The sequence below is a fragment of the Talpa europaea genome (assembly GCF_964194135.1).
Source record: "Talpa europaea genome assembly, chromosome: 15".
Taxonomy (NCBI): Eukaryota; Metazoa; Chordata; class Mammalia; order Eulipotyphla; family Talpidae; genus Talpa; species Talpa europaea.
The window spans coordinates 80,818,994-80,890,621 of NC_140083.1; the positions used below are offsets into that span (position 1 = coordinate 80,818,994).

The following is a 71,628-nucleotide window of genomic DNA, read 5'->3' on the forward strand; positions in this document are numbered from 1 at the left end:
AGCCAGTCTCCATAGCCGCCATCATGGCCATTTTTACAACTGCCTTAGCTCCCACCAGCAACACACTGAGCAACACAGCATTCAAGAAGAGCAAGTTGACACATGGGGGCTCCCTGGTGGTGCTGGGGTTAAAGACACAGAGCTATCAAGCTATCAGCAGCCTCTGCAGCAGGAGTTTGATCTGGCCCACCAGGGAGCTGACCACATGGCAGAGCAGCAGCCCCAGACCTCTCCAGCCTGGCCACTGCTCCCCTCAGCAGTGATTTCAAACAATCTGCCTGTTCTGCTCCCCACTCGGTCTCTGGAGAATCCTCTCACCCCTGCACCTCTGGCCTACACTCCAGCTCTTGTGTGCATAAATAAATGAGTCTTTAAAAAAAAAGTTGACATTATGGATCTGATTCCAACAACTCAGGTTATAATTTGATTTGTACTGAATCCCTTATCTTTATTTTTACACAACGCTGGTGAGGCAATAAATAACAATAAAGGTTACTCAAATATTAAAGATAAAGCACAGAATACCTGCTGGTTTCAGCTGCACCTGATAGGGTCAATAGGATTTGGGGAGTCAGTGGGCAGGACTTGGCGACCCCTGAAAACTGACTGATATGTTTTCAGTGACAGATTGGGAGTCCCCAGGCCCACAGGTCTTGCATAGAATAGAACTCAGTTTACAGTTGCTGTATTGCCGCAGGGATATGAGAACAATTAACACATTTTCATATAGAATGAGAAATTTTGAAGTGAATAACCTTTAAGAACAATAAATACATATTGTAATTGCTTCCTCAGACAAATACTCATCAAGGAAGTCAGACCTTTAGTATCTATGAAGCCACTGGAGGACAGGTGCCGTGTTCATTCACTGTGCAAAGTCTAGTCTCACCTATGAAATTCCTGCGAGGTGTGCGTGTTGGTGCAAGCAGACAATGCTCAGAGGGGGGGCATTTCACCGTGTTTTCTGGATCATGCTGATAAAAAAGAGGGGCTGAGGGGGCCTCCCTGGTGGCGCAAGGGGGTAAGCACCACACTGTGAAGCTGTCGGTAGCCTCTGCAGCATGAGTTCGATCTGGGCCGGGGAGCAACCCACATGGCGCAGCAGACCTCCACTGACTCGCCTGCTGCTCCCCTCAGCAGTGTGTTTCAGTCAGTCTGTCTGTTCTGCTCCCCACCCTGTCTCTGGTGAATCCTCTCACCCCCCCATACATCTGGCTTGTACCCCAGTTCATGCATGCATAAATAAATAAATCTGCAAAAAAAAAGAGGGGCTGAGGCCAGTGGACGCTTCTGGTGTGGAAGTTGGTCCTCCTCCTCAAGGTGCCCTGGTGGCCTCTTCTCCAGTGTGTCTGGGGAGATCTCTGATTTGAGGGGTCCGAGCAGATGCCGCTTCACAGATTCCTGAGTATGGGGCCCAGGTAGTCCCTGTTATCCCAAGGGTCTGCCATCACGAGTGTAGACAGACTAGAGTCTCGGCAGAAAGCAAGGGGGACTCTTTGCCAAGTTCTCTTGCGTTTTGAAGTCGAAAACTTTGGAGGCTGATTCCTCTCAAAGACCATCAATTGCCAGATTGTCAGCGGTGTTTGACAAAACTGTTCCCCTTTTTAAGAGCATCAAATAATTCTTTGGCTGTAAAGATCAATGGGTTCCTACTGACTGTGTCCTCATGACGTGAGAAAGACAGTGAGATATGTGATAGCAGCACAGGAAAGCTCACTCATGGAGTGGAACTTGTAGTTTTAAGAGCAGCTATAGTAGGATGTTTAGGGTCTCCCTCCCACACCCACCGCTACTCGTTGGGTGAAAAATAGAACTTTCTAGGACCTCACGGACTGGCCTTGGCAAAGTATGATTTTGTTGGCAGAGGAGTTTTTGAATTGGGGCTTGCCTGGCACTGCTCTGTAGGCAAGCAAAGGCAAGGATTTGTGCCAGAGGAGAGCGAGAGCCCTCTGCTTACCAGTGAAGAGAGCCTTGGGCTGCTGGCCTAGAGATCCGTGCACACTTGCAGACTCTGGGCTGCTGGTTAGAGTTTCTCGCTTTGCCAGTTAAATGGTGTCTAGGTAAGTGCAAACGACGTGGCTTGGATGATGCACTTTGATAAGGGAAGCGCTTTGGGGATTTTTTCCAAGGGATTTATACCCTGAGCACAGGGAAATTTTCTGAATAGGAAAGGGCTTAGAATTCTGAATATCTTTTTGTCTTACTAATTATCATTTTAAATAGATATTGGGCTCATTATCATACAACCAGCATCTGAAAAAACATCATCTGCAGGTAACGTCAGTTACTGGAACTATTTCTGAGCTTTTCACATTTTTTTCCTCTTGCCTCTTGCACTGTGCAGGACCTTCAGCCAGTTTTTAATGCGAAGTGGAAAGAGGTGAGCGGCTCACCAAATTCTATTCCTGATTTAGGTGAAGACAGTCCTAGTCTCCATTACATACAGGAGTAGTGCATGCGGGTCATTCTCACAGAGGCGACTTGGCCTCTCAGTGTGGTTTTGTCACCTAACGCTGGAAGATTTCCAGGTGAGGGCTGATTCCCCAGGACCAGGTTTGTCTTCATTGAAGACAGACTGAATTGATCAGGCCCCGGCTGCCCTCTGCTGGATCAAGAGGGTACGACTCCACCCTCAGGGGGACCTTCATTGATACCACCTGGCCCCTGGGGGAACAAAGCTTTCCCCCCTTGCATCTCCTCTTCCTCACCCGTGTGTTCATCACCTTTGGCCAACCAGGCGTAATAGACGAGATCAGGGTACCCCTTTCACCTCTTGGCTCTTTAGTGGTGAACTTCAGAACCCAGAATCTGGTGGAATATCACCAGCTTGTGTCAAAGCCTGAACTTAAAAAGTCAAAATGGTCTCATCAAGGACACCCCACTAAGGCTTTTCAACCACAGATGGTCCCCCAGATGGGGAGAAATTTCACTGCAGGCTCTAATACAGCCTAATGCCCAAACCTCACATCTCCACACACCTACACCTACTACAGTCTTTTCTCGAATTCCCAACGAGTCTATGTAAAGATGTCCCCGTGCTTTGACATCAGAAGGGATGTCAGTCACCTCTGCTCACAGGGAGATGCTCCCTTCAGCACTGGACTTTCAATGATCTCTCCATTTTCTACATGCAAGTGACTGGACATAGAGTGAATTGTTCAATGTGAAACCCTTTTATAGTAGAAACAAACCCTGCCACATTTCTCAGGGTGCATAATTACTAGATGACAGTGGGGCATCCTGCAATGATCAGCAGCCCTACTCAACCACCCAAAGGTCAATTCAGCAAGAGCATGATGCCCTGCTGAAGGGTGATGGATAATCTAATGGTATTAGACTCCCTGCGGCTGAACAAGGCGGTGCCATTTCCTCACAGGCACCTCTCACTACACACACCCTAACACCTCAGAAAGCAAACTGGCTAACTTCCAGAAAATATCTTCAGCATAGAGCTCATGCTCGCAAATCTCCAGTTTCAGACCCACTAGCATGAGGTCCCTGACCTGCCTGCAGGGCTCTTTCCTTCCAGGAGGGGGCCATGGCTGAGCTGGGACGTCAGGCAGGATCAGCTGAGCACACGCAGGCTCCATCTTGTGGCCTGGATGGAGAGGTAGTTCAGGACTGCAGACACACACCTTTGTTCCTCAACCTTTGCTAGACCAGTGATTGTTGCTTCTATTGCTTGGTCATCACGGGAGGGGTGTTGGGTGTCTAGCAAAGCTGCTCCAACTCACTTCTGCCTCCACACTCCCCAAGCTCCCCCCAGCTCCCTTGTGAGCCAGGCGCCTGAGCGGCACAAAGCCCTTCTGTGAATGCTTGTCCCAGGTGAGAGCACAAGGGCATGAAAACTGGACAGGACCCCCCACAGTCCTCGTGGAGCAATCTCCTCTGTCTCCGAGGGCCTTTCTTTTAGTGGCCCTTGGATAAGGACCCTGGAGCTCCCCAATATTCTGTCTTTTGGGTCTGAGTGGACCAGCCTGGTCTTAGCCCTGGACCCGGGAAGTGTTTCAGCGAAGACCCTGGCATCCCTGTGGTACTGGCCTGTGTGCCTGCACCTTCCTGGCCTCGGGCGTGCCGTACACTCATTCTCAGACCCACGTGTGCCAAGCTTCTGCGCTCCATCTCTCCTGTGTTCTTGATCCAGGTCAGGATCCAGTATCCCGGGGCTCCTCTTACGAGTGTTTATTTAGCAAGTCACAAAGGCTGATTTGTGTTGCTTGACAGTCCTCTCTTGTGCCTCCCAAGTGTAAGAAAATCAGTAGAGACCAGGGGCTTAGACCAGGAGGAAGCCTTCAGTTGTCCTCAGGGAATTTCTGTGCCCACACAATTATACCTTCTTGCCCACATTCATAGCTGCCAAGATTGGTTAACACTGGTGTGGAAGGAAGCCTCAGCAGAATGAAGCCGTAGCCACCTGTGTGCTGCTGCTAGGAAGTGTGTCAACTGAGCACTAACAGCTGGTGAGGCTTTATTCCCTCTAGGGGTGAAGCTGACAGTCCTCTCTTAGGGCATGTCTGAATCCCTCTTCTAGCTTCCTAGAAACGTAAATGATATATTATGCCTTTCCTGCATTTCTTTTGCTCCATTAAGATTTTTTATTCTTTTGCTAGGAGAATGGAAGATCTTGTCATGTTTGGGGGGTTCGCACATTGCCTTGCTTTCCTTGAATCATGTGATAGCTACAGTATGTGTTGTTTAAATTAAATATCCATTTGTTGCACATATTTATTTTCAAAATTACAAAAGAAACATGAAAGTGCATTATGAGAATGTTGTAGGGTCAGATGACATCTCTTCCACACTGTTTTCTTGGTGCGATCATGGCAGGGAGTGTGTGTGTTGTTAATTTCCAGAGTGACCAGAGATATTTCAACCTTTTTGCTCGTGGGTTCCCTTTAGGTTCAATGGCCTCTGACTCAGAATCCCTTCTGGAAGTGCCTTTCCTTGCTTCCCCTTGGTCCTCTTTCTGCTGCTTGTCAAGGAATGAATACATCCTTCTGGTCTATCGTCTGTAAGCTCTCCTGTTTGGTCATCCCATTTCATCTAGCATCCTCCTGAAATCTATGTTTCATGAGCAGTGGGATGGAAGGCAAATTTCATGTCATTCTATCCAGGTGGTGCAGCACCTTGCAAACAGAGACAAACAGCATCTTCTGAGAGCTCTTCATGGCCACATTGGATTAAAATGGGGCAATTTTTCCCTTTCTTGTCTACAGTCTGTTCCCCTTTCTTCTTGGTGTGTTCTTGCACACAATCACACTCTCTTAGTTATTGCAGCTTGGTAGTAAGACGATACGAGTTGGCGTGGCTGTCTCTCTCTCATTTTCTTTGTAAATATTTTGAGTCTTCTTTGCTCTTTGCCTTTTGCTCTTTGTAAATTTTGGAAACAGCGTATTGCTTTCGACACACAAAGCAGAGATTTTGACTAGTTTTTGTGAGTGCGTCGATGAATTTGGGCAGAATTGGGGATATTGATCTCTTCAGCACTGTGTCGTCCAGTTCATGAGTATACGGCATTTCTTAATTTACTCTGAATTCCTTTTCCAAAACCTTATGTTTTATAGTTTTTTGAGTAGTTGCGTTCCACGCATGATTATGTTTTCCCAATTTCCCAAGGTCATTACCAATACTTGATGCTCTCAGTCATTTAGTTTTTGGTCATTTTGATCAAATCTAGTGTGATTTAGGTGTTCCTTGTTTTAATTTGCTTTTTCTGATAACTAGTAGTTTGAGCACTTTTCCCTGTGCTTCTTGATGATCTGGGTGTCCATTTTATCATGTGAAGGCTTCTTGCAAGCAATTCCCAATGCTTATATTGAACTGTCCCTCTGTTGCTTAGAGGTATTTAAAGTGCTCTTTTGTGGTCTAGGGACTGTAAACCAAGGACCTAGTTAGTTACATCTATTGTGAATATCTTCTCCCATTCAGAGGAGGGTCTTTCCACTCTGAATGATGGTTTGGATCCGTTGTTTCTGGAGCGCCAGGTGAGCAGCCTTTCTGTCTTGCAGGCTGCAAGTTTCTGTTTCTGCAGCTCACTTGGGCAGCTGCACCCTGAAGCAGCTTCAGCGATCTGAGAATGATGGTAGGTGTCTGGGTGGAAGAGCCTCTTTACAGGAGTCTTGGTCAGGAGCTACAGTTTGTTGAACTCTCCTTTGGATAAACAACTTTCTTTTGTTTGTTATGGCCAGGTGCACCCTTCTTAGCTTCCTTATTAGTGTTTACCACTTCTTATTTCACAAATATTTGTCTATGTGAATCTTCTTATGTTATCTCCCGAAAGCATTCCCTTCTTTTTTTTTTCTCTGCATTCCTCATTTAGAGAGATTTCCCATATATATAAAATACATATAATATTATATAATATATATTATTTATTCTAAATATCATTGCTCCATACTATATATTATTAATATACAATAATAAATAACTCTATGGAGTAATAATACACAATATATAATATATTTATAATATGTATAGCATAGAGTAATAATACATATAATATGTAACATACATAGTGTAGAGTGTTGTGTTTGAAAATGAATGGGAATCACGCATGAATGATATGGCATATTACATATATATAGTATAGAGTGCTGTAGGTGTTCACTGTTGACTTTTGTGTAGCTCAATATCAAATTGTCCTGCAGAATTCACTTAAATGTTAATTCCCTCCAGCTGTTTTCCAGTGAGATCACTGCAAATTTGACCCCCTTAGTCTCTTTCATTTTCCTGTTTCTCTGTCATTGTTCTACCCCAGACGACTAATGACCATATTTTATTTCAATTCACTCTTTCTGTGGGATTGCATTATTCTTGTTCTCCATGGTTGTTGGACTACTTCCTCTATGAATTTCACTGTCACTGTAAGAAATTATTACAAACTTAGCACTTTAAACAGTGAAATTTGGGCCTCCCTCATGCCATAGGAGTTAAATCTCATATCATGCTATCAACTTCTCAGCCAGGGAGCTACCCGCATGGTGCAGCAGACCTCTCCTGCTCGCCTGCTGCTCCCCTCAGCAGTGGATTGCAGTAGATCTGCCTGTTCAGCTCCCCATTCTCTCTGGTGAATCCTCTCACCCCCTGCACCTCTGGCCTACACCCCAGTTCTATGCATAAATAAATAAAAATAAATCTTAAAAACAAAGTAAAAATTATTATCCTAACTTCTGTGGGTTAGAAATTACGATGGCAATCTTGAGCTCTTTGTTCAGACTCTCCCAGTGCTGCGTCTAGGTGTCACCCAGCCAGGCTTTCCCCTCATCCTGAGCTCCTCTGCAAGTTCAGTTGTCACTGGTAACCGGGTTGAGGTACCCCCTGACCTGTTGGCTGGAAGTAAGACGCTGTTCACAGCTCTTGCGGCTGCTTGTTATCACTCATGTGTGTTTCCTATTCACTCTCATAACCAGCACCCGAAATTGCTTGAGTTTCTAATCTTTCTGAATGTCTCTTCCTTCCTATGATTAAATCAGGCCCATCCTGATAACATCTCTGTGCATACAATGACCTAAGGTGTAACAGTGGAATGTCTTGTCAAATATATAAACTTGAGCAATTAGCACAAGTCATTTTGTGAATCAATTAGAGAGTCTATCTACTCTATTCTACCCCCTGGTTTCTAAAAATTCTGACTTTCCTAAACACAAAAGACATTGAACTCCTTCCATGGCTCCAAATGCTTTTGTTCCATTTCAGGGGTTGAATGTGACAAATACCAAGAACATCAGCCTTTTTCTACCAGCTTGAGACGAGCAGGTAGAATGGTCCCTCCATTTTCTCAGACCAACAATTATGGGAGAGCAGCCCTTCTGATCGCTCAGGTAATGGCCAGTGATCTGAAAAAGAAAAGTGCCCAGACCGAAAGATTCGATTCCTCTCTCTTCTAATTGGCGATTTTGGTAGTGACAGGTAGCAGAACTCAGGCCTATTTCCACTAACATTTTGATTGGAAATCCTGCCGATAAGACAGGCAATTGGGAGGCTGTTTCCATGTTTATCATTGTGTGTTTTCCTGCTGTGTGTACATGTCATCCCTCCATCTTACCATAATGTTCTAAGTCTGTCTGGAGCATTTTCCCTTTGTGAAAAGTTTGTATTTGTGGGGCCATTTTGAAATGGAGTCTGGCAGTCACCATAGAGTAATGGCGTTCCCTGTCTGGCCTGTACTGGGTCAAAGGCTTTGGAGTTGGCCAAATAGCAATTGTTTAACCGTTGTTGTTTGAGAAAACATCACGAGAACCAGCATCCTGATCGTAGGGCGTGAGGACGGTGCACTCTTTGCCAGGAGAGAGGATCAGTGAGCAGCAGAATCTCCTGCTTGTTTGGGCTATTAACTCTCTACCGTTCACCTCCTCACTTCCCTCTTATTTTCCTGTGAAAAAGGGTATTTGAGGTCAACTAATCTGATGCATATTAGACTCCAAACGCTATTTCACGGAAATTTTACATTTTTTTCAATTTTTACTCACTTAATAGAACCAGTCTTCATTAGACCCAGCTGCCTCCGAGAACTGTGCTCCGATGTCTGTTTTTCCTGTTGCTTTGAGCCATAATAATCGATGTCTCCTTGACTGAACGGTCACAGACGCTGAGGAATAGAACATGTCATCAATCCTAATTCCTGGTAAACAGCTTTTGTAATCCTTCTTCCCTTCTATTTTGTCTTTTAAAACTCCTTTCAAAAAAGACTCCATTGGGTCACTCTTTGGGTGGTACTGAAATGATACTTCCCAATTTGAAAATCAAAGACCCCAATAATTTATGTTGTTTCATTTGGCCTCAAAGCATTTGTTTGTTTGAAATTCTCGTGAAAGCCACTGACCTCATTACTTCTTGCTGCACATTTGTATTTAAATGTTAAAAGTAAAAATCCAACTGAGTGAGTTAATTTTGAAGATCTAATTGGCTATAATGGATTGTTTATGAATTGACCAACATCTTATTTAGTAGCTTAAAAGGAGTTGCTGTGAAGAGTTGTACAATATGAAAAGCTTTTATAGTCAGAAAAGAAGGTGGGGCAAGAAAAGAAAGATCCTACAAGGCAAAGCCATCTTCCCCTCATGGAAGAAAGTAGCACTGATGGGGAAAGAAGCACTTACCTCACTGGTGCTAATCTGGAAATTCTAGATTGGTTGATCTAAAAGTCAACTTTTGGGAGAGATTGAAACTGCAGTTAGGTTAGGCGTTAAGTTTTGGTGGAGCAAAGCAGCAAAAATTGTGTCTGGGGCCTCCCCTAGTGGTACAGGCGGTTGAGATTTCTTTTCTGGCTTCTTCTTGAGCCTATCAATCTTTCTTTTTTTTTTTTTTTTTTTTTAAAGATTTATTTATCTATGCATACAAGAGATGGGGTACAGGCCAGAAATAAGGGGGCGGGGGTGAGAGGATTCACCAGAGACAGAGACAGAGTGGGGAGCAGAACAGGCAGACTGACTGAAACACACTGCTGAGGGGAGCAGTGGGAGAGACAGGTGAGGTGTGCTTTGCCACATGGGTTGCTCCCTGGCCGGCCTGGGATCGAACTCATGCTGCAGAGGTTGTGGATTGCCAGGGAGGACCCTTAATCTTTCAGTATACTCTCAATCAGTGTGCACTGATGACTGGGACCACATTGATCATCACTGGGTAGATCCAGAGATTAGAAAGAAATGTGATGTCTGTATGGAGAAATATTAGTGTCCCCAATTTAGGATGAGCAACGTCCATTTTTTTTCAAACTGTTTAATATTATAAATTGTAATAGAGATGCTTGGAATACTGGAATTGAAACCATGTAAAACATATTGTGAATGAAATTAAGGTAAACTTTTAGATCAGAGCACTTTGTTTTTTTATTAAAAATTATTAATATTGCTTGTATGTTATAAACCTTTACATTTCAGAACGGAAGACGCATAGGTAAACAGGTTTGACTCAGCAAATCATGGAAGAGGAACATGAAGTGATCGGTAAATACATGCCATAGTTCAAATTTACTTTAATCCTGGAAATGCAAATGAACATTAAACATTACTTCTAACCAATCAGATCAGCCATTTGGATTGAGGTGACATTGACTGATGGCAGAGATGATTCTAAAAGTTCTCTCTTTTATTTTCTTTCTGTTCATATTAATTTTTAGAGTCCTCTGGGAAAGCAATTTGATTATCTCTATCACGTTTAAAAATGAGCCTATGATTTCATTCAAAGCCATTGGGAGAGCAATAAGATAGACGTAGAAACTTGTAAGTAGGTGTAGCATCAGAAGCTTAACTTTGACTTAAAAACTGGCACCAGCAAAAGGCTTGACTGGAGAATGGGTTTCTGGTGTGAGAATAGGGCCTGGGTGTTGACCATCCTCCTAGAGTAGATGAAAACCTCCCTCTTGAACTAGATGCTGGTAATTTGAGTTCCAAGAGGTCTTCTCTTCATGGGTGCATTATTTGTCAGTTAAAGGGAGCATTTCTCCACCAACAGTGAGATGGGCCTCTTGTACTCAGTTTACACATTTGTTTATTTGTGAACATTTGTTTATTTACCTATGAAAATATTCTTATTATTAAACAAATTTTGAAATTCCCCTTGTTCCCACACTCCACCCTCTTCCTCTCAGGTAACGGGTAAGCTCGGTTCTGTTGTTAATAGCCACTGGCTAAAAAATACTTGTTTTTTTGTCTATTCGTTTGCTTTGTTGACTATGTTTTCATATTTGTCTTTCTTCTTGCTTACTTCACTTAGGATAATTTCCTTGAATTCCATTTTCCAAAAAATGGGAAATTTCATTGGCTTTTATAGTAGAGTTGTGGTCCATTTGGTTATCACAGTATCTTTATCTGGTTGTAGTATAGCTAGACTATTGTAAATATTGCTGCAATAAATAGAAGAGTGTATAACTTTTTGAGCCAATGATTTTATATTCTTTGCATAGCTACCCAGAAGTGAGGTTGCTGGTTCATATGGTAGTTCTATTTTCCTTTTTCTGAAGTGACTCCCACTGTTTTCCAGAATGGTTGCACCAATTTGCATTCACTATATAAAGGATGCTTTCCCTCCACATTCTGGCCAATACTTGTTGCTACTTTTGTGTGTGTGTGTGTAAGTCATTCTCACAGACGTGATGCTATATCATTGTAGTTTTGATTTACATTTTCCTAATAAAAAGCGGTGATGTGCTATTTGACGATCTGTTTGTCCTCTTTGGAAAAGTATGTATTCAGATCTGCCCAATTTTTTTAATAGGTTGATTTTTTTGGGGGGAGTTTGTTGAATTTAGTGAGTCCTTCATATACCTTGGATATTAACAAATAGCTTTTCCTTTCTACAGGCTATCTTTCTGTTCCGTTGATATTTTCTTTTATTAAACAGAAAGTTTTAAACGTGGTTAATCTCAATGGTTATGTCATTTTTGTTTCCAGTGCTTTTGGGGCTGAGTCCACAAACGTACTCAAAACCTGATGTCATAGAACAAGTCACTCATGTTTCCTTCTGTGTAATTTATAGTGTTAGGCATTCCATCCAAGTCATTAATACATTTTGAATTTTTATTTATTGTTGTGTGTGGTTAGTGAGTAGTTCAGTTACTCAATCACATTCTTTGGCACCAGCTATACTCATTAGAAATTATCTGCAGTTTTCCTGTGTTTGTGTGCGTGTGTGTGTGTGTCTTTGTCTAATTCAGGGGGTTTTGCCTGGAAGGGAGCTGTCTCTGCAGTTCGCTCATAGCAGTTTCCATCAACAAAATTTTGCGCATAGGTTAAGTTCCAACTGCCAGGACCTGAGGGTTTTAGTTTTAGCTTGGACTTAAGGAAGCGAGAACCATAAATGTACATAAATCTAGCAACAAGGCAAGGCGGAGTGGGGTTTGTGTCTCATATAATGATGGATCCAGTGAGAGAGAGGAGCCTCTTGGGCACCGATTTTGGGAGTCACAGTTAGACCCCATTCTGCTTCTGGTAAGTTGTGCCAAAGTTTCCAAAGACTTGAACTGTACCTGTCTACTCCCAGGGTTTGTAGGCTCAGATAGCCAGATCCTCCCTTCCACTCGTGCTGTCTTGGTAGCAACAGGCTATCCAATGGCCAAATTGCTCCTCTGATGGCCAAAGTACAGGGTGCTTTGTCCTCTGACCCTGGTTCCCAGCAATTAGCCCCAAATGTGCTCCTCACACTTCAGTTGTTCTCCAGAGGAAGACCATTCCATCACCACAGCTGGCTTTGTGATCCCATCTCATGGATTTTCCAGGTGAGAAGGTGCCTGATGTGTGAGTGAGTCCTCAGTCCCCCAAAAGAATGTCCGTGTTATATTTTCCTCATTCCTATATTCAGTAGCCATACACCCGTGGTGTTCCATGTGGGATTATGTCCACATTTTCCTATCCTTCCTGAAGTTGTCTATTACTTTTCCTCATGAATATGCTGATCCTTTATTAATCGCGGATTTTCCAGGAGTTGGAAATTCTCTGTCTGTGTCTCTCTATATAAAATACAGTGAAGAGGTAAGCCTAGTGTTTTTCTTATCTATCTATCTATCTATCTATCTATCTATCTATCTATCTATTCATCTATCTACCTACTATTCTGCAAGATATAGCAAAATATTTAAAAATAATGAATAAATATTGAATTTCATCCATTTTTTTATGTCAATAGTCATGATTTTATATTTCATTCTGTGAATTGGATGACTAAATTTGGTAGACAGAATAATGAGCCCCCTAAAATATTCATATCATAATTGTTAGAATCTAGAAATGTGTTAGATGACAAGGAAAATGAGATTCAGTTTTCAAATATTATTAAAGATGCAAATCCGATGAACATATGAAAGGGAAAGATTTTTGTGGCTTATATGGTGGCCCCAATTGAATAAACAAAGGTACTTTAAATATGGCAGATGAAGGCAGAAAAATGAGTTTCAAGGGGATGCAGAATGAGAAAGCCACAGGATCTTTAAGCTAGAGAGAGGCTATGAGCCCAGATGTGTGGGCAACCTCTGGAAATGACAAAGAAAGGAAAATGGATTTCCTCTAGGTTTTTCCAAAGCAGTATACGCCTGCATAACTTGTCATAATCTAGGGACATCCATTTTGGACTATTACTCTCTAAAAATGTATGATTATAAATTTGTGTTTTCTAAAGTATTACATTTTCATTGATGAGTGTGGAGAAATAGAAAACGAATGCACTGACATTGTTTGATTTTCACCAGAGACAGTAGGCACCAGAACAGGCGGATCTACTGAAATACACGGCTAACAGGAGCAGCGGGCAATACAGGAGAGGCCTGCTGTGCCATGTGGGTAGCTCCCTGGCTGGGTGTGGGACTCAGGCTGCAGTGGTGAGAGTGCTAAGACTTAACCCTTAGGCCTCCAGGGAGACCCCCACTTCCTCATGTTATGGAACATGGTTCTGAGATCAGCCTGCCCTAGCTTTATGATTCCCCTTTGAGGAGACACAGGACTAAAAAACCATGATCTTATCACTGCTAATACAAGAGCACTGCAGGTTCTGAGTAGACCAGAAAGGCTGGATATGGGATTTCTGAGGCTTATAGGAAGACCTGGTGATCACGGTGTCATGCCATCCTGCAGCCAAGAGGAAGCCTGGAGGAAACGTTGCTGGGAAAATATTTAGTGTGAGTTGAAACCCAGGTCAAAATTGAGGGGTTGCAGTGCGATCTTTCCAAAGAGCTTCGGGCTGCCTTGTTGATTCTACACAAGTTTGAGTACAAACATTTCTTGGCGTGAACTAACCCGGATTCTGACCTGACAGCTCCTGATTGGTGCCCTCTGCCTATATAACATGGGGATCTTGAGTCTGGAAGTTAGAGACCTCACGTTTGCTGAGCTCTGAGCTGTCCTGTCTGTGCTCCCTGCTCTTCAACTGACCGTCATGAAGCTCTTGGCTGTCCTGCTGCTGGTGGCTGTCTCCACCTTCCTGGTCTCTGGCCGTAAGTAATGATGCTTCCCTGAAAATAAGGATAATGCGTGTTCTCGCTGGAGAAACAGTGCATCAGGGTATGACTTCTTTGCGGATGTGGGTCTGTGGGATCCTAGATGCAGGCTCCTCCTGTCACCTCCAAACTCTGCCCCGTCACCATGTGGACAGACCTGTCATGACTGATATGCCCCATCCGTGAGCTTTTCCAAACCCAATCCAAGCTCCACTCAATTTCAGTGTTGAAATTAGATATATATATTTTTTTAAGAGGCATGTTTTATTTATTTATTTATTTATTTATTTATTTATTTATTTGTTTGTTTGTTTGTTTGTTTGTTTGTTTGTTTATACATGCACTGGGTACAGTCAGAAGTGCGGGAGGGTGAGAGAATTCACCTAGCCAGAGCGGGGAGCAGAGCAGGCAGAAGGACCGAAGTACACTGCTGAGGGGAGCAGCGGGCGGCAGGAGAGGTCTGCGCGCCATGCGGGACCCTCCTCTGGTGGCCGGGGAGCAGCCGGGGATTGAACTGGCGCCGTGGAGGCTGCGGGCAGCTTTGCAACCCAGCGCTCAACCGCTGCGCCACTGAGGAGGCCCTGAAATCAGATATTAATGGTGATGTCAGGAAGATATGTTTGGGAAGGCCCTTGGAGGGCTTTATAAGAAAGCAGAAATGACCACATATTACGTATTTGATGTGGCTTTGGAGTTTTATATTATTTGCATTTTCTCTCTCAACATGAAGCTTTCAGATGTGACAGCCTGCAATATTGCCCATTCTCCCCCCGTTTTCACCTACGTCTGATTAATTCTTTTTCTCTTTCAGAGACAACATCAAGTCCTACTACTGGTGAGTCTGCACTTACACTTCGTCTCTTTCCCGCAATGGTGATTTTCCACGTGCATATAATCTGCTCTCCCCTCCCCCATACTTTCCTCACCCCTATCTATTCCTTGTCCTTGCAGCGGCACCAGCAGCTACAACTGGCACCACCACCGGTGAGTCCCACTTGCCCTCTTGGTGCTGGCAGCGGGGACCTTCCCCTGTCATTGTCGCGCCTTCCCCCTGGGTTGGTCCTAGTGAGCCCTTAGGAAAACCCTGGGAAACCTACGCTCAGGAAGATTAAGTTGCTTTCAAACAACAAAACTGCTAATTTGTATTGTTTGTGCATTGATTATCCTTGTTCTTCAGTAGAGAGGACTGGGGTATCTATTTGTGTGGGAGCAATTTAGTGGTATGTTTGTCATGTCTTTCTGACTAATATTGACTGCAGGGCTGCATCTAACACTAGTGTGTGAAAGAGAGGCCAGGTAGTAGCAAGATGAAGGAGGCAGCATCATTCCTAAATGGAAAATGACATGAGGAATTAGATCACACGGGTGGGGGGGATGGAAAACTGTACACATAGGGATGTGTGTGCATGTGTGTGTGTGTGAGTGTGTGTGTGTGCACCTTATTTCCAGGCTGATGTCTGTTTTTTTCTCTCTTCTGAAACACGATATTCAGGACCAAAGCCCCTTCAGTGTGGGCATCTCCCAGGGTCCGGCGCATTCTGTAGGGGTGTGTGTCTTGCCCGCACAGGTGTGAAGTGCACGTCTGTTTCATCCAAGCTTGGTCTGGTGTCTTTGACCCTGGGGCATTGTTTCTTGCAGTCAGCCTCACACAATGAGCCACATGTCCTCCTGTCATGTGGGGTCCATGAAATACACTCCCTTTCCTGACCGAGTCCTGATCAGTGAGGCAGATGTGTGCCTGGTGATGGCACTATCTGATTACTGAAGTCGAGTCAACTCACACATGTGGGTGTGACACTTGCTCCTTGCCAGTAGCTCTGGTATAAGCTACTGGGGGGTGATATTTCTAAGCCTGAGCCTGGGGGGATTGGTGGGGCATTTACTTATTCTCATTATTTCCAGAATGCACCATCTCTCCCATCATGGCTCACGTCTCTCACATATTTGCTGTCATGGTCAAGTCCTCATTGACACAAAAGATGAGTCGAACAGGACCCCCTCAGCCCAGGACCTGAGGCAGGGATTTTAATCATTCCAGTCAGTCACTATTATTGTCCTCTGAGGACAGGTGACTCCTGCTTCCCCAACTCTTACTCTTAGGTCTCTTCCCTCCTAGACTTTCCCCCCCAGCTCACTCATTCTGCTGCCACGGAAGCTGCTCAGGCCACGCTGCCCTTGGGGCAGGTCCAGGAGGTCCGTCCACCAGGGATTTCCTGCTTCCCCTGAGCGGCAGCTCCTGTGACGGGAGCACACGTGGGTCTGTCTTCTGTGCTCGTGTCCTGGAGAAATGATTTGCTGCCCCTTGTGTCAGCCTCAATCCTTGGAGGGGAACTTCAAAGTCTTTCTCCCACCAAAGCCAGTTGTTGGAGGAGTGAGGAAGAGGCAGCTGTCGTCCAGCTAAAGCCCTGGCAGAATCGGGCGTTTCAGAGAACTGAGTGATTGGGGTGTTGTCTCAGGCTGGAGCGGGACAGACTTTCCTCCACTGTCTCACCCACATCATTTCTTCCTGATTTCAGCCCCCGCTATTTCAACTGCCGCTGCTACCACTCAAACAACTGCTTCTACAACCCCCACCACGAAATCTGGCCTATTAGGAGGTAACTGGCATCTGTGTGGGGTTCCTATGTTCCCTGGGTTTTCTGTTCCTCCAGGAGTGTGTTTTTTGGGACAGTGAAGAGAAGCCATGAAAAAAGCCTGGCCTTTTTTTCCCCCCCCCATTATTTAAAATGTTTTGTGCTGTTACAAAGTCAACAGATAGAATCAAGCGAGCAGGAATCTGTGGATTTTGTTTACTGACTTTGCCTATTTTGCTTTCAAGTTACTGACATTGAAGGTGAAAACACGTCTCCGGCAGGGAGGCTGAGAGTCCCCGGCCAGAATGCAGTGGGGCAGCGCGTGTCCTGCGTGGGGAGCGCGTCCTGGTCCCCAGGCAGAGGCAGTTCCAGGCTGTGTCCGGGGTCAGGGCAGGGGGCATGTCCGGGGTCAGGAGGGGGTGGTCGGAGCTCAGGTCATTTCTTGGACAGCTGTGGCTTGTGTGCCAAGGGCCGGCACGGAAAGGCGCCTGTGGGTCTTGGTGCCCAACGCCAGGCGGGGCCTCTGGTTTCTCCACCGCCACGAGGAGACACGGGGAGTTGCTGCTGTGGCATCGCGGCCCTGAGGAGACGGCTCTGGGGGTCCCGCTGCACCAGCCACAGCCAGGATCGCACACGGCGGCTGGAGACACGTGGGGCCTGTTTGGTGCGATGTGTGCTCCCCAGGAGAAAGGCCAGCGCACAGGCCAAGTGTGGCCACGGGTCAGGGACATTCAATGCCTGATTTCAGAAACCTCCTCGTGGCCTGCTCTGGTATTTCCACAAACAAATAGGTTTAATGAGGTTTTCATGAGAAAGCTGTCCTGAGTGCCCCTCCAGGATGACTGGGCTTTGGGAACCCCCTGAGGACCCTGTTCCTGGAGGATCCTGAGGGTCCCATGAGGAAAATGAACACTGGTACATTTTCCTTCCCCCTCACCTTCTTGTTGCTCGAGTATAAAATGTGCTGATTTTAAGAGTATTTCTGTCACCATAATATTCAATTCATACTCATTTTGCATCTCCTACTACCTCCTTGGAATGAACTTTTGAGAACGAATAAATGGAAAATGTTACCAGGGGAAGCTGCTCTGAACAAGTGGGCAGTAACAAAAGGGGTGGATTTGGACCTAAACAGTCAAAGCCCAACACAGTCTTCAAATGTTGGTTTCCATGTCATCGTGGGGCCATGAGGGACACGTGCTCTGCTCACGCATGTGCCTGAGGAGCTTCTGGGGGAGACAAGGCGGGAGGTGCTGGCCTGTGGGCACCATGTTACCCGGGAAACTAACGCTCCCCCGGGCCTCCTTGTTGCTTTGCAACTTCCAGCCTCCCGGGCTTCGTCCAGTGGCTGATGAAATCTACTTTGCACATTTGCTGGCTGTCTGTCTTCCCGATTTGAAATCTCCTGTTCCCTTGACCCCACTGACTCCAGCGCCATTCTTTATCGTTCTTCCTACCCGTACGAGTAAAGTCACATACTTTCTCCTGTGTCAGAAGGCTTTGGAGCGTATCTCATTCACTTTTTCCCTCTTGCAGTTCTAAAGGACATTTTCGGCTAGGGCCGTTGATATGGTCCATGAGATGGCATCAGCCTGGACCTGCTGCATGTGATCGGCTGCCCTGGTCCAAATGTCCCTTCATTTGATTTAATTCAGCTACTACCATGCCTGCCTCTCCCCCTTGCTCCTCATCATTCTCTCTGAAATCAACTAAGCAATAAAGATAAGCAACAGCAAATGGGTGCTTCTGTGCGTGGTTGGGTGGGGCGACGCAAGGATTAGTTAATCCAAGGGCAGCTCCTCTGAGCTGACCCACAGTATTGGGATAGGCCACACCTGGCCGATGGGAAAACACCAAGTTCCACTGAACACTGCGCGAGTCTGGAGCTGTTGGTGTCTGAGCTGCACTCACAGTGGGAAATAGTGTGTCCTGTTGGTCTCAGGCTCCTGAAATTGAACAGAGTCACTGAGTGACTATGTGGAAGGAATGTGAGCAAAATCCCTGCAGGATTTGTTTCAGGGTAGCTCACACCGAAGTTGGTGTCAAAACTGTTGCCTGTCTTTGAAACAGGCCTTTCTCTTATGTAAGGAGCGATGGCTTCTTCGTGACTGTAGGGGCAGGAATGACATGGAGCAGGTTTTCTGATCCAGCAGACCGGGCAAGGGAGGAGTCCTGGAGCCCTCGGGAGTTTTAGGCTTTTACTGGGATTACCAGGTACACAGCAGGCGGGGGTGCTGGGGGGCCTCCCAGCCCTAGGAAGTCATCACTGTATCTGGGCTCTCTGCGTTCTCTCTGCTTCTCTTCTCTCGGCTTCTGCTGGCGTCCCCGTGACGCTGCCCTTGTCAACTCAGTCTCTCAGCCCAGGTGCACCCACTCCAGGTGCCGCCACCAGGCATGCATGCAGGACCGCAGGGTTCCTCATCTCTCCTAATGGTTTGTGGGGGGGCACAGAAGCCTGATACTTTTTACCTTATGCTACAATTACCAATTGCAGCTTCACTCTCACTTCTAAATATCTACATTACCCTAAACAAGAGCAAATCCCCAATAATCCCCTCACCCCGGGACCCTTCCTGCAGTACCTGGGCCCTCTCCTCCCTTCCCACTGCAGTGAGTGAAGCTCAACCTCGCCTTTGTTGCTTTTGTCTGGCAACTTCTTTCCTTTCCCTTTCTTTTTTTTTTTTTTGGGGGGGGGGCTGTTTTGGGTTACTGAGCTCATAATGGGGATGGGCCCTACCCATGACCAGGCGGGGCTCCTTGTCCTTTTCACTGTGGCCTCTGCTGCTCAGGTGTTAGCCAGTCTCCATAGCCGCCATCATGGCCATTTTTACAACTGCCTTAGCTCCCACCAGCAACAAACTGAGCAACACAGCATTCAAGAAGAGCAAGTTGACACATGGGGGCTCCCTGGTGGTGCTGGGGTTAAAGACACAGAGCTATCAAGCTATCAGCAGCCTCTGCAGCAGGAGTTTGATCTGGCCCACCAGGGAGCTGACCACATGGCACAGCAGCAGCCCCAGACCTCTCCAGCCTGGCCACTGCTCCCCTCAGCAGTGATTTCAAACAATCTGCCTGTTCTGCTCCCCACTCGGTCTCTGGAGAATCCTCTCACCCCTGCACCTCTGGCCTACACTCCAGCTCTTGTGTGCATAAATAAATGAGTCTTTAAAAAAAAAGTTGACATTATGGATCTGATTCCAACAACTCAGGTTATAATTTGATTTGTACTGAATCCCTTATCTTTATTTTTACACAACGCTGGTGAGGCAATAAATAACAATAAAGGTTACTCAAATATTAAAGATAAAGCACAGAATACCTGCTGGTTTCAGCTGCACCTGATAGGGTCAATAGGATTTGGGGAGTCAGTGGGCAAGAGGACTTGGCGACCCCTGAAAACTGACTGATATGTTTTCAGTGATAGATTGGGAGTCCCCAGGCCCACAGGTCTTGCATAGAATAGAACTCAGTTTACAGTTGCTGTATTGCCGCAGGGATATGAGAATAATTAACACATTTTCATATAGAATGAGAAATTTTGAAGTGAATAACCTTTAAGAACAATCAATACATATTGTAATTGCTTCCTCAGACAAATACTCATCAAGGAAGTCAGACCTTTAGTATCCATGAAGCCACTGGAGGACAGGTGCCGTGTTCATTCACTGTGCAAAGTCTAGTCTCACCTGTGAAATTCCTGCGAGGTGTGCGTGTTGGTGCAAGCAGACAATGCTCAGATGGGGGGGGGTGTGGTGTCGTGTTTTCTGGATCATGCTGATAACAAAGAGGGGCTGAAGGGGCCTCCCTCGTGGCTCAAGGGGGTAAACCCGGCCCTGTGAAGCTGTCGGCAGCCTCTGCCGCTTGAGTTCGATCCCGGCCGGGGAGCAACCCACATGGCGCAGCAGACCTCTCCTGACTGGCCTGCTGTTCCCCTCAGCAGTGTATCTCAGTAGCTCTGCCTGCTCTGCTCCCCACTCTGTCTCTGATGAATCCTCTCACCGCCGTACCTCTGGCTTGTACCCCAGTTCATGCATGCATAAATCAATAAATCTTTTAAAAAAAAAAGAGTGCATGAGGCCAGTGGACTCTTCTGGTGTGGAAGTTCGTCCTCCTCAAGGTGCCCTGGTGGCCTCTTCTCAGGTGTGTCTGGGGAGACCTCTGATTCGAGGGGTCCGAGCAGATGCCGCTTCACAGATTCCTGAGTAGGGGGCCCAGGGAGTCCCTGTTATACCAAGGGTCTGCCATCACGAGTGTGGACAGACTAGAGTCTCGGCAGAAAGCAAGGGGGAGCCTTTGCCAAGTTCTCTTGCGTTTTGAAGTCAAAAACTTTGGAGGCTGATTCCTCTCAAAGACCATCAATTGCCAGATTGTCAGCGGTGTTTGACAAAACTGTTCCGCTTTTTAAGAGCATCAAATAATTCTTTGGCTGTAAAGATCAATGGTTTCCTACTGACTGTGTCCTCATGACGTGAGAAAGACAGTGAGATATGTGATAGCAGCACAGGAAAGCTCACTCATGGAGTGGAACTTGTAGTTTTAAGAGCAGCTATAGTAGGATGTTTAGGGTCTCCCTCCCACACCCACCGCTACTCGTTGGGTGAAAAATACACCTTTCCAGGACCTCACGGACTGGCCTTGGCAAAGTATGATTTTGTTGGCAGAGGAGTTTTTGAATTGGGGCTTGCCTGGCACTGCGCTGTAGGCAAGCAAAGGCAAGGATTTGTGCCAGAGGAGAGCGAGAGCCCTCTGCTTACCAGTGAAGAGAGCCTTGGTCTGCTGGCTTAGAGGTCCGTGCAGACTTGCAGACTCTGGGCTGCTGGTTAGAGTTTCTCGCTGCCAGTTAAATGGTGTCTAGGTAAGTGCAAACGAAGTGGCTTGGATGATGCACTGTGATAAGGGAAGCGCTTTGGGGATTTTTCCAAGGGATTTATGCCCTGAGCACAGGGAAAATTTTCTGAGTAGGACAGGGGTTGAAATTCTGAATATCTATTTGCCTTACTAATCATCATTTTATATAGATATTGGGCTCATTATCCTATGATCAGCATCTGAAAAAACATCATCCCCAGGTAAAGTCAGGTCACTGGAACTATTTCTGAGCTTTTCACATTTTTTTCTCTTGCCTCTTGCACTGTGCAGGACCTTCAGCCAGTTATTAATGCGAAGTGGAAAGAGGTGAGCGGCTCACCAAATTCTATTCCTGATTTAGGTGAAGACAGCCCTATTCTCCATTACATACAGGAGTAGTGCATGCGGGTCATTCTCACAGAGGCGACTTGGCCTCTCAGTGTGGTTTTGTCCCCCAACTGCTGGAAGATTTCCAGGTGAGGGCTGATTCCCCAGGACCAGGTTTGTCTTCATTGAAGACAGACTGAATTGATCAGACCCCGCCTGCCCTCTGCTGGATCAAGAGGGTACGACTCCACCCTCAGGGGGACCTTCATTGACACCACCTGGCCCCTGGGGGAACAAAGCTTTCTCCACTTGCATCTCCTCTTCCCCACCCGTGAATTCATGCCTTTGGCCCACCAGGAGTGATAGACGAGATCAGGGTACCCCTTTCACCTCTTGGCTCTTTAGTGGTGAACTTCAGAACCCAGAATCTGGTGGAATATCACCAGCTTGTTGTGTCAAAGCCTGAACTTAAAAAGTCAAAATGGTCTCATCAAGGACACCCCACTAAGGCTTTTCAACCATAGATGTCCCCCAGATGGGGAGAAATTTCATTGCAGGCTCTAATACAGCCTAATGCCCAAACCTCACATCTCCACACACCTACACCTACTACAGTCTCTTCTAGAAATTCCAACCAGTCTTTGTAAAGATGTCCCCGTGCTTTGACATCAGAAGGGATGTCAGTCACCTCTGCTCACAGGATGATGCTCCCCTCAGCACTGGATTTTCAATGATCTCTCCATTTTCTACATGCAAGTGACTCGACATAGAGTGAATTGTTCAATGTGTAACCCTTTCATAGTAGAAACAAACCCTGCCACATTTCTCAGGGTGCATAATTACTAGATGACAGTGGGGCATCCTGCAATGATCAGCAGCCCTACGCAACCACCTAAAGGTCAATTCAGCAAGAGCATGACGCCCTACTAAAGGGTGATGGATAATCTAATGGCATTAGACTCCCTGCGGCTGAACAAGGTGGTGCCATTTCCTCACAGGCACCTCTTGCTACAGACACCCTAGCACCTCAGAAAGCAAAGTAGCTAACTTCCAGAAAATATCTTCAGCATAGAGCTCATGCACTCAAAACTCACATTTCAGACCCACTACATGGCCTGCCTACACGGCTCTTTCCTTCCACGAGGGGGCCATGGCTGAGCTGGGACGTCAGGCAGGATCAGCTGAGCACACACAGGCTCCAACTTGTGGCCTGGATGGAGAGGTAGTTCAGGACTGCAGACACACACCTTTGTTCCTCAACCTTTGCTAGACCAGTGATTGTTGCTTCTATTGCTTGGTCATCACGGGAGGGGTGTTGGGTGTCTAGCAAAGCTGCTCCAACACACTTCTGCCTCCACACTCCCCAAGCTCCCCCAAGCTCCCCTGTGGCCCAGACGCCTGAGCGGCACAAAGCCCTTCTGTGATGCCTGTCCCAGGTGAGAGAACAAGGGAATGAAAACTTGGACAGGACCCCCCACAGTCCTCGTGGAAGAATCTCCCCTGTCTCCGAGGGCCTTTCTTTTAGTGGCCCTTGGATAAGGATCCTGTGGAGCTCCCCAATATTCTGTCTTTTGGGTCTGAATGGACCAGCCTGGTGTTAGCCCTGGACATGGGAAGTATTTCAGCGAAGACCCTGCATCCTTGTGGTCCTGGCCTGTGTGCCTGCACCTTCCTGGCCTCGGGCGTGCCTTGCACTCCCTCTCAGACCCACGTGTGCCAAGCTTCTGCACTCCATCTCTCCTGTGGTCTTGATCCAGGTCAGGATCAATATCCCGGGGCTCCTCTTCCGAGTGTTTATTTAGCAAGTCACAAAGGCAGATGCGTGTTGTTTGACAGTCCTCTCTTGTGCCTCCCAAGTGTAAGAAAATCAAGAGACCACGGGCTTAGACCAGGAGGAAGCCTTCAGTTGTCCTCAGGGAATTCCTGTGCCCACACAATTGTACCTTCTTGCCCACATTCATAGCTGCCAAGATTGGTTAACACTGGTGTGGAAGGAAGCCTCAGCAGAATGAAGCCGTAGCCACCTGTGTGCTGCTGCTAGGAAGTGTGTCAACTGAGGACTAACAGCTGGTGAGGCTTTATTCCCTCTAGGGGTGAAGCTGACAGTCCTCTCTTAGGGCATGTCTGAATCCCTCTTCTAGCTTCCTAGAAACGTAAATGATATATTATGCCTTTCCTGCATTTCTTTTGCTCCATTAAGATTTTTTATTCTTTTGCTAGGAGAATGGAAGATCTTGTCATGTTTGGGGGGTTCGCACATTGCCTTGCTTTCCTTGAATCATGTGATACCTACAGTATGTGTTGTACAAATTAAATATCCATTTGTTGTACATATTTATTTTCGGAATTATAAAAGAAACATGAAAGTGCATTATGAGAATGTTGTAGGGTCAGATGACATCTCTTCCACACTGTTTTCGTGGTGTGATCATGGCAGGGAGTGTGTGCGTTGTTAATTTCCAGAGTGACCCGAGATGTTTCCACATTGTTACGTGTTTTTCCTCGTGGGTTCCCTTTAGGTTCAATGGCCTCTGACTCAGAATCCCTTCTGGAAGTGCCTTTCCTTGCTTCCCCTTGGTCCTCTTTCTGCTGCTTGTCAAGGAATGAATACATCCTTCTGGTCTATCGTCTGTAAGCTCTCCTGTTTGGTCATCCCATTTCATCTAGCATCCTCCTGAAATCTATGTTTCATGAGCAGTGGGATGGAAGGCAAATTTCATGTCATTCTGTTTGGCCATCCAGGTGGTGCGGCACCATGCGAACAGACACAAACAGCATCTTCTGAGAGCTCTTCATGGCCACATTGGAGTAAACCGGGGCAATTTTTCCCTTTCTTGTCTACAGTCTGTTCCCCTTTCTTCTTGGTGTGTTCTTACACACAATCACACTCTCTTAGTTATTGCAGCTTGGTAGTAAGACTTGATACGAGTTGGCGTGGCTGTCTCTCTCTCATTTTCTTTGTAAATATTTTGAGTCTTCTTTGCTCTTTGCCTTTTGGTATAAATTTTGGAAACAGCGTATTGCTTTTGACACACAAAGCAGAGATTTTGACTAGTTTTTGTGAGTGCGTCGATGAATTTGGGCAGAATTGGGGATATTGATCTCTTTCCAGTACTGTGTCATCCAGCTCATGAGTACCCACTGCATGTCTTAATTTACTTTGAATTCCTTTTCCAAAACCTTAGTTTTATAGTTTTTTGAGTAGTTGTGTTCCACCCGTGACCGTGTTTTCCCAGTTTCCCAAGGTCATTTCCAATATCTGACGCTCTCAGTCATTTAGTGTTGGGTCATTTTGATGAAATCTAGTGTGACCTTGTTTTAATTTGCTGTTTCGAATAACCAGTAGTTTGAGCACTTTTTTCCCTGTGCTTCTTGATTATTTGGGAGTCCATTTTATTATGTGAAGGCTTCTTGCAAGCAATTCCCAATGCTTATATTGAGTTGTCCATCTGTTGCTTAGAGGTATTTAAAGTGTTCTTTTGTGGTCTAGAGACTGTAAACCAAAGACCTAGTTAGTTACATCTATTGTGAATATCTTCTCCCATTCAGAGGAAGGTCTTTCCACTCTGAATGATGGTTTGGATCCGTTGTTTCTGGAGCGCCAGGTGAGCAGCCTTTCTGTCTTGCAGGCTGCAAGTTTCTGTTTCTGCGGCTCACTTGGGCAGCTGTGCCCTGAAGCAGCTTCAGCGATCTGAGAATGATGGTAGGTGTCTGCGTGGAAGAGCCTCTTTACAGGAGTCTTGGTCAGGAGCTACAGTTTGTTGAACTCTCCTTTGGATAAACAAGTTTCTTTTGTTTGTTATGGCCGGGTGCACCCTTCTTAGCTTCCTTATTAGTGTTTACCACTTCTTATTTCACAAATATTTGTCTATGTCAATCTTCTTATGTTATCATCTGAAAGCGTTCATTCTTTTCTTCGCATTCCTCATTTAGAGAGAGTTCCCATATTATGTATTCTAAATAGTATTGCTCTATACTATATATTATAAATATACAATAATATATTACTTATTGTTACCAATGATATATTAATATACAATAATATATTACTGTATAGTATAATAATATACAATATATAATATATTTATAATATATATATAGCATTTAGAGTAATAATATATATGATATGTATCATATATAGTGTAGAGGGTTGTGTATGAAAATGAATGGGAAACACACATGAATGATGTGGTATATTATAGATATATATTTTATAGAGTGCGGTAGGTGTTCACTGTTGACTCTTGTCTAGCTCAATATCAAATTGTCCTGCAGAATTCACTTCAATGTTAATTCCCCCCAGCCGTCTTACAGTGAGATCACTGCAGATTTGACCCCCTTAGTCTCTTTCATTTTCCTGTCTCTCTGTCCTTGTTCTACCCCAGACTACTAATGACCATCATTTTATTTCTATTCACTCTTTATGTGGGATTGTGTTATTCTTGTTCTCCATGGTTGTTTGACTACTTCCCCTATGAATTTCACTATCACTGTAAGAAATTATTACAAACTTAGCACTTTAAACAGTGAAATTTGGGCCTCCCTCATGCCATAGGAGTTAAATCTCATATCATGCTATCAACTTCTCGGCCAGGGAGCTACCCACATGGCGCGGCAGACCTCTCCTGCTCGCCCGCTGCTCCCCTCAGCAGTGGGTTGCAGTAGATCCGCCTGTTCTGCTCCCCACTCTCTCTGGTGAATCCTCTCACCCCATGCATCTCGGGCCTACACCCCATTTCTATGCATAAATAAATAAAAATAAATCTTAAAAACCAAGTAAAAATTATTATCCTAACTTCTGTGGGTTAGAAATTACCATGGCCATCTTGAGCTCTTTGTTCAGACTCTCCCAGTGCTGCGTCTAGGTGTCACCCAGCCAGGCTTTCCCCTCATCCTGAGCTCCTCTGGAAGTTCATTTGTTACTTTAGCCAATTCAGTTGTCACTGGTAACCGGGTTGAGGTGGCCCCTGACCTGTTGGCTAGAAGTAAGACACTGTTCACAGCTCCTGCGGCTGCTTGTTCACTCATGTGTGTTTGCCATTCACTTTCATAACCAGCCCCGGAAATTGCTTGAGTTTCTAATCTTACTGAAAGTCTCTTCCTTCCTGTGATAAATCGGGCCCATCCTGATAACAGCTCTGTGCATACAATGACCTAAGGTGTAACAATGGAATGTCTTGTCAAATATACAAACTTGAGCAATTAGCACAAGTCATTTTGTGAATCAATTAGAAAGTCTATCTTCTCTATTCTACCTCCTGGTTTCTAAAAATGCTGACTTTCCTAAACACAAAAGACATTGAATGCCGCAGACCAGCACAGCAGTAGACGATGAGGCCGTCTCAGGGTTGAGAGACTGCGCAGGGTGGTCAGGGATTCGGCTAAAGAAATGACAAACAGACACACTTCAAGAGAGAGTGTAAATCTGAGTGCAACTTTATTTTTGTTAGTGGTCAGTATATATATGTTTTTTCTAAAGGCATAGGAACAGTGAACATCAAAGAAATCAGTTTGTTCATAGGTTTAGCTTAATTGACAGGGCAGTGATTTATGTCCAAAGTTATACCTGGACCTAGTCTCATTCCTAATTGGACAGGTTATTAACTCTTTCTATATTCTTGTACTAATTACTACTACTATTATCTACTTATGTTTACTCATAATTAATTGTCATAGGTAAATTTATATTATAATGTAGTTAATATCAAAGGTACTAAAGTTAAGCACATAATAGAAAGATTATTAAACTACAATTCTATTATAACACAGTGTTTAGTAATGTTTCATTTGCATTAGCCTAATTATTAAATTACGTATGCTTTTTAATTAGCAATCAATGACCAGAAAAAGGAAAGATTTTAGAGAGACAGTTGTAGCAGAATAAAGTTTATGGGCCTTGAGAAAGCGAGATAAGGTTCCAGGTGGTCAGCATTTCTTTTAATCATCTTTGTGGCAGCTTCTGGTGGTCATTATTTCTTGGCAGGCATTCGGCTTCTCTGCATCTTAGGGAGTTTGCTGTTCTCCCCCTGCGCGCATGGTTCCTTGCCCACGCCGGACCTCAGGGACCATGGCAACAGCCATTAGCCCTGAGGGTCACTGCAGGGGGAGGTGCAGCAATTGAACTCCTTCCATGGCTCCAAATGCTCTTGTTCCATTTCAGGGGTTGAATGTGACAAATACCAAGAACATCAGCTGTCACCGCTGTTCTGATGGGCCGTTTGCCTATGACCATCTGTTTTTCTTTAACTCATTACAAAAACGCCAGCTCGAGATGAGCAGGTAGAACGGTCCCTCCATTTTCTCAGACCAACAATTATAGAGAGCGGCCCTTCTGATCGCTCAGGTAATGGCCAGTGATCTGAAAAAGAAAAGTGCTCAGACCGATAGATTCGATTCCTCTCTCTTCTAATTGGCGATTTTGGTAGTGTCAGGCAGCAGAACTCAGGCCTATTTCCACTAACATTTTGATTGGAAATCCTGCCAATAAAAAAGGCAATTGGGAGGCTGTTTCCATTTTTATCATTGTGTGTTTTCCTGCTGTGTGTACATGTCATCCCTCCATTTCTTACCATCATGTTCTAAGTCTGTCTGGAGCATTTTCCCTTTGTGAAAAGTTTGTATTTGTGGGGCCATTTTGAAATGGAGTCTGGCAGTCACCATAGAGTAATGGCGTTCCCTGTCTGGCCTGTACTGGGTCAAAGGCTTTGGAGTTGGCCAAATAGCAATTGTTTAAACGTTGCTGCTTGAGAAAACATCACGAGAACCAGCATCCTGATCATAAGGCGTGAGGACGGTGCACTCTTTGCCAGGAGAGAGGATCAGTGAGCAGCAGAATCTCCTGCTTGTTCGGGCTATTAACTCTCTACCATTCACCTCCTCACTTCGCTCTTATTTTCCTGTGAAAAAGGGTATTTGAGGTCAACTAATCTGATGCATATTTGACTCCAAATGCTATTTCACTGAAATCTTAAATTTTTTTCAATTTTTACTCACTGAATAGATCCAGGCTTCATTAGACACAGCCGTCTCTGAGAACTGTGCTTTGATGTCTGTTTTTCCTGTTGCTTTGAGCCATAGTAATCAGACACATGGTCACAGACGCTGAGGAATAGAACATGCCACCAATCCTAGTTCTTGGAAAACAGCTTTTCTAATCCTTCTTCCCTTCTATTTTGTCTTTTAAAACTCCTTTCAAAAAAGAGTCCATTGGGTCACTCTTTGGGTTGTACTGAAATGATACTTCCCAATTTGAAAATCAAAGACCCCAATAATTTATATTGTTTCATTTGGCCTCAAAGCATTTGTTTGTTTGAAATTCTCGTGAAAGCCACTGACCTCATTACTTCTTGCTGCACACTTTGTATTTAAGTATTCACATTAAAAATCGAATGAGTGAGTTAATTTTAAAGGCGGGGCAAGAAAAGAAAGATCCTATGCGGCAAAGCCATCTTCCCCTCACGGAAGAAAGTAGCCCTTATGCGGATTACCTCACTGGTGCTAATCGGGAAATTCTAGATTGGTTGATTTAAAAGTCAACTTTTGGGAGAGATTGAAACTTAGTTTCAATCTTAGTTCAAACTTAGGTTGGGTGTTAAGTTTTGGTGGAGCAAAGCATCAAAAATTGTGTCTGATTCTTGTATGCTGATTACAGTTCTTTAAGCTCAAAGGAGCAAAGCTTCCAGAATTTTAAAGTTTCCAGAATTTTAAGGTTAACACCATAGTTGGTTCATGAATATTTTGCTTTATTACTGGTGTTCTAAAGATACATTAAAATTCTTCATTGATGTTTTTGATAAAAACAGAAACAACAGCCCCAAATGGGTCCTTTATGCCAAGCCCCACAAAACTTAACATTTAATCTAATTGTAGCTCCACCTGTCATTAAATGGATAACATGGTACCTTGGTTCCCTTCTATAACATTATTTTTTTCAATACTCACCCCAATTGCTTCAAGAAATGTCCTCCCTCATTTTTTTATGCATATATAGTTATTTATTTTGCATTTATCCATTCACTTGTTTTTCCTATTTACCCACATTTATGAAAAGCTTAGCAAGTGATTGACATGCTTTTGAGTCTTCTGGAATGGTGTTAAAGAAATGAAACATGTTATTTTGAGAAGGGAGACAGAAAACCAAGCGGTCAATGAGCAAAGAGAGTCATGAAAATATAACATAGTGATATATATTACCGTGAGAGTAAAGTCAAGGTATGGGCTGGTACATTGAAGATCACTTTAGTTGGAAGCCCCCGTAGACTTCCAAAAACAGGTGACATTTAAGTGGAGACCAGATGGAAATGGATGACAGCAGCCACAGGTGTGACAAACAGCAGAAATGTGCTCTGTCTGGAGGTTGTGCTGGGTGCACACAGCATATTCCAGCACTGACAGTCGCTGTGCAGCCCCATGTGGCCCTTAGCTCCTCACCTTGGGTCCCAACACCAAATCCTACTGGGGCGCCCATCACACTAAAACTTTGGTTCACCCTTAATCTTTGTTATAAACTCTGCAAATGGCTCTCTTGTTAGTCTCTGTGTAGTTTATTCTTATTTTGTTGAAACTCCATTGTGTATCCTTCCATCCCTATCAACACTACTGCGAGGTTTCCCAGCCTCTGCATGGTGTATGGTCAGGGAGGAATGTCTGGGTTTGGACTGAGTCCTTGATGCTCCTCTCAAGGACTTCTCTTCACACTCAGCTTTCTTTTCTGGCTTCTTCTTGAGCCTATCAATCTTTCTTTTTTCTTTTTTTAAAGATTTATTTTTTTATGCATAAGAGCTGGGGTACAGGCCAGAGATACGGAGGGGGGCGGTGAGAGGATTCATCCGTGACAGAGTGGGGAGCAGAACGGGCAGACTAACTGAAACACACTGCTGAGGGGAGCAGTGGGCGAGACAGGAGAGGTGTGCTTTGCCACATGGGTTGCTCCCTGACCGGCCTGGGATTGAATTCATGCTGCAGAGGTTGTGGATTGTGGATTGCTTCATAGTGCAATGCTTAACCCCTTGCGCCACCAGGGAGGACCCTTAATCTTTCATTATACTCTCAATCAGTGTGCACTGGTGACTGGGACCAGATTGATCATCACTGGGTAGATCCAGAGATTAGAAAGAAATGTGATGTCTGTATGGAGAAATATTAGTGTCCCCAATTTAGGATGACCAACTTCCACTTTTTTTCTAACTGTTTAATATTATAAATTGTAACACAGATGGTTGGAATACTGGAATTGAAACCATGTAAAATATATTGTGAATGAAATTAAGATAAAGTTTTAGATCAGAGCACTTTGTTTTTTTATCAAAAATTATTAATGTTGCTTGTATGTTATAAACCTTTACATTTCAGAACAGAAGACGCATAGGTAAACAGGGTTGACTCAGCAAATCATGGAAGAGGAACATGAAGTGATTGGTAAATACATGCCATAGTTCAAATTTACTTTAATCCTGGAAATGCACATGAACATTAAACATTACTTCTAACCAATCAGATCAGCTATTTGGATTGAGGTGACATTGACTGATGGCAGAGATGATTCTAAAAGTTCTCTCTTTTATTTTCTTTCTGTTCATATTAATTTTTAGAGTCCTCTGGGAAAGCAATTTGATGATCTCTATGACCTTTAAAAATGAGCTTATGATTTCATTCAAAGCCACTGGGAGAGCTATAAGATAGACGTAGAAACTTGTAAGCAGATGTGTCATCAGAAGCTTAACTTTGACTTAAAAACTGGCACCAGCAAAAAGCTAGACTGGAGAATGGGTTTCTGGTGTGAGGATAGGGCCTCGGTGTTGACCATCCTCCTAGAGTAAATGAAAACCTCCCTCTTGAACTAGATGCTGGTAATTTGAGTTCCAAGAGGACTTCTCTTCACGGGTGCATTATTTGTCAGTAAAGGGAGCATTTCTCCACCGACAGTGAGATGGGCCTCTTGTACTCAGTGTACACATGTTTATTTATGAACATTTATTTATTTACTTATGAAAATATTTTTATTATTAAACAAATTTTAAAATTCCCCATGTTCGCACACTCCACCCTCTTCCTCTCAGGTAACGGGTAAGCTCGGTTCTGTTGTTAATAGCCACTGGCTAAAAAATACTTCTTTTTTTGTCTATTCATTTGCTTTGTTGACTATGTTTTCATATTTGTCTTTCTTCTTGCTTACTTCACTTAGGATAATTTCCTTGAATTCCGTTTTCCAACAAATGGGAAATTTCTTTTTTTTTTTTTTAATAAATTTTATTGTTATATTCCCCATACAATTGCAGCCCCCCATTCTGACCCCAATCCCTCCCCTCCCGCCCCCGCCCCCCTAAAAGTGTCTCTGGTTCATAGTTTTTTGTTGATTTTGATTTTCACTTTCTTATAGTTATTCATTTTCCTGGTCCCTTATTTAAGTTTTCTAGATTCCTGCTATGAGTGAGACCATTCGGTATTTTTCTTTTTCTTTTTGGCTTATTTCGCTGAGCATGATCCCTTCCAGCGCCATCCATGTTGCAGCAAATTGCATGTGTTTATCTTTTTTGAATGCTGAGTAATATTCCATGGTATATATGTACCACATCTTCTTGATCCAGTCATCTATTTTTTCATTGGCTTTTATAGTAGAGTTGTGGTCCATTTGGTTATTTATCACAATATCTTTATCTGGTGGTTCTATAGCTAGACTATTGTAAATATGTAAATATTTTAAATATTGCTGCAATAAATAGAAGAGTGTATATAACTGTTTGAGCCAATGATTTTATATTCTTTGCATAGATACCCAGAAGTGAGGTTGCTGGTTCATATGGTAGTTCTATTTTCCTTTTTCTGAAGTGACTCCCACTGTTTTCCAGAATGGTTGCACCAATTTGCATTCACTATATAAAGGATGCTTTCCCTCCACATTCTGGCCAATACTTGTTGCTACTTTTGTGTGTGTGTGTGTAAGTCATTCTCACAGACGTGATGCTATATCATTGTAGTTTTGATTTACATTTTCCTAATGAAAAGTGGTGATGTGCTATTTGACGATCTGTTCGTCCTTTTTGGAAAAGTGTGTATTCAGATCTGCCCATTTGTTTTAATAGGTTGATTTTTTTTGCGGGGGGGAGTTTGTTGAATTTAGTGAGTCCTTCATATACCTTGGATATTAACAAATAGCTTTTCCTTTGTACAGGCTATCTTTCTGTTCCGTTGATATTTTCTTTTATTAAACAGAAAGTTTTAAACGTGGTTAATCTCAATGGTTACGTCATTTTTGTTTCCAGTGCTTTTGGGGCTGAGTCCACAAACGTACTCAAAACCTAATGTCATAGAACAAGTTACTTATGTTTCCTTCTGTGTAATTTATAGTTTTAGGCATTCCATCCAAGTCATTAATACATTTTGAATTTTGATTTATTGTTGTGTGTGGTTAGTGAGTAGTTCAGTTACTCAATCACATTCTTTGGCACCAGCTATGCTCATTGAAATTATCTGCAGTTTTCCTGTGTTTGTGTGTGTGTGTGTGTGTGTCTTTGTCTAATTCAGGGGGTTTTGCCTGGAAGGGAGCTGTCTCTGCGGTTCGCTCATAGCAGTTTCCATCAACAAAATCTTGCGCATAGTTTAATTTCCAACTGCCAGGACCTGAGGGTTGTAGTTTTAGCTTGGACTTAAGGAAGTGAGAACCATAAATGTACGTAAATCTAGCAACAAGCCACGGCGGAGTGGGGTTTGTGTCTCATCTACTGATGGATCCAGCGAGAGAGAGGAGCCTCTTGGGCACTGTTTTTGGGAGTCACAGTTAGACCCCATTCTGCTTCTGGTAAGTTGTGCCAAAGTTTCCAAAGACTTGAACTGTACCTGTCTACTCCCAGGGTTTATAGGCTCAGATAGCCAGATCCTACCTTCCACTCATGCTGCCTTGGTAGAAATAGACTATCCAATGGCCAACTTGCTCCTCCGATGGCCCAAGTACCGGGTGCTTTGTCCTCTGACCCTGGTTCCCAGCAATGAGCCCCAAATGTGCTCCTCACACTTCAGTTGTTCTTCAGAGGAAGACCATTCCATCACCACAGCTGGCTTGGATTTTCCAGGTGAAAGGGTGCCTGATGTGTGAGTGAGTCCTCAGTCCCCCAAAAGAATGTCCGTGTTATATTTTCCTCATTCCTATATTCAGTAGCCGTACACCCGTGGTGTTCCATGTGGGAGTATGTCCACATTTTCCTATCCTTCCTGAAGTTGTCTATTACTTTTCCTCATGAAAATGCTGATCCTTTATTAATCGCGGATTTTCCAGGAAGTTGGAAATTCTCTGTCTGTGTCTCTATCTATAAAATGTAGTGAAGTGTAAACCTAGTGTTTTTCTTATCTATTTATCTATCTATCTATCTATTCATCTATCTACCTACTATTATGCCAGATATAGCAAAATATTTAAAAATAATGAATAAATATTGAATTTCATCCATTTTTTTCTATGTCAATAGTCATGATTTTATATTTCATTCTGTGAATTGGATGACTAATTTTGGTAGACAAAATAATGAGCCCCCTAAAATATTCATATCATAATTGTTAGAATCTACAAATGTGTTAGATTACAAGGAAAATGAGATTCAGTTTTCAAATATTATTAAAGTTGCAAATCTGATGAACATATGAAAGGGAAAGATTTTTATGGATTATATGGTGGCCCCAATTGAATGAACAAAGGTACTTTAAATATGGCAGATGAAGGCAGAAAAGTGAGTTTCAAGGGGATGCAGAATGAGAAAGCCACAGGATCTTTAAGCTAGAGAGAGGCTATGAGCCCAGGTGTGTGGGCAACCTCTGGAAATGATAAAGAAAGGAAAATGGATTTCCTCTAGGTTTTTCCAAAGCAGTATACGCCTGCATAACTTGTCATAATCTAGGGACATCCATTTTGGACTATTACTCTCTAAAAATGTATGATTATAAATTTGTGTTTTCTAAAGCATTACATTTTCATTGATGAGTGTGGAGAAATAGAAAACGAATGCACTGACATTGTTTGATTGTCACCAGAGACAGTAGGCACCAGAACAGGCGGATCTACTGAAATACACGGCTAACAGGAGCAGCGGGCAATACAGGAGAGGCCTGCTGTGCCATGTGGGTAGCTCCCTGGCTGGGTGTGGGACTCTGGCTGCAGTGGTGAGAGTGCTAAGACTTAACCCTTAGGCCTCCAGGGTGACCCCCACATCCTGATGTTATAGAGCATGGTTCTTAGATCAGCCTGCCCTAGCTTTATGATTCCCCTTTGAGGAGACACAGGACTAAGCAAACCATGATCTTATCACTGCTAATACAAGAGCATTGCAGGTTTGGAGTAGACCAGAAAGGCTGGATATGGGATTTCTGAGGGTTATAGGAAGACCTGGTGATCACGGTGTCATGCCATCCTGCGGCCAAGAGGAAGCCTGGAGGAAACGTTGCTGGGAAAATATTTAGTGTGAGTTGAAAACCAGGTCAGAATTGAGGGGTTGCAGTTTGATCTTTCCAAAGAGCCTCGGGCTGTCTTGTTGATTCTACAAAAGTTTGAGTACAAACATTTCTTGGCATGAGCTAACCCGGATTCTGACCTGACAGCTCCTGATTGGTGCCCTCTGCCTATATAGCATGGGGATCTTGAATCTGGAAGCTAGAGACCTCACATCTGCTGGGCTCTGAGCTGTCCTGTCCGTGCTCCCTGCTCTTCAGCTGACCATCATGAAGCTCTTGGCTGTCCTGCTGCTGGTGGCTGTCTCCACCTTCCTGGTCTCTGGCCGTAAGTAAAGATGCTTCCCTGAAAATAAGGATAATGCGTGTTTTCCCTGGAGAAACAGTGCATCAGGGTATGACTTCTTTGGGGATGTGGGTCTGTGGGATCCTAGATGCAGGCTCCTCCTGTCACCTCCAAACTCTGCCCCGTCACCATGTGGACAGACCTTTCATGACTGATCTGCCCCATCCATGAGCTTTTCCAAACCCAATCCAAGCTCTGCTCAATTTCAGTGTTGAAATCAGATATTAATGGTGGTGTCAGGAAGATATGCTTGGGAAGGCCCTTGGAGGGCTTTAGAAGAAAGCAGAAAGGACCACATATTACGTATTTGATGTGGCTTTGGAGTTTTATATTATTTGCATTTTCTCTCTCAACATGAAGCTTTCAGCTGTGACAGCCTGCAATATTGCCCGTTCTCCCCCGGTGTTCACCTACGTCTGATTAATTCTTTTTCTCTTTCAGAGACAACTGCTCCTGCTACTGGTGAGTCTGCACTTACACTTCGTCTCTTTCCCGCAATGGTGATTTTCCACGTGCATATAATCTGCTCCCCCCTCCCCCACACTTTCCTCACCCCTATCTATTCCTTGTCCTTGCAGCGGCACCAGCAGCTACAACTGGCGCCACCACCGGTGAGTCCCACTTGCCCTCTTGGTGCTGGCAGCGGGGACCTTCCCCTGTCACTGTCACGCCTTCCCCCTGGGTTGGTCCTAGTGAGCCCTTAGGAAAACCCTGGGAAACCTACGCTCAGGAAGATTAAGTTGATTTCAAACAGCAAAACTGCTGATTTGTATTGTATGTGGATTGATTATCCTTGTTCTTCAGTAGAGAGGACTGGGGTATCTATTTGTGTCCCAGCAATTTAGTGGTACGTTTGTCATGTCTTTCTGATTTATATTGATTGCAGGGCTGCATCTAACACTAGTGTGTGAAAGAGAGGCCAGGTAGTAGCAAGATGAAGGAGGCAGCATCATTCCTAAATGGAAAATGACATGAGGAATTAGATCACTCTCCTGGGGGGGATGGAAAATTATACACATAGGGATGTGTGCGCGTGTGTGTGTGAGTGTGTGTGTGCACCTTATTTCCAGGCTGATGTCTGTTTTTTTCTCTCTTCTGAAACACAATATTCAGGACCGAAACCCCTGTCAGTGTGGGCATCTTCCAGGGGCCGGTGCATTCTGTAGGGGTGTGTGTCTTGCCCGCACAGGTGTGAGGTGCATGTCTGTTTCATCCACAGCTTGGTCTGGTGTCTTTGACCCTGGGGCATTGTTTCTTGCAGTCAGCCTCACACAATACCCATACATCCTACCTGTCATGTGAGCTCCATTAAATATACTCCCTTTCCTGAACGAGTCCTGATCAGTGTGGCAGATGTGTGCATGGTGATGGCACTATCTGATTACTGAGGTCGAGTCAACTCACACATGTGGGTGTGACACTTGCTCCTTGCCAGTAGCTCTGGTATAAGCGGCAGGGGGTGATATTTCTAAGCCTGAGCCTATGGGATTGATAGGGGATTTACTTATTCTCATTATTTCCAGAACTCACCATCTCTCCCATCATGGCTCACGTCTCTCACATATTTGCTGTCATGGTCAAGTCCTCATTGACACAAAATTTGAGTCGAACAGGACCCCCTCAGCCCAGGACCTGAGGCAGGGATTTTAATCGTTCCAATCAAGAGTCACTATTATTATCCTCTGAGGACCGGTGACTCCTGCTTCCCCAACACTTACTCTTAGGTCTCTTCCCTCCTAGACTTTCCCCCCCAGCTCACTCATTCTGCTGCCACGGAAGCTGCTCAGGCCACGCTGCCCTTGGGGCAGGACCAGGAGGTCCGTCCACCAGGGATTTCCTGCTTCCCCTGAGCGGCAGCTCCTGTGACGGGAGCACACGTGGGTCTGTCTTCTGTGCTCGTGTCCTGGAGAAATGATTTGCTGCCCCTTGTGTCAGCCTCAATCCTTGGAGGGAAACTTCAAAGTCTTTCTCCCACCAAAGCCGGGAGGTGTAGGAGCGAGGCAAGAGGCAGGTGCAGTCCAGCTAAAGCCCTGGCAGAATCCGGCGTTTCAGAGAACTGAGTGTGGGGGGTGTTGTCTCAGGCTGGAGCGGGACAGACTTTCCTCCACTGTCTCCACATCATTTCTTCCTAATTTCAGCCTCTGCTACTACTCCAGCTACCACGGCTGCTTCAACTGCCGCTGCTACCACTCAAACAACTGCTTCTACAACCCCCACCACGAAATCTGGCCTACTAGGAGGTAACTGGCATCTGTGTGGGGTTCCTACTTTCCCTGGGTTTCCAGTTCCTCCAGGAGTGTGTTTTTTGGGACAGTGAAGAGAAGCCATTAAAAAAGCCTGGACTTTTTTTTTGCCCCCATATTTTTAAAATGTTTCTTGTGCTGTTACAAAGCCAACAGATAGAATCAAGCGAGCAGGAATCTGTGGATTTTGTTTACTGACTTTGCCTATTTTGCTTTCAAGTTACTGACATTGAAGGTGAAAACACGTCTCCGGCAGGGAGGCTGAGAGTCCCCGGCCAGAATGCAGTGGGGCAGCGCGTGTCCTGCGTGGGGAGCGCGTCCTGGTCCCCAGGCAGAGGCAGTTCCAGGCTGTGTCCGGGGTCAGGGCAGGGGGCATGTCAGGGGTGAGGAGGGGGTGGTCGGAGCTCAGGTCATTTCTTGGACAGCTGTGGCTTGTGTGCCAAGGGTCTGCCCGGAAGGCACCTGTGGGTCTTATGCCCAACACCAGGCGGGGCCTCTGGTTTCTCCACCGCCACGAGGAGACACGGGGAGTTGCTGCTGTGGCATCGCGGCCCTGAGGAGACGGCTCTGGGGGTCCTGCTGCACCAGCCACAGCCAGGATCGCACACGGCGGCTGGAGACACGTGGGGCCTGTTTGGTGCGAAGTGTGCTCCCCAGGAGAAAGGCCAGCGCACAGGCCAAGTGTGGCCACGGGTCAGGGACATTCAATGCCTGATTTCAGAAACCTCCTCGTGGCCTGCTCTGGTATTTCCACAAACAAATAGGTTTAATGAGGTTTTCATGAGAAAGCTGTCCTGAGTGCCCCTCCAGGATGACTGGGCTTTGGCAACCCCCTGAAGACCCTGTTCCTGGAGGATCCTGAGGGTTCCATGGGGAACGTGTCTTCCTAGCCCTTGTACGTTTTCCTTCCCCCTCAGCTTCTTGTGTGCTCGAGTAGAAAATGTGCTGATTTAAGAGTATTTCTGTCACCATAATATTCAATTCACACTCATTTTGCATCTCCTACTACCTCCTTGCAATGAACATTTGACAAGAAATAAATGGAAAAAATTACCAAGAGAAGCTGCTCTGAACACGTGGGCAGTAACAAAAGGGGTGGATTTGGACCTAAACAGTCAAAGCCTAACACAGTCTTCAAATGTTGGTTTCCATGTCATCATGGGGGCCCATGAGGGACACGTGCTCTGCTCACGCATGTGCCTGAGGAGCTGCTGGGGGAGACAAGGCGGGAGGTGCTGGCCTGTGGGCACCATGTTACCCGGGAAACTAACGCTCCCCCGGGCCTCCTTGTTGCTTTGCAACTTCCAGCCTCCCGGGCTTCGTCCAGTTGCTGATGAAATTTACTTTGCACAGTTGCTGCCTGTCTGTCTTCACGATTTGAAATCTCCTGTCCCTTGACCCCACTGACTCCAGCGCCCTTCTTTATTATTCTTCCTACCCCGACGAGTAAAGTCACATACTTTCTCCTGTGTCAGAAGGCTTTGGACAGCATCTCATTAACTTTTTTCTTCTTGCAGCTCTAAAGGACATTATCAGCTATGGCCGTTGATAGGGTCCATGAGATGGCATCAGCCTGGCCCTGCTGCATGTGATCGGCTGCCCTGGGCCCAATGTCCCTTCATTTGATTTAATTCAGCTACTACCATGCCTGCCTCTCCCCCTTGCTCCTCATCGTTCTCTCTGAAATCAACTAAGCAATAAAGATAAGCAACAGCAAATGGGTGCTTCTGTGCGTGGTTGGGTGGGGCGACGCAAGGATTAGTTAATCCAAGGGCAGCTCCTCTGAGCTGACCCACAGTATTGGGATAGGCCACACCTGGCCGATGGGAAAACACCAAGTTCCACTGAACACTGCGCGAGACTGGAGCTGTTTGTGTCTGACCTGCACTCACAGTGGGAAATAGTGTCTCCTGTTGGTCTCAGGCTCCTGAAATTGAACAGAGTCACTCAGTGACTATGTGGAAAATTGTGAGCAAAATCCCTGCAGAATTCCTTTCAGTGTAGCTCACACAGAAGGAGTTGATGTGAAAACCATTGAACATCTTTACATAGGCCTTTCTCTTATGTGAGGAGCGGTTGCTTCTTCATCACCAGTTGCAGCTTAACTCTCACTTCTAAATATCGAAATTACCCAAAAAAAGAACAAATCCCCAATAATCCCCTCACCCCGGGACCCTCCCTGCAGTTCCGGGCCTGCTCCTCCCTTCCCACAGCAGTGAGTTAAAGCTCAACCTTGCCTTTGTGGCTTTTGTCCGGCAACTTCTTTCCTTTTCTTTTTTTTTGGGGCGGGGCTGTTTTGGGTTATTGATCTCATAATGGGGATGGGCCCTACCCACTGCCCGCTCCTGGTGTGGCCGCCATCTTTGTTTTCCTTCAATCTTCTTTCCTCCTGCAGATGTGATCCTGCATTTTCATTTTGGTTATATTCCCCATACAATTCCCACCCTCCCTTTATTTTGACTCTAGTCCTTCCTTCTCTCCCCCCGCCCCCTCCATAGTGTGTCTCTGGTTTATATTTGCTTGTTGATTTTGATTTTTACTTTGTTTTGATTAGTCTTTTTCCTGGTCTCTTATTTGGGTTTTCTAGATTCCTGCTATGAGTGAGACCATCCGGTATTTTTCTTTTTCTTTCTGGCTTATTTCGCTGAGCATGATCCTTTCCAGCGCCATCCATGTTGCTGCAAATTGCATGTGTTTATCTTTTTTGAATGCTGAGTAATATTCCATGGTATATATGTACCACATCTTCTTGATCCAGTCATCTATTTTGGGGCATTTGGGTTGTTTCCAAAGCTTAGCTATTGTAAACAGTGCTGCTATAAACATAGGGGTGCAGGTGCTCTTTGGAATGGATGTTTCTGTGAACTTTGGGTAAATACCTAGGAGTGGAATTGCTGGATCATATGGAAGCTCTATGTTTAGTAGGTCCAGAAATCTCCACACAGCTCTCCACAGTGGTTGGACCAGTTTGCACTCCCACCAACAGTGCAGGAAAGTTCCTTTTTCTCCACACCCTCGCCAACATTTGTTGTTGCTAGTTTTTTTAATACATGCCATTCTCACTGGTGTAAGATGGTATCTCATGGTAGTTTTGATTTTCATTTCCCTGATGACAAGTGATGTTGAACATTTTTTCATATGCCTGTTGGCCATTTGCATTTCCTCTTCAGAGAAGTTTCTTTTTAGCTCTTCTGCCCATTTTTTGACTGGATTATTTTCTTTGTTGTTGCTGAGTCTCATCAGCTCTTTGCAGATTTTTGTGATCAGTCCTTTATCATTAGTGTTGGGTGCAAAAATGTTCTCCCAGTCGGTGGGGTTTCTCTTTGTTTTGGTTATTGTCTCTTTTGCTGTGCAGAAGCTCTTTAATTTGATGTAGTCCCAGCTGTTTATCTTTTCCTTCACTATCACTGCTTTGGGTGATGTGTCTGTAAAGATGTCTTTGAGGTGCATATCATGTAGTTTTTCGCCTATATTTTCTTTTATGTATTTTATGGTTTCAGGTCTTATGTCTAGTTCTTTAATCCATTTTGAGTTGGTTTTGCCCATAGTGTGAGGTAGTGGTCAAGCTTCATTCTTTTGCATGCAGCGACCCAATTTTCCTAGCACCATTTATTGAACAAACTTTCTTTGTTCCAGTGCATATTCTTTGCTCCTTTGTCAAATATTAGTTGACCATAAAACTGTGGGTTTATTTCTGGATTTTCTATTCAATTCCATTGGTCTGTGTGTCTGTTCTTATTCCACTACCATGCAGTTTTGATGATTATGGCTTTGTAGTATAGGGGCTCCGTGCGCTCCCACTGCCCGCTCCCGGTGTGGCCGCCATCTTTGTTTTCCTTAAATCTTCTTTCCTCCTGCAGATGTGATCAGAAAACTACCTCCTCCTATAGTCCCACAATAACTGAAATAGGTCAGCCTTGACCTTCTGCATTGGATGGGCTGGCTTGGACCAAAATGTCCCTTCATTTGATTTAATTCAACTAGTACCATGTCTTACACATCTCCCTTGTCTCCAATCAGTTTATGTGTTGTTAAAGACTCAATAAAAATAAGCAACATCATCAAAAATGGAACATTTTGTTTGTTTGGGTGGGGTGATACCATGTTTTTGTTAATCTTAACTGACCTATATCATTGTTATATACAATACTTTGGCTGATGAAAAAGATCTAAATGCCCTTATATTGCTAGAATTTCTGGTTGTTGGCCTCTGAACTGGCTGTCACTGCTAGGGAATATTGTTCTTTTATTGAACACAAGCTCACAGGCACCAACATCAAAGTCTTTCGATAAAGAGATGAAGTGAGGTAAAAAAAAGAGATGTGTTAGTGCATAATTTATTTCAGTATAGCCAAAATGAAAACTGGGTGCAAACCTTAAAATAACAATGTAATATTATAATAATGAGTGACCACTGCTCTATTATCAATTACAGCTTTAGTTTCCCTTCCAAATTACCTACCCCAAGTAAAAATCCTATGACATGTCGTATCAAGTGTCCTGAATCTAGACACCCACTCCTGATGCTCTATGCCCATCCTCCACTGCAATGAGTAATAAGCACAACTCTTACACTTATTGTTTTATGATGGCAGCGTTTTTACTGGATACTTCGGGAGCTGAATTCATAATGTGGTTGGACATTATACACGACCAGACGTGGTTTCTTCGTCCTGTCCACTGTGGACCTCTCACGCTCAGGTTTCATGTAGTCTTCGTAGGCTCCCATAGTAGCAAACGGGTACTGCCAAAGGGGTGTAGCTTGTATCCAGACAGATCATGTCAGTGCTGGGCAAAATCTGTGTCAGATAATGTTATCTACCTTTACAGGGGGAGGTCGAAGCTTTAAGATCACAGCCTGAATTATAGAACATGGTTCTTAGACCACGCTTCCCTAGGCTTTGATTCTGCACTGAGGAGACACAGCCCTAGCCAACCATGCTTGTGGAACTGTTCACGAAGGAGCGCTGCAAGTGGTGTAATCAGGAAGGCTGGGTTCGGGCTTTGTCTAGCTTGTCAGCAGCTGGTAATCACGGCGTCACCGTGTCTCATACACCAAGAGGAAGCCGGGAAGAAGTGCTGTTGCTGGAAAAATAGTTTGAGTTGAACCCGGGTCAGAATGAAAGGGTTACACTTAGGATCCTTCCAAAAAGCCTCTGGCTATAGTGTTGATTCCAAAGTGATTTGTCTGAGTACAACATTTCTTGGCATGAACTAACCCGGATTCGGACCTGACCGCTCCTGATTGGTGTCCTCTGCCTATATAATATCAGTATCCTGTATCTGGAAGTTAGAGACATCACGTCTGCTGGGCTCTGAGCTGTCCTGTCTGTGCTCCCTGCTCTTCAACTGACCATCAGGAAGCTCTTGGCTGTACTGCTGCCGGTGGCTGTTTCCACCGCCCTGGTCTCCGGCCGTAAGTAAAGATTCTTACAGAGAATAAGGATAACACTTGTTCTCATGGGAGAAATGAGGTATGAATTCGTTGTGGATGTGGGTTTGTGGTGCTCTGGAATGCTGTCTCCTCCTGGCCTCTACTCCAGATTCTATTCCCTCACCATCTGGACCTACCATTCAACACAGATTTGACTCTCTCCTTGGGTTTTTTTTTTTCAAATAGCTCACTTTTAATGTTGAAATCAGATATTGATGTTCGTGTCAGTGGCGCGGCGGTTGAGTGCTGGGTTGTGAAGCTGCCCGCAGCCTCTGCAGCGCCGGTTCAATCCCCGGCCGCCAGGGGAGGGTCCCACATGGCGCGCAGACCTCTCCTGCCACCTGCTGCTCCCCTCAGCAGTGTATTTCGTCAGTCTGCCTGTTCTGTTCTCTGCTCTGGCTCTGGTGAATTCTCTCACCCTCCCATGCTTCTGACAGTACCCAGTGCTTCTATAAATTAATAAATAAATCTTAAAAAAAACAAAAAACCAAACGTATCTTAGACTTACTCTACCACTACTCCCTTGGAAAGATGATCAAGTCCCATTTGTTGCCAAAACATTTTCTACCCAACGCAAACACAGTTGCTGATTCATCTAAAAACACACCAAGGCTTTTAAAAATATTTTTATTTATAATGTTTTCTGCCAGCAGAAAAATCTGTGAAGTTTTTACAGGGGCATGAGGGGGGTTCCTGAATCCCAGTCATTTTTTATTATGAAAGTACAGGATTTGGGACAGAGGAAAACATATAATCTCCTCCCTCCACCCCCAACCCTGGTTTTAAGAGGGTCTCAAGAAGAAAGACAGGTCTCTAGTGTTTTGAGAGACTTTTTGTAATGGAATCGGGCTCACGTAGGGATGAGTAGAGTCTTGGGCAGTATCCTGTCTCAGATTGCACCAAGGTGGATTTCTCCTTCCTCATTTAACTTGAGTCCATTGAGAATTCCCAATAGCAACATTTATTCCTCAAACTTGACCATCTTTATAACCTCTAACTGCTATAGGTGGTGTGAAAACTTTAGGAAAATAAAGTCTCTGTCCAGTTTTATCACTGCCCATATCATCAACAATGCAGAGCACTATGAAGTGCTGAGCTTAAGTAAGGTTTTCTCTGCGCATGGAGTTTAAAACAGCTGCAGGACGGAGATTCGAGCCTCCCAGTCTGGTCCTCTTTCTAGGGCACCAAACCCTTGCTCCCTCTAGGACCGGGGGTTTGTACAGCCAGGGGTCAGGAGCTGGATGTAAGGCTCAGTGCAAACTCCTGCAAACAGGAGTGGGAATTACACTCTTCTCTAAAGCTGCTGCTGTCAGAATCTGCGCTGTGGTGGTGGGAGAGAAAGCCTGTAATGAGAATCACATGTTTTATTTTTTGAGGCAACACTGGATGCTGGGTTTGGTAGAAACTTTCATGACTCACCCGTTGAAATGTTTCTAGCTACTCTAAGTAATATTTAAAGCTATTAGCGGGAGCACCAGCAGCAGGAACAGGGTGATGTGACAGAACTTCTGCAGTGGTCATTCCTGGAAGCGTTCACCTCTTATTTTCTTTGACTGATTAAATGATATATTTTTAAAAATATACTTATACTTTTATTCTTATACTTTACATGGATTGATGAGCACCACTGAAGAAAATTATAAAACCACTGCTAATTCATGTTCTGCACATTGAACTGAGTCCTGACATTATTCAACTGTTAAGATGTGTTTCTAGTAATGACTATTTCTCTTGTCCCTTCCCCACAAATCTTTACTACTGTCCTCAAATCTCCTGCCTCACATAGTTCGGTGAGGATCCAATAGGAAAAAGAGAGATGCCAATAGGCAGAAATTTCTTGAGTTTCTCTCCATATGACCAGTGAAACTATACACGCACCTGCCCTTTTACTTTTCCTCTAATCTCAAAAATCTGTGCCTCTAGCTCATGGCTAAACCCTCCAAAAGTGTGCTGGATCGCAATGTATTCCAATTCTCCAGTGACTATCATTCTCCCTTCCTTCCTCTCCCCAGTGTTGATTCTTTCTTCTCAATAAATATGCACACTTAACCCTTCCCCATCCTAGAAAAAACAAAGCACTCCTCAGATACCCTGATGACATTACCTACTTTATTTGCTTACTTGCCTGTTTGCTTTCCACATTAATATTTTAAAGTTCCGTCACACAAATAAAACACCCTTATCCATGTTCTTAATCACCATCTAGTGGCAAATCTAATATTATCTTTGCGATTTCCTTCCTTCTGGGTATGTTATGCCTTATGTTCCCAAGGACTACGACTTCTTTGCTGTCCTTCCTTAAGGCAACCTTCACTCGGCTTCTACTTGAAACTTTCTTTTTTCCCCAGTCAACAAGACTTCTCCTTTACGAATTACCTTTTGTTTGATCAGTCTTCAAGTATGAATGCTTCGGAGGGTTCCTCTTTCACTTCAATTTCTGACTCTGCATACTTTCTCTAGCTGAACTATTATTTCTCATGACTTTACCTATTACTGTTATAAAACATCTACAACAAAGCTCCTCAAACTTCAGCGTAGGAATAAATCTTACAAAATTGTGATTCATTAGGTCCAAGGTAGGAGGCTGGGATTCCACATTTCTAACAAAATCCCAAGTGAGGCAAATATTGCTGGTCTGCATGTTGACTACATTTTGAATAGTAAATTTATATAGAATTTTCCCCGGAACAGCAGTTCTCAGTCTGTAGTCACCAGACCAGCAGTACCAAGAGCACCTGGGAACTTGTTAGAAATGCAAATTCTCAGACCCTGTCTAGACTATTCAATCAGAACATTGCGAGTTGGGGTCAATGTGGACTTAAAAGACCTAAGCTATTTATATTTTAACGAGTCCTGCAGATGATTCTGATGCTAAAGTCTTGGAACCACTGACCTAAAGAGGTTTTTAACCCAGCTGTAAAAGAATCACCTCCTCTGAGCATAAAAACAAAAATTCAGTCACTGGTTTCCATGCCATGCCATTTCAATCAGAATGGCAGGATGTAGGACTCTTCATTGTGGGTATTTAAAAATCCCTCCCGGGGCCTCCCCGGTGGCGCAGCCGGTTGAGCGCAGTGCTGTGAAGCTGTCTGCAGCCTCTGCAGCGCAGGTTTGATTCCCGGCTGGCCAGGGAGATTCCCACGTGGTGCAGCAGACCTCTCCTGACTCGCCCGCTGCTCCCCTCAGCAGTGTATTTCGGTCGTCTGCCTGTTCTGCTCCCTACTCTGTCTTTGGTGAATCCTCTCACCCTCCCGCGCCTCTGGCCTGTACCCCAGCTCTTGTATAAAAATAAATAAATCTTTTAAAAAAATTAAAAAAAAAATCCCTCCCCAGGTGTTTGTAATGTGCAGTCAGGCTTGAGAACCACTGCCTGTGAGAGAGGGACCCACTTACTTCTTGAATCTTGGTCAGAGAAACTCTGGTACAGGTAGGGGTGTCTGAGTCTGCTGGGCCAGTGGTTTGCCTCCTCCTTGCTGTTGCTTAAAGTTAAAGGCTGGAAAACAATTTTCAAGCAAATGCTCAAATATGTCAGGGATGAACATATTTGTATCTATTTATAAAATAGATTTCCAGTTAAGAAGGTAATAAGAAATAGAAATGGACATTATATTATGATTAAGGGTCTAATACAAGAAAAACAGAACACTTTTAAATATATATGTATCAAATGGTGGAGCACAGAGATATATAAAGTATTTACGAAAGAGTTAAAGAAAAGTGGTTAAAGACAATAGTCAATGGTAGCATTATTCATGTGGGTATGTGACATCTGGATAGGCAGACTGTGGTGCACACACATTGTGTGCCAAGTCCCTTATGGTGTGGCACAGATGTGAGTATGGCAGGTTGGCCCGTGGACTTTGGAGTGGCTCTGCCCACACGGTTCTTCTAGCACAGACATCCTAAGAATATGACAACTCTAGACGTGTAATCATGGGTGGTTTTGATTACCTATTTGACAAGGTAGAGAAGAAAGTTTCATCATTTAGCTTAGTGTATAACCAGCTTCAATTTATATTATTGACTGATGGCGCAAATGATGGAACAGGTGTACCTGAAAAGAAAATTCAGCGTAGACCAGATCAGATGAAATGAAGAATTTGAAAGGGAGTTCTGGAAACCTCGATGCTGTTAAGAAATGACCTATTTCACTTTATCTTTCTTTCTTTTTTTTTTTTAAAGATTATTTATTTATGCATGCACTAGGTACAGTCAGAAGCACGGGAGGGTGAGAGAATTCACCAGAGCCAGGAACAGAACAGGCAGACTGATGAAATAAACTGCTAAGGGGAGCAGCGGGCCAGACAGGAGAGGTCTGTTGAGCCATGTGGGACCCTCGCCGGCGGCCGGGGATCAAACCGGTGCTGCAGAGGTGGCGGGCAGCTTCACAGCCCAGCACTCAACTGCTGCACCACCAGGGGAGGCCCTCATTTTATCTTTCTATAGTAACCTGCTAACAAGGATTCTGAATGTAGCTTGAGAATTGGTATGGAGCAAAGACAGGGATCCTGGATTTGTTTTACCCAGGGACAAGAATCCAGAGTCTTTCTCTGCCAATGTCTCCTTCATCTCCAACACACTCACCTCCTCCAAGTCACAAGTGTCCTGCAGCTGCTGGGTCAGAGGTTGGGGCAGTTCTTGTCTCTCTGGGCTTTGCTTCCATTTCTGCTTGATGGCAGACAGGTCCAGTGATTCAATCTTCCTGTCCATGGGAGTCTTTTGAAACAGGCATTTTCTTGCTCTGCTCCTTCTTTGCCAGAATGTTTCATCCTTGATGAACTGGTCTTCCTTATTGGTGACTTGTAAACCCCACAGTTCTCTCTTTGCCTGTGCAGAGTCTCTGCTCCACTGTCCATCTGCCCTGGGCAGAAAATGCATGCAACAGGGGACCTCAGGATTAGAATCCAGAGTCTGTGATGGTGCTCCCTCTGTGGATGTCTCCTGCTGCATTTCCACTTTCGCGCAGAGGACACACGGGTAAGAAGAGGAAATATTTGTACCCATGATGGGAGCCATAGGAATGTCCTGTGCACTGGGCCCAAATCCAGGGTCTTTCTGATTTACCAGCTTCTCTCCTCTCACTCTGTCCATCACTTCCCACACCACTTGGTCCAAACTGTTCCTTTTGGAGGTATCATGGGGTGGTGATAACCGCTCTCGGGGGCATGTATACAGGCACATCTTGGAGATGGCCTTCCGGAGGCGGTCTCTGGGTGAGTGAGGTTCAGGTTCTGGGGCCAGAATTCTGATGGATGGTACCTCGGTTGGGTTGCAATTCCAGAACATGTGAGATGGTGAGAACTTTTGAACAGGTGTTTTAGACACATAGGAGTAGAGACAGAAGAAGGCATCAGCAGTGACAGCCAGTGTTTGCACCTGTTTAAATCGGCCTGGGCACAAAAGTTGAAGACAGTGAATCTGGGGATCAATTATTTTTTTACTACCTTCCAGCAATAAGCTTCCTAAAGCTCCAAGCTCAGAAAGAAAGTGTCCCTTTTGCCACTGATGTTCATCCCATTTGGATATTTAATATCCATGATCTCCTTTCTTGACTTCCTGACTCTCCACACCAAGTAGATATTTACCTTTAGTCAAAAAATTAATTTTTATATGGAATAAAAATTTCTATATCATAATTTAGCATATCCTATTTGCTGCCACTATATTCTAAACAATGGCCTTTATCACTGTAATTGCTTTCGATGACAAATATGACCCCCAAAAAAGAGTGATATTTTCTTAGATGGGTATCCAAACTTTAGGATTAGAAATGATTTCTTGATAGCAACAAGTTTGGAGGATAGCAATTACCAGGCAATGAATGGGGTAGAGATATTTAGATGGATTGCATCCAGTAGTGTCAGCATTGCTTGGGGATGTATTATAGATGCAGAAGTTCAGACTGTACCACAAACCTTTTAACAGTATCTTTTGGTAATTCATATGTACACCCATATTCGAAAAGCATTCTGATAAACTGTGTTCTCTATTAAACTGTAACCTTCCTAAAGCTAAGGATCATGCTCCTCTTGCATAGCAACTGTTCTTCCAGAATTTAATACCTAGCTAGGTACCTGTTCCATAAAATACATTAAATAAATTATTCTCAAACTTTAGCATACATAAAAATCATCTAAGGTGCTTCTAAAAATACTCTAACTCAGAATTCAACATATGGAACTCTGGAATCTAGTTTTACCAAGATTTTAAGTTGAATCTGATATAAATAACTTGAAACAATACTGTCGGAAACAACATCATGTTGGGGTAGAATATAATTTGAAATACATTTCAGCATATACAACCAAATTGAGTATTTTCTCTGATCAAGGTGAAGAAGCCCTCTCATACATTTCCTTAGTATCATATCAGGACAACTTAAACCATTGTTTATCTGGGTTTAAGGATTACATACAAGGTTGTCTGTGTGCTTGTGAACCAGCCCCTTTCTTAAAGAAAAACTGATGAATAGGAATAGTTATTATAAATATTCCTTAGAAACTCCCTGGACAATTTAACAAATTTAATTTTGAGAACTGCTGCCCTAAATGGAAGCGATTTTATGCAGTGTCTATAAATGGAGAATATTGAATAATTCCAACTGAGAAAGAGAAGATTTAAAGATTTAAAGACATGGTTCTGACGTGGTTCAGCTAAAGGAGAGTCCTCAAGAAAGCAAAAGCGACATGGGACCTCCTGAAGACTGTCTCTTCACAAGACAGAAGTAGATTTCAAAGTTCTCCATCTTCACTGAAGACAACATAAGAGGAAATAGACAAGACAAAGAGTTTAGAGAAGGTGACCAAGAGAAAGGAGGGTTTGACCTCTGTAGAGAATCCCTAGACACTGGAGGAGAAGCAGAGCATGGGGCTGTGGTGACACTCACTGGCCAGCATGAGACAAGGGTCCTCCATTTCAATCCTCTGCACCTGGGCCTTCAGGAAGAGTTGAAAATCAATGCCTTTGGCCTGGGAGGGGGTGGTAAAAAATCGGGCAGGAATTCGAGAAGTGTCTCTGTGGTCCTCCTGGCCAAAACCCAGACTGAAGAGGACATCTTCTGCATCTTCTTGCACCTTGTCCAGAATCTCTGAGATGCTGAAAGGAGGGAGTTTGGGTAAATGACAGCAATTTTGAGGACCAGGGTATCCCACAGTGTCTAGTAAATGTGTCAGGAGACTGATGATTTTCTGGCCAGGTTTCTGAGATAGCTTTCTACCTTCTGCTGTGAATTTGAGCAAAACTTTTACTTCTCTGAACCTAAACTCTCTTTCTGAAATATGAGAATTACAATCTAGCCCTGGTTTAAAAATTGAATGAGATTCTATCATAATACTTTGAATTATTGATTATAGATGAGTGAAAATTTGCTACACGAGGCGTGGAAAAATCAAAAGCGGTATGGATGCTAAGAAATCTTGCAGTCATCTTAGTGGACAGTCAGTTCCTTTGGGCATGGACCGTGGTATGTCTGACCTTGATTATCCAGCTATCAAGTGCTTTACAATTTGGCACCCAGCTTGGCCCAGACAACAGAAAATGAGTGTCTAAAGAACACAAAACTGATTTTATTCTCATTCGAAGAGTAAAAATGTATCAGTATGAGTATGTTCAAAGCCTGATGTTGAGAGGTGGACTCCTTTGTACTGTATTTAGCACAGAAACACTGCACTACAGAAGACTGAGCACTCCTAGCCCTTAGGTAGCCCCCGCATTTTCTCCACATCAGGTTTGGTAAACCATCAAGCGGCGTGACATTAGAGCTCCATCGCTCTGCACCCCAAACAATGAGTAAGAGAGATTAGTGTTGGATTATTTGAAGCTTGAACACTATCAGAAAAGATGCTAAGGGGCTTTGACCCAAAGAGAGATCATCTTGTCTCATTGATGACCGGATAACCAAAGTTGCCAGCTCTACTTCGGTGCTCGATACCGTGTGCTTACTTTCTCTTCAGGGTCCTACGTCTCCTTGTCTGAACTGTGGGCATAAGACTGGATTATTGTTTTCTAACCATAGTGACAAACACATTAGAGTTACCATGGGAGCTTTTAAAAAATGCATATATCTGGGGGCCTCCCCTGGTGGCGCAGGTGGTTGAGCGCAGTGCTGTGAAGCTGTCCGCAGCCTCTGCAGCACTGGTTCGATCCTGGCTGGCCCGGGGAGGGTCCCACATGGCACAGCAGACCTCTCCTGTCTCCTCCGCTGCTCCCCTCTGCAGTGTATTTCATCAGTCTGCCTGTTCTGTTTCCCTCTCTGTCTCTGATGAATCCTCTCACCCTCCCATGCATCTGGCCTGTACCCCACCAGTTCTTGTATAAATAAATAAATCTTAAAAAAATGCATATATCTGAGTATTTATCCTTGCCTGATTAAATTGAAAGGAGGTGTGGCCCAAGCTGAGGTTCAGGCAGGCCAAGTCACTAAAGAGTTACATGGCTAATAAGTCCCAGAACCAAGTCTCAAATCCAACTTTGTCCCCAAGTTTCAGATTTTTTTTTTTATTATACCAGTTTTATACTAGTTTTCAAGCTATTTCATGTATATTTTGTCTACATTATAGGATTGTTGAGCCCCTGGGATCAAGCTTTTTGTCCAGTTCAGCTTTTCAAATTCCATACAATCAAGGTCTGGCCTGCAATAGGTGATACAAAATTGCCTGAATGAATTAATATCCCCTTGCTTTATTCTATCAATGAATCAATCAACTCATTGCTCACTGAGAACCTTCTGTAAGTCCAGGAAATATCATGGTCCAGGAACTATCAATAGTACACCTCTTGGGACAGAAAGTCAGCAGAAAGAGACACTATATTTTTCACACAGCACCCAGCTCTGAGTTCTAGATTCTTCTGTATGCCCTGTGATTCTTGAAGTAAATGCAGTCATTCTTCTCAAGTATATGACTGTATAAAAGCTTCAGTAAGATATTCCAGAAAAAAAAGTCTGTGATTTTCAGTTTTATTCTTCTTTGCCTCTTGTCTCCTCCACTGTTCTTACTCCTGCCAAGTTGGTACCTACCTTGAGCTCGTCTTGTTGGTCCCACCAGTCATGCTGCTGGAAGCTAAGCTGCAGCCAAGGTCCAGCAGCTGGAAAGGCCGGGCTGTCTCCAGGAAGTTCCTGCAGGGATCAGAGATGCCACACTGAACTAACAAGCAGTCAGTACTCTGACTCCAACACAGGCCCTGCTGGGCATGGTCATGCCCTGCTTGGATCCCTTTGCACCATCTGCTGTGAAAACTCAGTCTATGGCCTTATTTCTGGTTGGGGAATCTCCTCCCATCCTCCATTGTGAATTTTTAGCTTTTTCATTTCAATCTCTTTGATGCTGATACCTATCCCGAGTCAGTAATTTTTGAAGGGGACATCATTCTGCCTGGCTGAACTGAATGCTTACCTGGAGAAGAGTTTGCCATTGGCGGCCAACAATGTGGCTGGACAGGAAACAGAAAGACAAAGAGAAAGTTAGAAGGGAAAATGAAAATTTTCTAAGCTGTCCCCTCAAAGCTCTGCCTTTTCTGATCTCCTCTGCCTCAACTACAGCCTAGCTGAACCCCATGAACTCTGCTCTTTATGGGAGTACCTCTATCAAACACAGGCTTGGGAGGGGAACAGACATGGTGGATAGCAACTGGCCCTAAGCCTCTGAACTCTGACCTATTGCCAGTATCCAGACAAGAGCTGCTCTGTCCTGGGAACAGAGTTATTTGGTCTTACAGGCTGCTAGTCCCATCCTGCCATGTGATTCTGTACATGAGACACTGGGAGGTTGCAATACGTCCCTCCTTTACTCAAATCCTTAACTTCCTGCAGTGCAATCTCTTTCTGTGGCCTCAGGTTACTTGGGTTTCCTATACAGAAACAGTTTTAATTTGGGCAGCAAATATGATGACTTTACATGTTATTTTCCTATGGCCCAAATGAAAACTCCAAAAATGGACATATGATAAATGGAAGTATATATGGGCATGTGACATATTAGATCACAATGAGACTATTATTTCCCTTAACCCCTTCCTCAGAGAGCTGTGCCACTCACCCTCTGCTCCAAGGGTCAAGTCATCTTCAAAGCTGGTCCCATGGCTGGGGCACCCTGTCAAATATAAGGCAAAGGTCATGGAAATTTGAGCATGGACATAAACACACACACACACACACACACACATACATACATGGGCATCGACATGTCCTTAACCTAGTACAGCCACACAATCATATCAGATACTCATGTGCTTGCAAAACTCTCCCCAGTCTTGGGAATCACACTCATGTTCTGATTCAGAAATAATCCCATGTAATTAATCCTCCATAGCTAACGTGTCCCCTGTATCACATAGGCATGGATACAATCCTCTGCCAAAGTTAAGTATATGGGGTGTGCACTCACACAAACCCATATCATTATAAAGCTCTTTTCTCATAGTAGTAACTACTAACCTGAGCGACCACTAACAGAAGATTACAGTCAACCTGGCCTCTGAGCCAGGGCTGACTCTCTCCTGAACCCCTTAGGCTGCCTGGTGCCCACAAGTAGGTGTTATGCAGACAGTTAAGACAGCACTCTCATGCACGCATGTGTCCATATGGTCTCTCTCTCTCTCGCACACAAAGTCATATCATTGTGCAGGTACAAGAACAACAGAAGAAAAGACAGAGCCTCTACTCACCATTGTAGATCAACTGTCCTGTGTCCTCAAAAAACCCTTCTTCAGAATTTCTAAAACCCAAAATCACATAAAGGGTTGAAATCACTACATTGCAAGAGGCTTTTCCTCAAGTATCTCCCACAACTTCACATTTTTTTCATGAGTCATTAGTATTTAAATTGTTTTATGTTGAAGAAAACTAAGACAAAGTTTATTTAACAATACTTAGTGGACACATTTAGAGAGGCCACTGAGTTGGGAGAGGTGCGCACCCTGTTCTAGATTGCGCTTTCATCGACCAACTAGATTGTCTAAAGTCAGCTTAGCTACGACTCTTCAGTCACTACGTAAAATAGTAAAGACCATGTAGAAGCAAAACCAGAGACATTCATTTATAAAAGCAGATGCTTGCCCTACTTTTGACATCATAAATACAAACATTGAGATTTTTCGCGAAACTTTTAGGAAGTCAGCTTATCTCCCCAAACCCCTTCCTTTTCTCTGAGCTTTGTTCTTGCAGAATATCATATCTTTTAGGAGCACCAGAAATTGCATCTTGGTTAAAGATTGTATTTTTACATTTTGAGATACACTGTTATCAAACCATTGCCATCTGCGCAAAGGAAGAACAGACAAGAAATCAGCATCAATGACCATGAGAAACAACTTAGTTTTAAAACAAGGAAGAAATTCTCTATGTAAACTAGGTGCGTGAAGTAACCTGGGGAGAAACTCTCAGCTGGGCCCAGAGTACCTGGATACCACTCCTGCTCCTTGGTGCTGTGGTGTCTCAGATCCCACCTATGGGGATCTGGAGGCCTACGTGTCTGTGTTTTCTAATCCACTTTAAGCGCTGATGTGTTGTGAGTTTTATAGAGTTTGTTCCCCTGGAAGTTTTAAAGTGCAAGTTGTGTGCAAAAATGTTCTCCCAGTCAGTGGGGTTTCTCTTTGTTTTTGTTATTGTCTCTTTTGCTGTGCAGAAGCTCTTTAATCTGATGTAATCCCAGCTGTTTATCTTTGCCTTCACTATCACTGCTTTGGGTGATGTGTCTGTAAAGATGTCTTTGATGTGCAAATCATGTAGTGTTCCACCTATATTTCCTTCTATGTATTTTATTGTTTCAGGTCTTATGTCTAGTTCTATGTTTATAGCAGCACTGTTTACAATAGCTAAGCTTTGGAAACAACCCAAATGCCCAAAAATAGATGACTGGATCAAGAAGATGTAGTACATATATACCATGGAATATTACTCAGCATTCAAAAAAGATAAACACATGCCATTTGCAGCAACATGGATGGCGCTGGAAGGGATCACGCTCAGCAAAATAAGCCAGAAAGAAAAAGAAAAATACCGGATGGTCTCACTCATAGCAGGAATCTAGTAAACTTAAATAAGGGACCAGGAAAATGAATAACTATAAGAAAGTGAAAATCAAAATCAACAAAAAACTATGAACCAGAGACACTCTATGGGGGGTAGGGGGTGGGAGGGGAGGGATTGGGGTCAAAATAAGGGGATTGCAATTGTATGGGGAATATAAAAATAAAATTTATTTAAAAAATAAATAAAATAAAAAAATAAAAATAACAACAACAACAACAACAACAAAAAAATAAAGTGCAAGTTGCCTGTGATGCTTTGGATGTGATCTCCAATGGAGGCTGAGCAGAGCAGAGCAGAGCAGAGTTGTTAAAATGAGGTCCTGGGAGAGGACTGGACTGAATTCCCTGCAGCCTTGCTTATAGCAGTTAGTAGGTGAGTTTAGGTCGAAGGCTATGTACGTAAAGTTTGAAATGTTCACGGAGGGGAAGGGAGGAACAGGCACGAGCTCTAAGTTCTGAGAATTCGTTATCACACAAGTGATCAGACTTAAATAGGTCACAGAAACTTTCCCTTTGTGTCTGGATAGACTGAGCCTGAAGTGATACCAACTGATGGGGTGTGGGGTTTCTCCAAAGAGAGACACTGCATTTTGCCTTGAAGTATCTGCTTGCATTCACAGACATAACATAGTCTTACTCTGATCACAAGAACAATTAAATTTCTAGCTCCTCTTCTTTTATTCCGCAGTGCAAGACTCCAGTCTGAAGGGGATTTGGACTTCAATTCAGCCCCTACCCACAGCTGCAGATTTCCACCCTTCTTGATGGTAGACAAGATCCAGTCTGCAGCAGCAGACGTCCCCCTAAACTTACTCTCCACCCAAAGTAGCACTTTTCACAGCCCCAAATCCCCAAACTCACTCCAAACCATTACAATGACCCCGCCCCCCCCCATTTCAACCTCTCTTCAATCATTCAATCCAATTCAAAGCACATCCCAGTGTCTGAGCTCCCCAGAGGCAGTCTGTTAGCACAACCAGCGTTACCCGAGCTCAGCCCGTCGCCTCTCGCACTCACCCACAGTCCTGCAGCCAGTCTTCAATCTTACTGATTGGATTCCCTAGAAAAATCAGACGTCACGTCACTGGAGACCCAAAGCAAACACACTTGCAACCCACCCAGTCCCACAAGTTATCCTACAGAGGCCCCACGGTGAATCCATTTTGGCCCCATAAAAGTTTTCTTTCAGGGATGAGGGCAAAACTCCCAGACATAAAAGCAGCAACTATTTCTTCTTTTTCTGCCTCTCCGCCCCCTTCCTACATGAGCTGGAAGATGCCCAGGGTGTGGGCTCAGTACTCTCTTTCCCATGAGGTTTGGGAACAGATAAGGTTGCTTCTCCTTAAAAAAAGGTGGGGGGACCCACACTTCTGTTTCCTACTAAATAAGCAAGGTGAGTGTGTGAGTGGGTGTCTGTAGAGAGGTGGCTGGTGCTGCTTCGATTAGGCAGGTAAGTCTTAAGGAGGCGAGCAGCTTGCCAAAAGTCACATGGTTTGCTAGTGTCAGAGCTGCAGCCAGAGCTCAGGCATCCAGAGCGAGCGTGCCCTTGTTACACAGACACAACAGAAACACCCCTCAGGGTTCACAGAGAGACCTGGCCTTGGGGTTTTCCTGACAGCTATTCAGGAAGTAAAAAATCTGCCTCTTTTTTCCCCCATAATCCCTTTCTCACATAATTCCTGTCTTGGGTTACTTTACTCTTCTTCCTTTAAATTTATTTAAATCTGTTACAACTGCTTCCTTGATGCCTCCCTGGGACAAGCAGTCCCTGCCCCTCCACAGACCCAGAGTCCACAGACCTGAGAGTCCCGCCACATTTCCCTGCCCCATGGCAACGTGGACATCCCCCTCTTACCTTCGTGGAACACGTCGTCCAGGTTAGAAGGCTCGGGGTCCGGGACATCCTGCAGGGCGGCTGCGGCCTCTTCCTCCAGGACCTGGGTGTGCCAGTGGCGGCTCTGCCGCAGCCAGGCCCGCCGCCGCTCCCTGGACGTGGGGCTCAGCACCGAGCCCTCCATGGCCCTGACTCAGGCCTCAAGGCCTCGCCCCGAGGAAGTGCTCTCCTGAGGGATGAAGCAGCGACAGGGTCTCACCGTCCATTCAGAAACCAGCCTGCCCAGCGACCCCCCACCTCCTCCCAGCTCAGACTCAAGAGGCGCCCCTGGCCACTGAGGAGGAAGGAGAGGTCACGGCCATCTGCGGTCTCCCAAAAACAAAATCTGAGCATCAAGGCAGGACTTTCAAATCAGCAAGTATGGGAACTTCCAACGCCATATGAATTTTTTAAAAAATTATTTTATTCTGCATAATTCTTACATCTTTTTCATTTTTGCACAATGTATGCATTTTCATTTTGGTTATAGTCCCCATACAATTCCCACCCCCCTTATTCTGACTCTAACCCCTCACCTTCTCTCTCCCCCCTAGTGTGGCTCTCAAGAAGATGTGGTCCATATACACCATGGAATATTACTCAGCAATCAAAAAAGATAAACTCATGCAATTTGCAGCAACATGGATGGCGCTGGAAGGGATCATGCTCAGCGAAATAAGCCAGAAAGGAAAAGAAAAATACCAGATGGTCCAACACCATATGATTTAAGGGGCACTGAGACAGATCTTAAAAGAGCTCTACTTCCCACAATAGCTGAAATGCTCTCTTAGAAACCATCTTTCCTAGATCCTGAAGGATTTTGTCTTTCAAACTCTTCCATTATAATTAAAATAACAGCTTCACAATTTATGAAATTCACTTTATTTTATCTTCTTTTAGATACCAAAGTTTAAATAGAAAACGCTTTTCTAGGGCCTCCCCTGGTGGCACAGCGGGTGAGCGCTGGGCTGCGAAGCTTCCCGCAGTCTCTGCAGCGCCAGTTCGATCCCCGGCTGCCCGTGAGGGTCCCACATGGCGCGCAGACCTCTCCTGCCGCCCGCTGCTCCCCTCAGCAGTGTGCTTCGGTCCTTCTGCCTGCTCTGCTCCCCGCTCTGGCTCTGGTGAATTCTCTCACCCTCCCGCGCTTCTGACTGTACCCAGCGCTTATATAAATAATAAATAAATCTTCAAAAAAAAAAAAAAAAGAAAACGCTTTTCTAGGATCTCACAAGCAGGATGTTACTCCAACGACAGCCCTTCTGGGTAAGTTTTTGGTTTCTCTTTGCTTCATTTCCTGCTCTACATATTAAGGGTTAACAGAGAATATCTATCTCTTGGGATGCTTCTAGTCTCAGCAATTTGGGTATGGAATGGAAATAATTGAAATAATTTTTTCACATTAAAAAATAATGGAATAATTTTTCACATAAAAAACAGTGGCATATCTGAAATAAAAGATACAAGATCTGTCTAAGCGAATCGTGACAACTGTGGCAAACTGGAGAACTGAATACGTTGTTTTTTCATGGTCTCTGTCTCAGTCGGGTTCTAGACCTGTTCACAGTGAGCAACATGGAAATACTATAAGTACAACAATATTACGAGGTAGGGAGAAAAGAAATAGAAGAATCTGGCCAATGGTAATAAGAGGAAACCCTGGTAGGGAGGGATGAGAAACTGGTTAATATTTGTGGAATCGTTTGTGGCAAATGATTATCAGATGAGCACATCAGCAGGGGGAATGGTGTAAAAAATTCAAGGGTGAGTGCAGACAGATGTCAAGACGGTAACTTTGAAGGCGGGGCGCCCCTTGTTTTAGTGAGAGGGACAAGGAATTATTCCCTCCGAGTAAGTCACACAAAAATGTCTACCTACATGAAAAGTGGAATTTGATGCAGTGAAAGGAGCATACCTAGGAAGCGGGAGTCAGGGGAACTGGGCATTCTTGCAAATTTTTAATGCAATTAATAGATTTCTGGCAAGTCGATTAGGTTTTCTGTTTGAGCATCTGTTTGATCCTCTAGGAAACAAATTGGTGGGACCCAACGTTTTATAAAGTTTCCTCCAATAGCAGTGTTTATAAATTTATTAGAGTTGAATTTGAAATATACGTAGGGATAATACTGGTGGACAAAATTCTTTTCTGCAAAATTCATTTCCCATATGAATTAGGAAGTGATGCTGTGGCCTCCGGAGTCACTTCCTGCTTAGGAAATCTCTTGCAAATTAACACAGACTTATGGGGTTCCTAGACTTTCAGCTTTTCTGATTCAGGAATAAGGCCGACAAGAAATCCAAATAAGAATGATTCAGCCAGGCGTTGCTCCTGACTTCCAGCTCATTTTGAATATTTTTGCTGTTGTGTTTTAGTTTTTACAATTTCATCTACCTTCCTCTCTACCAAAACAAGACTGTCCAACCTTTGAAGGCATGCTCCAGTTACCTCTGAGGGCTTTGAAAGCTATTACAATTTGGCACAAAAGCATTTTAACAACTATTGTGAAGTCGTTGTTAACAGTCTGTACTGGCCAAATATCAGCCCTGCTAAGAAATAGCTCACTATTTTTTACAGTAAAACATAGAGAGAGCACAGGCTGAGGAATCAGATTAAGTCTTGTTTGGACTCAAAGTTCTGTCCGCTTACTGCGTGTATGTCCTCAGTAAAATTACTTGTCACTCTAAACCTAATTTTTTTTTGATCAGTGAAACAGATAAAGTACTAAACTTGTGTTTTGAGGGGTTAAAGAGCAGTTAATGTATATTAAGTCTCTGATATATGAAGGAGGTACTTAATAAATGATAGCAATTATCATTATAATTATGATTAATCTTCCCTCGGTCTACATTATTCACTAAAGATGGAACATTATCAGAAATAATGGAAGAAGGGAGAGAGAATGAATTGCAGGATATAGAATCTGTATAAAACCCAGTTAGTGAAAGAGGAAAGCTGCTTAGGGATGAAAAAGAAGCAATTAATAGGCACTTTATTCTTAATTAATATCCAAGAGGATCAGCAAGATCATTTAATCTTGGTTACTCTTTTTGTGGTTGAATAAACTGAGGGTGAGCGGGAGAGAGCGCGTGTCTGGAATCACGCAGAATATTACTGGTTATCGATGGAACTCAAACTCACATGTTCCGAGTCCCAGGTGGACGCTTTCTTCTTTAATATCGCCCAACCTTCCTCCTGACACTCTTGGTTTCCAAGAAAGACCCAGCCCCCGGTTTTTCTTTAGCCTTTGGGGGCCTCCTCCCCGGACATGTCTCTGCCTGTGTTGTACCTACACCTCAAGCTGTGTTTGTGAATTTGAACTGAGAGTGAAAACAAACGTGGGAGGAGAGAAAGCAGAAATGGAGTTTCCATGATGGGGCCCATAAGACCTTCTGCAACTTATCCACATTCAAGTCACACATCACCACCATTGCAAAGGACTGTGGGAAATCCTAAGGATGGTCCACACTGCCCTGTGGACAGCGCAAACCCCACCTAAAGCTAGGGTGACTGCCCTCCATTCTACAGAACAACCTGAAACACGCTCTCACTTCCTTCAAAGAGAGGAACTCTCTTCCTAATTCATGGCCTTCTTTCATCTTTTTGCTGTTCGAAGATCATGAGAACAAAATTTACCCAGAGTAGAGTAGCATGTGAGCATTTTGGCGTTTTTATGGTCTAAGGATGCAATCTATCTGAAGGAGAAAGGGGCTGTTATTTCACAAATAAAACCAAGAAATATGCCAATTCACCATTAAAACATCTATTCCATTCTTAGTCCCTCCCTCCCACAAATATATTTAACTGAATAAATACTAAAAGGAGAGTTTCTACAACCTTTTTTTCTCCTTCCTTTTCTTCCTTACTTCCTTACTTCTATGGAAGGTTTACAAGTTTCTACAAGAAATATTAAAGTTGTACGTTTGGGAACAAGTAATCTTGCGTTCTCCATGTTGGGAGACACTAGATTTTCTCATCTGGATAAGCTTTAAAGACATCAAGAATAAGAGACATCAGTTTCTCTGGGCTGGTATACCTATAGGTCAGTCTAGAGACCAGAGTGCAAAGGAACAGATTTCCTGATCACTGAGTTAGTTCTGTGAATCAACATCTTTAATTCTTCACTCTATTTCCTAGGTAATGAAGTGCTTTCCCTTGTATACTCGTTTTTATTCTGCTCCTTTTCTTTCACTGACTCTATACCTTCTCTCTTTTCCCTCAAAATCTATGTTTAAGCCTCTCTGCATTAGGTCTAAATGTTGGGAGGACCCAGAATTTTATGGGTACAGGAATATTCATTTTCCTCTTGTCTTCTGGGTAGAAAACAGACCAGTCATCAGCTATCAAGTGGAAATAGCTGTTTGATCTTTTTCCCTTACTGTAAACTAGAGTGGACCTTATGAGTCACGACCTGGCCTGCGAGTAAACTTCCTTTCCATTCTCTACAAGAACACAAGTCATAAACCTTGAAATAAAAACGACTGTGTTGGGTCTCTATGGCTTCTACATAAGGAATAACCACAGGATCCATCTGACTTTCAGAAGACCAGGGAAACGAGTAGGTGCTATCAGGACACCTGCAGAGACTTTCTAAACTCCCTGGGCTGCCTTGAGTAACAAATTGCTTGCTCGAACTCATTCTATCCTTCTTGCTATATCTTAGGTTTGTTATCTCTGAAAATATTCTCAGTAGTGACAGATAGTAAATCCTCTTCCTAGTCATGCTTCAAGTCGTGAGAGAATCACACCTGAGCTTTGTCTCTAATCACGCAAACCTAACAACTGTTAAGTCTATAGCTGGGACTCACAAGTCGAAAGTCTCCATCTCCAATCTCCTCCTCCACACCATGGGGTCCTGCTGAGAGTCTCTCCGCTCAGGTCCATGCGTGGCAGCAGAGTCACTCACATGTCCATGGACAACTCTACTAATCCCTGGGTCCTGTCGAGATACTTCTCTGGGACTCTGTCGTCTTGTCCTTGTTCTGCAGTGGGGACCACCTCATATCCTCCACCCAATGGTGAATTCAGTACCAAGAAAGGGCGTGGGAAAACCCCAGCATGGAGGAGCTTTCCACTCCTCTGCCCTGCCTGAGCCCGTGTTGGTGGTGACATGCTCAGCCTGGCTATCACTAACACCAGGTGTGTTGGAAGAAGACAGACTCCCCTGGCCACACCACCCCCCCACGATTATGTGGTCATGAGGCGACCAGCAGACCTATCTATCCATCTCTGTGTCTGAAACACAAGCCCGCTAGTTTATGTATCTGGATGCTTCTAGTTGATCTGGCCTGGCATGGTGCCTTTGTGAAAACCCCCTCATATGTAGCCTCCAACATATCTTCTGACACAGTTCCTAGATAAAGTGGCTGTATCCACAAAAAGCAAGCGTTTCAGGCTCGGTGTTCCCAATAGTCAGTCTGGCTGGGCACTAGAACAGGACCGGCAACAAAGCTAAGAAGTTTTCTCCTCAAAAACCCTTAAAGTTAGGGCCTCCCCGGTGGCGCAGCAGTTGAGCGCTGGGTTGCGAAGCTGCCCGCAGCCTCTGCAGCGCCGGTTTGATCCCCGGCTGCTTCCAGCCGGAGGGTCCCACAGGGCGCGCAGACCTCTCCTGCCGCCCGCTGCTCCCCTCAGCAGTGTACTTCGGTCCTTCTGCCTGCTCTGCTCCCCGCTCTGGCTCTGGTGAATTCTCTCACACCCTCCCGCGCTTCTGACTGTACCCAGTGCTTGTATAGATAAATAAATAAATCTTAAAAAAAAAAAAACCCTTAAAGTTAGAATCAGATAGAAATGACAGCAGAAGTGAGTACAGCAAGATGCAGAGAAGCTTCTTGGCTTGGAAAGGTGAAAAATTCCTAATGATTAATTCAAACCATGAAAGTTTTGTGACTCCCAAAAGAGACCTCTCTGGTAAAAGGAGGGAAAAAAAGAGGAGCATCCTTGTTTCAGGAGGCAGAGTGATGAATTTTTTAAGGGTGAAATCAGGGATAGTGGAGATTTTCTCCTGATGACTGTGATTTCGTCACAACCTGCTCTTTCTGTGACCCGGTCCTCTGCGTGCCCAGAGCCATCCTATATCTGTTCATCTTAAAATTGAGGTGGAAATTGTACTCACCTGTCTCCTGGCAGAGAGCCGAGTTTGAGGCACGAGAGTTCCCCAGGCTGGGCCCAACCCTTCCCAGGTACTGGGGTCCAGTGAGATCCAGTGAGATCCCGGCCGGTGAGAAGGGATCATATTGCACTTGGTGCCTTTCTCTCTGTCCTCATTAAACTGCTGTTGCCAGTTTGAAAGGGGAAGCGGAAATGAGCACACACACACACACACACACACACACTCAGTCCCCGCCTCCTCTACCAGCCACATCCTTTGCTCTAGCTCAGGAGACAGAATAAAGAACAAAATATCGGAAGCCACCCCCCTCACCACCAGGAGCACTTCCAGTCAGACACCTGCCTTGGTTTTCCAAAACAAGGGATTTTTTTCCGTGAAGGCAAAGGCGCAGCCCATCGAACCATATATGCACAGCAAAGTCTTCCTGCCGTAGAACCAGATCCCGCAGCTGCAAAGAAAACTTTCTGTCCCCAAGAGTTGTTGCAAACGGTAAAACCTTCTCACCTAATTCCCCTCACATTTATCTCAGGTGAGAGGCCCACAGCCCTATCACCCACTTGGGAGCTCAAATGAATCTATTTTCATTTCAACTCTGGTAAATTCCCCAGAAACTAGTTTTCCAAGGTTAAATACTTTTGTGAGCAATGGTTTTCCTTTCTTTTGTTTTTACTAATTTTTTTTTGAAGCCACATTGAAGCTCGAGATGTGCGTCATTGCAAATCAGTATCTGTGTAAACTATCTGGGGCCCCCACAAGGGGTCCAGCTCAATCCCTCACCCAACAATTGGCCCTTTTTTGCTCAATTTACTCACCCCTGTACCCCCTTCTCTTCCGGTAACCACTCATTGGCCTTATAGCCTAAATCTTTATTTTTATTTAATTGAAACATTTGTTTTGTTTCTGTACCACGTTCGAGTGAAATCATACAGTGCTTGTCTTCCTGTTTGACTTATTTCACTAAACCTAACACCCTCTAGGTCTATCCATATTGTTGTAAATGGCAGGATTTATTTTAAGCTCTTGGCTTTTGTAAATAATGCTGCAATCGGGCCTCCCTGGTGGCGAAAGGGTTGAGCGCAGTGCTGTGAAGCTGTCTGCAGCCTCCGCAGCGGGAGCTCGATCCCCAGCCAGGGAGCTACCCACCTGGTGCAGCAGGCCTCTCCTGAATCACCCCCTGCTCCCCTCAGCAGTGTACTTTGGTCAATCTGCCTGTTCAGTTCCCCACTCTGTCTCTGGTGAATCCTCTCACCTCCCACACCTCTGGCCTGTACCCCAGTTCTTGTATGCATAAATAAATAAATCTTTAAAAAAATAATGCTACCGTGAACACAGAGAGCATATGTATTTTATATTCTTTGAATAAATACCCTGTGGTAGGATAACAGGATAGTATGGAATTTCTCCGTTGAATTTTTTCAGAATTTCCACATTGCTGTCCACAGCGACTGCACAATGTACATTCCCAGCAACAACATGCAAGTCTCCCTTCTCCCAGCCCTTGTTGCTTCCTGTCTGTGGATGAGAGCTGTTCTCACAAGTGTGAAGTGACACCCCATTGACGTTCTGATTTGTATTTCTCTCACAATGAGAGGCCGTGAACATCTTTCCCTGCACTCGCTGCCCATCTGTGTGTCCCCTTTAGAGAAGTGCCTATTCAGAGCCGCTGCTCACTTTCTTTATCAGCTTATTTGTTTTTTTTTTTCCTATTGTTGAGATTTACGAGTTTTTAAAAATATATTTTGGATATAAGCCCCTCATCAGGTCTATGATTGCAAATACCTTCTCCTTTTCACTTGGGTGCCTTTCATTTTGATAATAAGCAACTATTCTTCCGTGTCAACATCTTAACACTTTGTGTTTATGCTCAAGCCACGTAAATGTTTTTTCTTTTTGAAAATAAATGATTGCTGTCTTAAGGAATTTTAAAAACTGGATTTTTAAAAATCTGCCACATCCTGGAGATGTTTTTAATGTATTGGCTTTTCAGTTCCAAGAAGCGTCGCTAAACTCTAAGAGGTTTGCCCCTACAGCTTTCACATTCTGAAGTTGTGTGATCCTATGTTCCACGAGCTCCCTGAAAACCTAGCCAATTGCCCTTGTTCCTAGATGTTGATCATATCTCAGAAAGTTTATGAGATCTTGTTCACTGTTTTCCTTTGCTTGAAAACAAAAACACTTGCACTGAGTAGGAAGATGAGTTAACTCTACTCTCTGTGGCACCTGGTGCTTTACCCTGGCCTGCATACCGTACGAGGGGGCCTCCCTTTGCTTGGTGGAATTTAGCAAGAGCACTGAGCTGGAATAAAGGGCCCTCTGACTTGAACACTCACCCTGTGATAGCAACTTAATTTTGTTGCCTATCCTTTTCTTCTAACAAAGAGAAATGTTTCTAAGATTCTCTAGAAATCTGTAATATCTACAAACGCTTTTTCTCTGCCGTCACGTAACTATGTGTTACTCTCTATGCAAAGTCAAAATATAAAGAAAATGAGAAAGTGTAATTAAAAAATACAGCAACAGATCTTTGGTAAGAAATCATTATTAAGGTAACAGAGAATGTGTTAGAAATAGAACTTGTACGTTGCAAAATCAAGTAAAATTTGTTTTTGAATGATATCTTGCAGACATATTGGGCCCAGAGGCTGTTCAGATTTCAGAAAGTTTATGAGATTGTGTTTACTTTTTCCTTTGCTTCAAAACAAAAACATGTATATTGAGTGAGAAGATGACTAAACTCTCAGCTGCTGAGATAACACTGATAAATAAGAACAGTCTGTGAGCACGAATATGTTCCTCAAACAGACGAGCTGGGGTTGAGCATGAGATCTGGAGGCTACAGAATTGAGAGCTGAGCCGGCAGGCTGCCCAGCCATACGTGGGGAAGAGCCAGGACCTTGCCGGAGAAGCCCTCCCAGAACAGAGGCGCTGCTGCTAGACCCCTGCTCTGCCCAGGCCCCGGTGCAAGCTGTCTGCTTCCATTTCAAGCCTCAACTTGCTCCTTTCTCATAACCGAGGACTTGCAGAGACCTCTTGTCCCTCATTCTGTCCCTTCCAAATTGCTGATTGTGGGAGTTTGAGTAAATGTGCCTCCTTCCTCTGCCAACGACTCAGGAAGGCAGAGAGAGGGTAGAAAGCCAGGGAACTGCTGGTGGGAGTGCAAACTGGTCCAACCACTATGGAGAGGTGTGTGGAGATTTCTGGACCTACTAAACATAGAGCTTCCATAGGATCCAGCAATTCCTCTCCTAGGTATTTACCCAAAGGACACAGAAACATCAATTCCAAAGAGCACCTGCACCCCTATGTTTATAGCAGCACTGTTTACAATAGCTAAGCTTTGGAAACAGCCCAAATGCCCAAAAATAGATGACTGGATCAAGAAGATGTGGCACATATATACCATGGGATATTACTCAGCATTCAAAAAAGATAAACACATGCCATTTGCAGCAACATGGATGGCGCTGGAAGGGATCATGCTCAGCGAAATAAGCCAGAAAGAAAAAGAAAAATACCGGATGGTCTCACTCATAGCAGGAATCTAGAAAACTTAAATAAGGCACCAGGAAAATGAATAACTATAAGAAAGTGAAAATCAAAATCAACAAAAAACTATGAACCAGAGACACTTTTTGGGGGGTGGGGGCGGGAGGGGAGGGATTGGGGTCAGAATGGGGGGGTTGCAATTGTATGGGGAATATAAAAATAAAATTTATTATTTAAAAAAAAAAAAGAAAGCCAGGGAAGAATGTGCGGGCCAACTAATCGAGGGTTTTCTGTAATTTCTCCCGACAGAAAAGGGCCCAGCAAAGTCGTTTTGTCCTCTTTGCATCTCTGTTCTGCGAAAAGAGGATTACAAGAAATGGGAGATGCTAATTTTGTAAAGTGCCTTCGCCTGCCCTTCTCAACAGCAGTACAGGACTGTTCTCCCTCCTGTCTTTTCTCTCTTCCTCATTTGTCAGTCCGAGAGAATCGCAAAGCCACCTGTCAAAGCCTCTGCGGAGGGGAGGCCTTTAAAGATCTGGAATTATAATTCCATTTAAATTGTATTTTATTGGATGTCTTTTAAGAGTTCCAGAAATAAACTAGGCCCAAGGGGAAATAACGGGAAAATACAAAATATTGTCCCTTAGAGGGTTTCCTCTCTCTCATGTGATCAGATAACTTGGAGGCTACGTGGCTAACGAAAGAGAAACTCGACTCTCGAAGGTGCAACTTCTTCCAGGTTTAAATAAGAGGACGCAGGCATGATTCTCCCCGGAGAGTGTCTGTATTTCCCAAATGTATAGATCTGGGTTTTTTTTTTTGGAAGGATCATCCCAAGGAAATTACTCTTGGGAAAGTTGTCCCTCGCTGCAGCCCCCTGGATCCTTTCTTCTCAAGATGAAACGCTGACCCTCATGCTTCGCCTCCCCGATGGCGGGACACAGGTTTGTCTGCCGAGTGAGCCCGGGTTCTGGCTCTGTGCTCATGAAGTCTGTTGAATTTAGAAGCACAGGCCTCATCAGGGTCTCCCTAGGATCACAAAGGGAGTGTTCAGTGTTTTATAAACCCGCAGAGGAGGCGAGAGATTGGGGGCCCCGGGGGTGGGGGTGCAGGTGCGTGGAGGGGGGCCGGGGACTTAGCAGGAAGGTAGTCAGGGTCCCTGCAGGGAGGACACCCCCACTGTCTTGTGCTGGGACAACACTATGGACTTGAGGAGCAAGAAATGTGGAATCACTTTCAGCTTAGACTCCCTATTTTGAAGAAAAGAGGTTTCCAGTAGGGTCCCTCTCTAGATGCGTGCAACATGCACCCCAAGAGCAGTGTCATAACTGGTGGCGGCAAAGCGGGAGGAGGGCAGAAGAGCAATCACCATTTCGGGTGAAGGAGGCTTTCATTGTCTCGGGCTGACTCTTAGAGACAAACTGCTGTGCAAGTGCTGGGGAGCTGGTGACCCCAGGGATTTGGGTCATATTTGAAACTGGAGTTTTTGGGTCCAGCACTTGAAAACATTGAGAACATGAAAACATTAACAACACCTGGCACTTGTCATCAAAAAACCAAGGCAGGGCGGCAGGTGGCAGTGGAGACCGCCAGGGACTCGGTGTAAGTTAGAAGAGGCAGGGAGAGCGTGGGGTCAGGGTTCAGCAAAGCGCCTGGGGACTCGTGTTCCAGGCAGCAGGGGGGATGGGGTCACCTTTTCCAAGTCAGCTGGGTTCTCCTCTCTGCACAGGAGGCTCTGCCACTGCCGCCTTTCCCCGGGCTGGCACGGGCACCCCCCAGCCACGGGGGGCTGGAGGCTCGGTGGGCAGAGCCAGTATCGTGAGCTCGAGCCCAGGATTTCCAGAAAGACACCGAAGTGTGTCAGCAGGGCTGCCGGTTGTCTGGAGGAAGTGGGCTAACCGTCACCCCACACCCTCAGGGCGCCCGAGGGGACCGGGGCCCGGGCTTCCAAGGCAGCCTTGTGTTGGGCCTTGAGGAAAAGGGGGCGCAAGAGGCGGAGGGAGAGAGAGAAGAAAGTGAACCAGAGCAGCGCAGAGAGCATCGGGAAGGAAGTCTCTGGCACACGCTGCAGAAAGTGAAACTGGCTGGGAAAGCCGACTGCGCGGGCCTGGGCACCGCTGGGGACTGGGCACTGCTCGGGGCTGGACACTGCTCGGGGCTGGGCACTGCTCGGGGCTGGGCACTGCTCGGGGCTGGACACTGCTCGGGGCTGGGCACTGCTGAAGACTGGACACGGCTCAGGACTGGACACTGCTCAGGGCTGGGCACTTCTCGGGGCTGGACACTGCTCGGGGCTGGACACTGCTCAGGGCTGGGCACTGCTGAAGACTGGACACGGCTCAGGACTGGACACTGCTCAGGGCTGGGCACTTCTCGGGGCTGGACACTGCTCGGGGCTGGGCACTGCTGAAGACTGGACACGGCTCAGGACTGGACACTGCTCAGGGCTGGGCACTTCTCGGGACTGGACACTGCTCGGGACTGGACACTGCTTGGGACTGGACACTGCTCGGGGCTGGGCACTACTTGGGACTGGACACTGCTGAAGACTGGACACTGCTCAGGACTGGACACTGCTCAGGGATGGGCACTGCTCGGGACTGGACACTGCTCGGGACTGGACGCTGCTCGGGGCTGGGCACTACTTGGGACTGGACACTGCTGAAGACTGGACACTGCTCAGGACTGGACACTGCTCAGGGCTGGGCACTTCTCGGGACTGGACACTGCTCGGGACTGGACACTGCTCGGGGCTGGGAACTACTTGGGACTGGACACTGCTCGGGGCTGGACACTTCTCGGGACTGGGCACTGCTCGGGACTAGGCACTGCTCGGGACTGGACGCTGCTTGGGGCTGGGCACTACTTGGGACTGGACACTGCTGAAGACTGGACACTGCTCAGGACTGGACACTGCTCAGGGCTGGGCACTTCTCGGGACTGGGGACTGCTCGGGACTGGACACTGCTCGGGACTGGGCACTGCTCAGGGCTGGACACTGCTCGGGACTGGGGACTGCTCGGGACTGGGGACTGCTCAGGACTGGACACTGCTCGGGGCTGGACACTGCTCGGGGCTGGACACTTCTCGGGACTGGGCACTGCTCGGGACTGGGTACTGCTCGGGACTGCCAACCTCACGGGCGGCTCCTGCCCCTGCCACGAGCACCCCCCTCCCTGACCAAGTGGCCACGTTCTCTGGAGCCTCCTTCGCGCTGACTGACTTGGTGCCAGCAGCCACCAGGCTTTCCTTGGTTGGCAGCAGTGACTAGAGGGTGGAGCCGAATGAGACGAAGATTTTGTTTCCTCTGACCGAGGCTTGGGCAAGGGAGTGGAGTCACCAAGCCTTCTTTGAGGTCATGCTCTGCTCTCGCCTGGATTTCAGGTTTCTGAACAATAAAGTGATGAAATGAGAATAAATGGCGTTTCCCCCTAAACCCGAGACACCCTGCAGGGGAGGTGGAGGGGCGGCATGGGGGGGAGGAGCACAGGGGACTGAGGAGCCGGGGCGCGGGTGCCTTGGTGGAGGAAACTCTATGGGGACTCCGCCTGAGAGGGAAAAAGCAAACACTGTTTAAAAATGAACAATGATGTAATATATATATATATAAAATATATATAAATAATATATATAAATTAAAAAAGAAAATAAATGGCGTTTAAGTTTCTACCTGCTGTCATACTTTATGTCTGTAAAGACACTGGCTACCATTCTTTGAAAGAATACTGCGTGAAAATGAATAATGTATCTTTTTTCAAAGATTTATTTATTTATTTATTTAGGATTAAATTTTATTCAGTCTCAGGTGAATCAGGTTTTATATGCATATATATATATGTACATAAAACATATCTTCTGGGAACAAAAATAATGAGCTATGATACATGTCCTAGAAAAGTAAATGGGGTAACAATAAAAAAAAGGAAGCCACAATTTCAACCAAGTTCTATATGTTGTCATTAAAATTTTTTTTATATAAAGGCTTTTATTTTTTTTACATGTCTTTTATTTTTATTTTTTAAAATAAATATTATTTTTATATTCCCCATACAATTGCAACCCCCTTATTTTGACCCCAACCCCTCCCCTCGCCGCCCCCCACCCTCCATGGAGTGTCTCTGGCTCATAGTTTTTTGTTGATTTCGATTTTCACTTTCTTATAGTTATTCGTTTTCCTGGCCCCTTGTTTAAGGTAACCCCCGTCCTCAACGCAGCCAGGAAAGCGGCTCCCGCAGCCCCCCGCAGACCGCGGGGCTCAGGCTGCAAATCTCTGCAGCCGCACAGGAGCCTCCGCAGGACAGTACCCGCGACGACCACCAGGGGGCAGCCTCTGCCCCTCGCTGGGACTCGCCCTGCTCAGAGCTGCGACCCAGGGAACCTGATGATTCATCCTGGACATTGGATGGATTAAGGGATTAAGTGGGTCAATGCGGGTTTCTTCTCAGATTGGGTAATTTTTATTAAGTATGTCCAGGATGAATAGGATCTTCAAAGTGAAGGAGTGCAAAGAAGATTGTCCTAGTGGGGCGATCCGGAGGAGCTCCAGGGCCCAGGTGGGGAGGAGCAGAGGGTATGTCAGGAAAAGTCAGGGGGCTCAGCCGGCTCTGGGGTGAGCTGCATCCTGAAAAGGAATGAGTGGGACAGAAGATGGTGGAGCTGGTTTGAGGTTAGATCTGAAAACATTCTTTGAATGTTGTATTTTCAGGTGTAAACTTAATTTTTTTCAATTTCTTTTGAGACAGTGTTTCAATAATTATTTTTTGTTGTCATTTACTTTATTTTGAGGCTTGTTTTTGAACTAATTTCAAACTTTTGGAAGACTAGTAAGAGGAGTAAAGAGAACTCCAGTGTACCTATCAGTCTGGTTTACAATTGTTAATATTTTGCTTTAACATACTCTCACTTTATTTTCTGAGACTTTTAAGAGTAATCTGCAGCTGGCACACCCCTATACCCTTTACCTAATAATAAGAGCAATGATTTTCACAACTACAGTAATTATCAGAGTT

At 44.8% G+C, this 71,628-nt stretch overlaps 2 protein-coding genes and 1 long non-coding RNA gene across 3 annotated transcripts; 2 read left to right on the forward strand and 1 right to left on the reverse strand.

The window, feature by feature from the left end:
* The first annotated feature begins 13,805 nt into the window (after window positions 1–13,805).
* On the forward strand, window positions 13,806–18,234 carry LOC311184888. Its single transcript, XR_014617099.1, has 5 exons — window positions 13,806–13,921; window positions 14,736–14,759; window positions 14,876–14,908; window positions 16,441–16,521; window positions 18,034–18,234. It is a non-coding gene; the product is annotated as an uncharacterized lncRNA (long non-coding RNA).
* A 17,082-nt stretch (window positions 18,235–35,316) lies between these two features.
* Window positions 35,317–39,407, forward strand: MUCL1 (mucin like 1). Its single transcript, XM_084255049.1, has 5 exons — window positions 35,317–35,434; window positions 35,894–35,914; window positions 36,031–36,063; window positions 37,591–37,692; window positions 39,213–39,407. The coding sequence occupies exons 1-5, from the start codon at window positions 35,377–35,379 to the stop codon at window positions 39,242–39,244; spliced, it is 246 nt and encodes an 81-aa protein (XP_084111175.1). The 5' UTR covers window positions 35,317–35,376; the 3' UTR covers window positions 39,245–39,407.
* A 4,952-nt stretch (window positions 39,408–44,359) lies between these two features.
* Window positions 44,360–57,174, reverse strand: TESPA1 (thymocyte expressed, positive selection associated 1; the record flags this gene model as incomplete). The annotated part of the gene is made up of 9 exons (XM_084256149.1): window positions 44,360–44,472; window positions 47,653–48,519; window positions 50,016–50,224; window positions 52,146–52,244; window positions 52,522–52,558; window positions 53,164–53,217; window positions 53,792–53,841; window positions 56,174–56,216; window positions 57,012–57,174. 9 exons carry the CDS (start codon window positions 57,172–57,174, stop codon window positions 44,360–44,362), a joined length of 1,635 nt encoding a protein of 544 aa, XP_084112275.1.
* Between the last annotated feature and the right edge of the window lie 14,454 nt (window positions 57,175–71,628).

Coding starts and splice junctions, on each gene's coding strand:
- MUCL1 (XM_084255049.1), top strand. CDS start 35,377: ATGAAGCTCTTGGCTGTCCTGCTGCTGGTGGCTGTCTCCACCTTCCTG. Junction 35,435..35,893: donor CACCTTCCTGGTCTCTGGCC/GTAAGTAAAGAT, acceptor TTTCTCTTTCAG/AGACAACTGCTCCTGCTACT. Junction 35,915..36,030: donor GACAACTGCTCCTGCTACTG/GTGAGTCTGCAC, acceptor TTGTCCTTGCAG/CGGCACCAGCAGCTACAACT.